This window comes from Miscanthus floridulus, chromosome 5, assembly GCF_019320115.1.
Source record: "Miscanthus floridulus cultivar M001 chromosome 5, ASM1932011v1, whole genome shotgun sequence".
NCBI lineage: Eukaryota > Viridiplantae > Streptophyta > Magnoliopsida > Poales > Poaceae > Miscanthus > Miscanthus floridulus.
This window is the reverse complement of record NC_089584.1, coordinates 124,574,962-124,646,818: the sequence shown is the minus strand read 5'-3', so window position 1 is coordinate 124,646,818 and position 71,857 is coordinate 124,574,962. Positions and strand designations below refer to the sequence as shown.

Sequence of the window (71,857 nt, the reverse complement as noted above, 5' to 3'; positions counted from 1 at the left end):
ACGCGCTCGGCGGGAGAAGACGAGAAAGAGATTCTACATGGGTCTAACGAGTGGCCCCATATGTCAGCGAGAAGGAGAGACAAACAGAGAAGAGATATTTTTCATCCGTACAAAAATATAGAGTTGTTCGTAGATTTGGGCTAAAGACACGGAGAACATATAAAATGACATATTTTCAAGTTGTATAAAAAAGTTAGTATAACAGAAATTTTGTGGTGCAGACGTCAGGTCGTTCAGACACCGCGCTTCCTGGCCTACGCGCTACCAGCCCAACAAGCCTGCTGCCCTCTACCTTCCTTCACGCTTCTAAAAAAGACAACGACATTTCTCAACTTGCACAGTCGCCACGACGTTTCCCACCGATCGCCCGCCGCTCGCCTTCTCCAGTGCAATTGCCGCTCGCTGCATCTTTCTCCGGCACGGGGCGCTTCGCTGCGGGCATGACACCCGCCCGCCGCGACCGTCTCTGGCACGAGGGCGCCTCGCCGCGTGAGGTCATTTTATACCGCCGTTGCCACCTCCACTGCGGGTGCCACTCACCGGGGGGGCGCACAGCCGCCTGCCCACTACTATTCTCCTTCTCCACCGTGACCTAGCGCCGGATCTCGCTGTGCAGGCTCCGCCCGCCCCCTTGCTAGGTTTTGCTGAAAGCGTATGTTGCAAGAGTAGTGTTTCAAATATTTCAAAAGTATGTTGCAAGTGTTGTATATCGATGTTGCAAAAGTAGATCGGATGTTGCACTGCTTACAATGGCTATACACATATTTTCAAGTATATGTTCCAAATATTTCATCTGCCTAAACGTATGTTGCAAGCTGTTTTATCTAGATGTTGCATATACATGCATGTTGCAAGCATATGTTTTCAAGTGTTTTAGGTGTTTCAACGTACGTTGTAAGTGTTTTATCTAAATGTTGCATATATTTGCAGTGGTTTTCAAGTGTTTTCAGGCGTTTTTGCAAGTGTTTAAGAAGCTTGTTTCAAGTGTGGACAACGTTTGGGGCGACATTCGGGGCGGCACAGGTCCGCTGCTGGGGTGCTCGCTCGCTCGCTGTGCGGGCACCGTCAGAAGGCTAGCGCCCCAGATTAGACGTCTAAGTGCTTGCTAGTCCGTTAGTATAACGAATTTCTATATGTATTTTTTTAGGTGTATAATGGTTGGAGGTTCTCGACGTGGGACATTTTTCTAGGGAGATTAGGCCCTATTCACTTTGCTGAGGAGACTAGCTGAAAAATACTGTTAGACGAGAAATAGTGAGGATCATCCATTTGTAATCGCATTAGGTCTAATTAACCCAGTATTTTTATTTCAGACAAGTCTGCTGAATCTCCCGGCCGTGAGCCCGTTACCTTGGTGTACCAAGGGCCAGTTTAGTTCCTCAAAATTTTGTCAAAATTTTCAAGATTTCCCGTCACATCGAATCTTTGACGCATGCATAAAGCATTAAATATAAATAAAAAATAAAACTAATTACACAGTTTAGACAAAATTCACGAGACGAATCTTTTAAGCCTAATTAGACTATGATTAAACACTAATTGTCAAATAACAACGAAACCGCTACCCGCATTTTGCCAAATTTTTTGGCATCTACACAAGGCCCTACCTGCTGCAACCCTCCCTGCCTTGCTTTCTTCGGTTCTTCCAACCCCCGGCGTGCGCTCTCTCCTCTCTCTTGGCGACGACTCGGCGCCCGGCGCTGCCGCCCCACGCCAGGTGCCCAGGTCTTCTTGGGGCCCTTCGCCGGCGACGAGCACCACCAGGTACGTCCGCCCCTTGTCTTCCCTTCCAGCTGTGCGAAACCGAGCACCCAAACCCTAACTTACTATTCGTGCTCGGATCTGATCTGATTACAAGCGCATATGCATGTATTATGCCTACTAACTTCAATTCTTTTGCAAAATTATCGGTTGTACATGCGTACACCCATGTCGTTTACTGGATCCGCCCCTGGGCTTCTATGGCAGCTGAAAGATGGCGAGGATACCGTCTCTGAAGAGCCTCAATGCGTTTCCACATGCGGAGGAGCACTTGTTGAAGAAGACTTACTCTGGCGCTGTTGGTATGATCTATGGGGACCCTATTGTTCTGTAATTGTTGCAAATGATTGCTTAAGTATATGGTTTCGAGGCTGGCCTTTAATGTGCACATCCATCGATATCTTGGCAGTGACAATTCTTGGGCTACTTATAATGTTTACACTGTTCGTGCATGAGCTGCAGTTTTATCTTACCACCTACAACGTGCATCAGGTATGATTGGTCACAGCTTATATTTTTCATGTTCGACTGCTATATGCAACTTTTCAATGTAATATTCACAGAGACTTTGTTCTCCCCTTCAAATATCTTTTAGTTTTTTTCCCCGAGGCACAGTGAATATGCCTGTAGAAAATAGGGCCTTATCCAAAGTAAATGCTTCCATTTCTAATTTCGAGATAATTCTGGTTGGCATGTGGGGGCTGAGTTCAAGCATCATCCAGCAACCTGATCAAAGAATTATTTTGATGGGAATTCATTTATTTGATATGAAACATTACTATAAATCAATTTCGTTGTTCAACTATGTTTTCTGATGTTGTAGTTTCTGTTAATTAGCATTGATGAGATTATGGCAAAGTCATTTTCTTTTCATTGAGCTTATCCTTCCCAACATCTGTATTATGAACCCTTCGCCAGTTGATACTGTCTGCAGTTATCATTGATGAGATTATGGCGAAGTCATTTTCTTTTCATTGAGCTTATCCTTCCCAACACCTGTATCATGAACCCTTCACCAGTTGATACTGTCTGCAGATGTCTGTAGATCTGAAACGAGGAGAAACTCTGCCAATTCATATCAATATGTCATTTCCTTCTTTGCCATGTGAAGGTCAGTTATTAACTCCAGTAATTCACCAATTAGTATTTTGTGACGAGTCTTTCATTATTTTTGATATATCTGTCTCTGTGTCTTGATTGTTTAGTATTGAGTGTGGATGCAATTGACATGTCTGGGAAACATGAAGTTGATTTACATACAAATATTTGGAAGGTAACATCTCTTGAAAAAAATTCATCCCTTCCTGCGTGTGTATTTTTTTAAAAAAAGATAATACAGTAGCTGGACTAATGAAGAAACATTGCATCAGCAGGTAGAAGTTGGCAACCAATAGATTATGATGGCAAGTTGTTTTTTATATGTTAATGTACAAATGCTGAGGATATGTACTTTTACAAGCTTTGATTTGTGTCTTGGTGCAGTGTAGACAATACTCTTCATATGTATTTCCACGTTAATAGGTTTCCCAATCCCACCAAAAATTGTATTATGTTTTGTAAAAAATGTTCTAGTGCCTTCCTCTAATGTCTAATACTTTTTCTCTTACTTTATATTTGCGTAATACAGCTTCGCTTGGATAAGTATGGCCATATCATCGGTACAGAGTACTTGTCTGACCTAGTTGAAAAGGAGCATGGGGCACATCATGATCATGGTATACACTTCTTCCTGCAAGGACCAAAAAAAGCATAGAATAGTGATAATTACCATATGAATTTTTTTTTATCTGCAGCATGTATGTCCTTTTCTTATTTTACCCAACTAGCAAACATACGTGTGCATAGCAACGGGTACAGCTTGTTACGTAGTCACATGGGCAATTTAAGGCTTGGAGATTTATTCAATGATTATGTCATCTGTTGCAATTCGTCTTGGAATTGGACTTCGTACCGTTGCTGGACATGTGCTGTTGTAACTCGTATCAGCACGAATGGTGAGTCCAGGTCACATATGGGACAGGGAGGGGCGTGAGGGCATTGTGGGAAGTAAAAAAAGACAGGTTGGAAGAGTTTCTTCTGTCTTTAATATTAGCTATAGATATAAATAGATGTAGGAAAAGTGCAGCTGCAACTTAAGTGATATTTTTCTGCTGTAAATATGTTCAGTTGGCATGTGGTGTTGTTGGTTACCCTGGCGATTCAGGCTTCAACCCAGTGCCTACCTCCATAGAAGCTGGAAGTCCTAGCTGTTTACTCTTCCAAAACAGAAAAAAACTGGCACTGGTAATCTATAACTGACAGAGAAGCGCATGTTCTCAGTCTTGATTGTCATGGGAAAACCTGTATGCAATAACAATGACTAAATTGTTGGACCAAAGATATTTCTATTGGAATCTCATATGATGGTTGGACATGAACAGACCATGGGCAAGAGAATCATGATGAACAAAAGAAGCATGAACAAACCTTCAACGAAGAAGCAGAGAAAATGATCAAGAGTGTCAAACAAGCACTGGGAAATGGTGAAGGGTGTCGAGTATGTTATTCATATACTGGTTCTTATTTAATTTACAGAATGGTGTTACAGGCATTGCTAATAAAACTGTGCCCACAATTTTCACAGGTCTATGGGATGTTGGATGTGCAGAGGGTGGCTGGTAACTTCCATATCTCAGTGCATGGTTTGAACATCTTTGTTGCTGAAAAGGTCAGTAATCCAAAATTCCAGATACTTACAGTTATTCTACCCTTTGTACATTTTGATTATGAAGTATGTGTACTTTCTTTACATAAAGTCCAAGCTGCTAAAAAACTTAATTATAATATTAGTGATTTTGTGCTATAGAAAAACACTAAATTCTCTTAAAGAACACTAAATTTAAATGAGAGTAAAAAGGAGAGAGAAAAATAACAAGTGAACTACCACAACCTGCCATTGGAACAAAAGATATTTGATCCCTTGAACATCGTCTTATTCTGACCATCACATGGTATTGAAATAACCATGATTTCTTCTGAGGCTCTTCCGTTGGCATTGTACTTTTTCCAGTCTTTCCACTGATATGAAAACAACATGAAGTATCTTTGTTCTTTTCTTCTTTGGGCATATGTTACTTCACAGCTATTTTTACGAATTAGAATCATTTTTCCCTGCAAGGTCTGTCAGTTTTATGGATATAAATAGTTTCATCTGCATTAAAAACATCATATTTTTTGTTGATTGTGGTGTTTTTATTTAGAGTAAAGTGCACCAGCGGTCCCTAAACTTGTACCGCTGTGTCATCCCAGTCCTTAAACTCGCAAATCGACCGTTTAGGTCCTCAAACTTGTTCATCTGTGTCATCCTCGGTCCCTAAACTTGTTCGCCTGTGTCATCCCGGTCCATAACCTTGCAAATCAATCCATTTAGGTCCTCAAACTTGTTCAGTTGTGTCATCCCGGTCCCTAAACTTGGTTTTGAGTCTCATTTGGGATCAAAACAGGGTGATCTAACAACTTTATATCAAAAATAATTCATAACTTTTTCATATGAACTCGAATGAAGACAAACTTTATATCAAAATTGTAGCCCTCGATGCGATCTATGACTTTGTAGTTGAAAAGTTTTTGAATTAAAACTGTTTAGGGTCCCAAAATATTATTGTATGTTTATAGATTTGAATTGAAATTTGAAATTAAATTTTGGGACACTAAATGATTTCAAACAAAAACTTATCACCCTACAAAGTCGTAGATCGCGTCGAGGGCTACAATTTTGATATAAAGTTTGTCTTCATTTGAGTTCATATGAAAAAGTAATAAATTATTTTTTGATATAAAGTTGTTAGATCACCATGTTTTGACCCAGATGAGACTCAAAACCAAGTTTAGGGACCGGGATGACACAACTGAACAAGTTTGATGACCTAAACGAGTGATTTGCAAGTTAGGGACCGGGATGACACAGTCGAACAAGTTTAGGGACCGAGATGACATAGATGAACAAGTTTGAGGACCTAAACAATCGATTTGCGAGTTTAGGGATCGGGATGACACATCGGTACAAGTTTAGGGACCGCTGGTGCACTTTACTCTTTTATTTATGTAAACAGGCAGACTGCTTGCCTTACCCCTTAACAGAGGGCTCCTGTGCAATCTTGTACTTCAATTGGCATTAGCGATACATTTTTCAACTGGTTATTCAATATAGTTTACCAAGATGTACCTTTTTTATGCAGATTTTTGAAGGGTCAAGCCATGTGAACTGTCAGTCATGTTATCCACGAGCTGTCATTTGGCCCAAAGTATCCAGGAATTCATAACCCACTGGATGAGACTTCAAGGATACTTCATGACACAAGTGGAAGCTTCAAATACTATATCAAGGTGAGTTGCCATTCATCTAGCCTTTGTAATCTAGCATTTGCATGAAAAAGCTTCCAAGTCTCAACATTTAGGGAATATAGCAAATAAAGCCTGAAGGGAATTAGGTAGTTTCACAAACGTTCACATCTAGATTAAGATATGAACTCATCAATGGGGGCAAAAGGAAAATTGATATTTCCGATCTCCAACGAGCTAATGTTTGTTGAGTTGATTTGATCAAGTACACCACAACATCTGTAGAGTGGATACTTACTAGTTCATTTTACTATGCAATTTGTAATAGCTTGTGAGAAAGCTCTACTTTTTGTCCAATTGATATACAGGTTGTTCCGACTGAGTACAAATATCTATCAAAGAAAGTATTGCCAACAAATCAGTTTTCTGTCACAGAGTATTTTCTTCCCATTCGCCCAACTGAAAGGGCCTGGCCAGGTAACTACCCCCCTCCCTTCCTTGTCGAGCATGGTATCTTCATCTATTCTCAAAACTAAACTATATTTTTTTTCATGTAGCGGTTTACTTCCTGTATGATCTCTCACCAATTACAGTCACCATCAAAGAGGAAAGAAGGAACTTCCTTCATTTTATAACTCGTCTATGTGCAGTTCTTGGTGGCACATTTGCCATGACAGGTTAGCTTGCACCCAATAATTTTCTGGTCTATCTTTGTGCATTTTGCATTTTTTTTACTCAGTTTCACTGACAGCATCAGTTGCATTGCATGCAAGGTGGTACTGACAGCAGAACTTAGAAAATAAATCCATTGTTTAATTAACTAATTGTTACAAACTCTTACCGTTATCTGTTATACAGGAATGCTTGACCGATGGATGTACCGGCTTATCGAGTCAGTCACCAACTCAAAGACCAGAAGTGTACTGCGGTAATTGCGCAATTCATGATAGACGAAGAACAGCTGGTACCGTGGCTAATGAAGCCAATAGATCTTTGCCCCAAGCTAACTTGTCAAGCCATGTTGATTTGCATGTTTTATTTTCTCCGTGCATGGCTAACTTATAATACGTCGTTGCTTTTTTTTTTATCATCAATCATGTTAGATTGACACCAAGTCCACGGACTACAGTTTGTCATCAACTGACATCTATCGACTATCGTGGAACTAAACCATTGAAGACAAGTGATTTGGGAAGGGAAAAAAACTTGTGATGAGGAATATGTATGCAAGAAAAACATGGCTCCAGAATAGTTTTTACTGTGAAAATCAATACAAATATTTAGCTTCAGTGTGCTCTGTGAAAGCGACCGCATGCTTCATTTGCGGGACGAATTTCATCGCGTGCGTTGCGAGCTGCATACGAGAGGTTGGTGGGTGAGGTTTGTCCCAACAAAGTGGGTGATAAAAATTATGTAAAAGTTTAGCCTTTCCCAGAATGACAGAACAGCACATCTGGAGGATACAGTATCTGAATGTAATCTTTTCAAAGCCGGATAGCTGCACTTGCGCACTTGTGAAAGTGCTTAGTATTATCGTCGCCGATAACATATCAGTAGTTAGTTTAGAGGTATTCAAGCTAAGGGAACTTTTAACAAGAGTGCGGAAATTTCTCCAAAGAGAGAGAGGGTCCTAATCTTGTGGCTTGATTATAACTTGAAAAGGTACCGGATCGATTCGTTTCCCAGACGCGCGCTTGCACTCCGTGCCCTTTGCTCGTCCCTACTTATCATGCGCTCACTCGGCGGTCCACGCCCGTGGGGATCGCTGGCGCCCTTCCCACATGCAACACCGAATCTACTTTTCAAACATTCAGATGTAACAATTGCAACATACATCTGAACTCTGAAGACACATAAAATATTTAAAATATGCGTCTAAAACACTTGCAAAAACACACTTGAAAACCATTGCTAACATATGCAACATGCAGATAAAACACTTGTAACGTATGTGTGAAACATATGCAGCTTCGAGATAAACACACATGCAATATACGTCTGAAAAAACAGATGAAACGGTTACAATGGGGAGTGAAGAACACAGCTGGACTTTTTTTTTATCAAACAATCGGAGGAGGCTTCGAAGATAGTTGGGCCGTTCATATCGTCGCGGCCCATGGCAACGGGGCGTCCGGACGTGCGGACCCAGCATTTCCGAGATTCCATTGTTTATTTGTGGCAAAATATTGATTACAACGGTGCACAGCCCAAAATAAGGTTTGTCATCTAATAAATAAATCCTTATATAAAAAGAGAAAAGATCCATTAGACTCCCACGGCCCTCTCTTGCTAGATCAGCCAATTGAGGCTTCAAGTCCATGGGCCGGCCCAATGGCTGACTTATCTTGTTCTTGTCATCGGAGCGGAAGCTTAGCTCGCCTGTTCAACGACCCGTTTGTTTGGGTTTGTTTGGCTTATAAGTCGTATTTTTTTAGTCAATAAATAATATTTTTTTTTCATATTAAATCAGCCAACAGTACTTTCAGCCATGGCTTATCAGCCAAACAAACCCAAACAAACAGGGCGCTAGTCTGCACTACAGCAGCAGTCAACCACGGACTCGTTGATGGTCCACTGAGTTTCAGTGAGGCTGAAACGTAAACCCGATCTTGATCAACCCTAGTCCCATCGCGCCAAAACTGTTGAACGGTTGGCTATTCTGTCGTGGAAGAGTTTGGGCTCCAGCTTGAGATGCGCCGTTATTGATGATATTCCATATTTCGTTGGTCCTCGGTCGCTCAGTCAATCTTCCAGTTCTCGGTTCTCCTGCGAAGAAGGGAATACGGTTAGATTAGGCCCCATACCATTCTTCCTTCCATTCAGAATCTGGAATCCATCGCATGCATGCATGTGTCGAGTCTTGAGGCTTCAGAGTTCAGCCTGACCAACAGCCTGTTCGTTTCGTCATAAACGATCGTTGATTATTTACTGCTGGCTAGTTTAGTGTGAGAAAAAAATATTATTCTAGCTTATAATCCACGATCGTATACGAGCAAGCGAACATGCTGCAAACAATCATCTGAGCTGTACCGCGGCGCGGATTATGCAGAACAGCAGAAACGCAAAGGGAACGCGATGACTTCAGTAGCTAGTATCCCTTGTTCTAAAGCAGCTTGATTAAGTAGTCATCGTTCACACGGCTGATTCGCAGGCTGCGTACGTGTAAATCGTTTGCTATTTGGGACGCATCAACGCCAAGCAGCGACCCTAATCGACGATGCTTTGCAAGCAGCAGTATCGTGTGAAAGGAGGGGACCGGTGTACGCTTGTCCCTTACGGCCGCCGTACCAAACAGGCAAACACAGGTCCAGAGACTATGATATATTAAACAGTGAGAGGATTAATCAGGGGATTGAGCCGATTTCGTTTCAAACTTGGCATCGATGGATGCATGGATCGGGTTATTCTGGCCGCCAGTCAGCAAGTCGAGCCTGTTGACCCCAAGGACTAGGATTTGGACCTTGGAGCGCGGTTTCGAATTCGTGTCTATCTTCACCTTACCTTTTATAGAGTATCACGCTATTAGGAAAACACACGCATCGCAATTCGCAAACATTGAACGTGGCGCAAGGACCGGACCCGTCAGAGTTGCATACAATACAGATGATTCTGAACCTGGCCAGTCTACCCTGTGTCGTCGGTCATCAGAAAGCCATGGCCGTGAAACTCACCACCTGCCAGTTCCTGAAAGGATGCAAAATGGATTACTGCTGCTGCCATTGGTCTACTATATACTACAGTACGGCTACACGTCAAAGAACGCCGCCACGAACGAGAGAAATCAGAGGTAGTACGTGATATACCGCTGCATAGACCGAAGAAGCCACGGACAGTGACCCTCTAGGGATACTGCTGGACTACCAGGAGAAGGTTACCAGGGGCTGGTGCCCTGCCGCTGCTAGAGCTCCGGTTCGTTTTGCTGAAAAAATAAGTCGAAATACTTTTTTAACTCATTTGTTGTGAGAGAAAAATATTATTCTGACTAAAAAAATAAGTTGTAAAGTACTGTACGGATTATAAGATAAGCGAACCTGACATAATCTCCAGTCCAGCTGCATGCCGATCGATGCCAGCACCACCATACCAGCACGGACGTGAGCAGAGAGCGACCCGTGGAACGCAGCGGGAAACTTGATGGTCACACTCCCGAAAATTAACGCTCGTCCTTGCTCCGATCGCCTGCCACCAGCGACGAATCCAACGAGACGCGCGCGCGCGCTCGCGGCGGCGATCAGAAAAGGACCCGGCAACCGCTGCCCACCAGGCGAAGGAGGCGAGCCATTCCGTTGCTTCCGTCTGATCCGCTGCGTGCGACGTCCGGACGCAAGGGATTGCATGACTGTACAGTATTTTGTTGCTACTGTGTGCTTCATTCAGTATAGGTCATGCAGACATTCTAATGTCTGGCAGTGTCTGCTGCAGTGCGCACAGAGACAAACGTAATTTCTTGGTTCCACTGGTTTTTTTTGGTTGCCTCTCCTCTGATTGAGCTGTAGCACCTGTTCGTACGTTACTCACACTACCGGTGTACGAACAAACTGAATTTATTTATTTGGGGACATACGCGGTCGTTCTCGGTTCCACTGGTTCTGTCTCCGAAGTGCATTCTTATCCGTACGGAGGGACCAGGCAGCAGCGCAGCAGTCTAGTCTCAAGAACAGTGGACGTTCTTTTGGAAACTAGCGTAGTGCAGTGCTCTCTCCATCAACAAAAATGTACATTTTCATTTTTTTTATGAGTCAAATAATGTCATGCAAGTAAAGAGGAGGTAACCGATCGCACGGCCTCCATGGATGCATGTGTTCTATGCTTCTCCAGCATTGGACGCGCCCAACCCAGATGCGTCACGGTGCTCAGTGCGTGCGCTCCTTCCTCGCCACGCCAAGCCTCGAGATCCGTGTGGGACCTGGAAGTCACGGATGATTGCCCAATCATGCCGCCCCCGCCAGGCAGCCCCATCAATGCTCGCGCGCGTGGTCCTCCTCGAGCTTTACTCCCGAACGACCGGTGGGGGCCGCGGCGGGGCGGGGCGCGGCGCTAGACCGATCACGACCATCGGTCGTCCGTCCGGACGGGCTGGATGCGGTCAAAACGCCTTCGTCCCGATCGCCCCTTTCCCTTTTGACTCCAACTACGCCATTGGAACACTTCTCGTCTGATTTTTTTTCCCCGTCTTTGACTGGCCTGTCAACATCCGCGTGGGCCCCGCTGCCACCTCGACATATCTATGACCTGACCATGGAGGAGGAGTAGGAGTACTAGTAGCGTGGCAGTACAGCTGTAGTATATAGTACGGCCCTTCCAATAGGATATTCCCTTCAATGCCCAAGCGCTCTCTCTCTCTTTGACTGATTTTTATTTATTTATTATTAAGAGGAGGGCCTTCCGCATGTGCTGCGCATTTGCATCCCGGTCCTCGGATAATACTTTTCCTTCGTTTCGCCGATGATGCACATGCACTACACTTGGACTTTGTTCTCAGAACCGCTTTGTGGAAAATTCTACTCTGAAAACCAGTAGTACGTTTTTCCTTGCAGAATTTTCTGCTGAAACCGGACCCGTTCAGCTTATCCCATATTCGTTCGGTTTCTTTTTTTAGTCAGAATAGTATTTTTTTTACAATAATTCAGCCAGAACAATGTTTTTTAGCTAGTTTCAGCTAAAATTCAGCTAGCCGAACGGGCCCTTCTGTCCCTCGTAGCTCTGTCAAAGCCGAAATTTAAATTTGCACTAGATTTGACAGCTGAGTCAGTCTGACCTACAAATTCCATTCAGGTTTTGTCAATATTTTTTTTTTAAAAAAAAGGTCACCAGGGATGAACTATCCCACCTGAATTTCATTACCACATATTTCTGCAAAAGTCGATGATGGTAGTTACGGCGTTGGGTCAAAACCCGGAGTTACAAAGCAAGAATGTGAGAAAGAGAACAACAACCACACCACATACAAACGAAAACAACCAGCACCAACGGCCAAGAGGGGAAGCAACTAAACTATAACTTCCATGACAGAGACATGTCGATGATCGCCGAACAATGCACCACTAATAGCCCGAAGTCCAAAGAACTCCATTCCATGGGCAACTGTAAGGCATTGAGTCAAGATGACAGACGACAACTGTGATGTGCGTCTTCTATGGAGTTCACCCGGGATCCAATTGCCTTCCACCTACGGCCCTGGAGAGGAGGAAGCTTCAAGGGTTGAAGGACCGATGATTGGAGAACGAGGAGATTCAAGAGAGGGAATCATGGTCCCATTAACCCAGCATATGGTGAGAAGATACAATCAAGGAACCAAAGGAAATCAGAGCAAGGACTCGAACAACCAGCTCTTGTCAATATTTGGTACTCCATCTTGTTTAATTTAGCTTAAATCGTACGTACGGTTAGATCATTAGGCGCCAAAAAAATCTTGTTTAGTTAGCTGCACTGTAGACTGCCAGTACTGTAAATAACCTCAAGGCAGCCGGTCAAACCTATGCTCAGCGCAATTCTTAAGGAAAAAGTATACTTAACCCCTACCTTTCATACTTGGTCTACTTCACCCCCAACTATGAAACCGTCTGTTTTACCCCCTGAACTTTCTAAAATCGTCTATTTTACCCCTTGGGTGGTTTTCAGCGGCGGTGTTGCTACAGCGACAACGGGCGCTACAGTAATGGTGGGTTTGCTACAGTGCCAGTGGGTTTGATTTTTTAATTATTTTTGGTGATTTTTTTTTAAAAATCATAGAAAAATCATAAAATAAAAAATCTAATTTTGTTGGACTCCACATGAGTAGATCTACACAGTGAATATATAATACGGTATGCTTTAGTATAATTTTTTGTAGCTTTAGATTAATTGGAAAATCTAATTTTGTCTGTAATTAATTGGAATAATTCATAGCTGCAGCTTCTATGGTCTAATTGTGGTAAAATTTTTATGGTACGCTAATTATTATATGCTTGAACTATAGTAAAAATTTCGTATTCATTGGACTATGTATAACTTAGTTATAGATAAATTCTAATTAATTACAGACAAAATTGGATTTTCCAATTAATCTAAAGCTATATAAAAAAATTTGTACTAAAGCATACCGTATTATATCTTCACTGTGTAGATCTACTCATGTGGAGTCTAATAAAATTAAATTTTTTATTTTATGATTTTTCTATGATTTACTATGATTTTTCAAAAATTCACCGAAAATAAGTAAAAAAAAATTCAAACCACCGACACTGTAGCAAACCCGCTGTTACTATGGCAAAACCGCCGCTGAAAACCGCCCAGAGGATAAAATAGACGGTTTTAGAAAGTTCTGGGGGTAAAACAGACGGTTTCATAGTTGGGGGGTGAAGTATGTTGGAAATAAGTGCCTAATATACATTCCAGATTTTGTTTGAAGGAAAAACTCATAGATAAAAAATGATGTAAGCACATAACACAAGTAAACAGGCAACATACTGACTAGAACAGGATTGAGCAAGGAAATTACTCAATGATCCCGCGCAAAACGTAGTCGAACGTGTTGAAGTAGATGTTGCAGATCACCAAGCGATCGCGTGTAGACGCTGCCCAAAAACCTGATTGCTGCCCCGTGCAGGAGTCTCACGGCAGTGGTTTCAGAGATCCCGCTCTCTTCAAGTCCGGTGCACGCCGAACTCAAAGGTCGACGAGGCGCAGCAGCGAGAAGCTCAGCACAGCGAGTGGGAAGGTGAGCGTGTGAATCTGTACCCTTCAACCAGGACGTCTCCTGGTTTTATAGGCCTTCAAAGTGCATCAATTCCCTTCATCAAACAGTAAAAACTATTCAATTTAATGATAGAAATTGCTGCAATCAAACAGCAGAAACTGACACACCTTATTACTGTTTAAAATGGCAGTTTCAATCACATTGAAGCGCCATTACGCTCAGCATAAAAAATAGAAACTGCACAAATAATAGTCATAAGCCACGCGATTTTTCACGCGAAAAATGCGCGCGAGCTGCGCGTGCGTGTAGCAATAGTCTCCTTCTCTCTCATTTTCACCTATTTTGCATAGAGAGGAGACTCCCATATTTAAGCAAGCCAACCTCTCCTTGAATTAGCAATATGTGACTATAGGTCGTGCATGCTTTGGAATTTTCAGATCAGGCCAAACATGGGCCTAAATCCAACAAAGTAGACTAAGTATGAAAGTAGGGGGGGTTAAGTACACTTTTTCCCAATTGTTAATCAGTTCACGTTAATGTCGGACTGGCGCCATTCGAACACAGATCGGTAAGATCAGACATCTCATGCTGTTCTAGCGCTTTGAGCGCAATTTTTATGCCCGCTAAGGCCCAGGCCACCATGCATATTAGTTTCTAGAAACGACAGTTGTGTGTTCAGAGCAGGTTTAGATCCTTCCGTTCAATTCAACAAGAGAGGAATATCGGCTCAGCAATGACGTCAACAAGAGATGCCTGCACGCGATCCTTTTCATAGACGGCCAAGTAATCTCCTGTGCTTCATTCCACGTCAATATATAGTACATTTTTTCTTTTATTATTATTATTCACTTAAAGAAGAAGAACAAGGTGTTGTAAGATTATAAAGCGACAGGAACAATCAATATTCTTATTTGAAAGAGGGAGTATTATTATTTTTCTCCTATATAGAACAGAGAAGAGGTGATTGAGCTAGCTAAGATTGCAGGCGGGGCGGGCTCTTAACGTAACCCGCACGCTCGCCCCGTAAAAATTCTCTTCGTGGCTATTGTGACTCAGCTGCAATTTCTTTGTGGCCCAGTATCCTTTAACCCGCGAAGCCCGTTGGGCAAGAGACAGAGGTCGCATGAACCCGCAAGAACCCGCAATAATTGCATCTCCCTGATCCCCATCGCAGTCGCCATCACGGTAGCATGGCGTCGGGCATCGTCCTCCTCCGTTCGCCATCTGCCCGTTCTACAACTCTCGTCCTAGCCCTCGGCGCAGATGGGAACGCCGATTGCGGCCATGGCAGGGACGACTACGTGGAGCGCGACGAGTTCAGCTTCGGGAACAGGGGCGTGATGGACTGGGACGCGGAGGAAGGGGATGAGAAGGCCGCGGCGGTGGCAGGCGGGGACGCCAACGCGGTGGCCACACCGATGGCGATGCCGTCGATGAGCGTGATGTCCCGTCTCATCCTGATCATGGTGTGGCGCAAGCCCATCCGCAATCCAAACACCTATTCTAGCCTCATAGGTGTCATCTGGTCGCTTGTCTGCTTCGGGTCTGTACTAGCAACCACCAACCGATACGGCATGCATGCATCGGTCGACGGAGTAGAGTAGCGGGTGATCCGGCGAGGCAGCCAGTTGATAGCTTCGCTGTTGGATCTGTTGGTGTCCTGCAGGTAGAACTTTCAGATGCTGGCCATCATCATGCAATCCATCTCCATCCTGTCGGACGCGGGGCTCGGAATGGCCATGTCCAATCTCGGGCGTGGCTTCCATTCCAGCTCTTGTTTTTGTCATAATAAGTTCATGCGTGTAGATACACTGTATGTGTACATACACTATAGTGTAGCGGATCTCGCGGGTTTTGCAACCAAGTGCGTTAGTGTCCGTGAAAACTTGTCCGCGAACTCTAACGCATAGTGACTGACCGTAAACCCGCTAATAAACTTTGCGGCCAAGCGATGCGGGTTAGCGGCCGACCGCGAACGAGCCCGCCTGCAAGGCTAGAGCTAGCCTAGCGCTGACTCGTCAACACCTTCGTTCGAAGCCGTACCGCTGCCAACTTTCGAGCCAAAATGACACTCTTCACGGCACCGAGGTAGTGATATCTTAGTAGGAAGGGAAATAAGATTGTAAGACAGGAACATCGATACCTACTACGTTCCCAAATAAAGAAGACAACTACAAGGCCAACTGTTCTTTGACGAGCAAAGAAGCACCACTTTTCCCAATGAGAAAATTAAACGTCCAAAAAAATATTTACTTCTGGTTGGATAACATTAATTTTTAGAAAAGAATTATTACATGTAGATATAGGATTTTTTAGGGAAAGTGTAGTATCACATGTATGTGAGATACTACACATCGCTTGGATTGTACATGGACTTAGAGAATCGAAAATCCTCTATTATCTAGGTTATTTTGGAATATAGTATTTTCAAGATCTATGTGTCAGATTTTCATAATTTACAGTATACACTAACATATTTGGATGGGAAGAGAGATTCTTGTAACCTGCGCCAATCCAAACAGGGCTTAGGTTACACAAAAGGAAAAATAGTATTTGGTAGTACATGAGTCATTTTGGTTGCCATCACTGACCCCATGGTTCTAGCACGCAACAGACATGTCTAGTTGTTGTGTTGTTTTGGCGTGCCGAGAAATTTGCGCGCGTTGCCTCCGTATTTTTCTCCATGAAACCTTGCCAAATCGTGGTGCCGTTTTAATCCGACACACGGTAGGCATGCGTAGCATGTTCGATTTGAACTTATCAGCCGACTTATCAGCTAGAATCTATAGTATTTTTCTCTCACAACAAAATAGCTTCAGCTAGCTTATCAACCGACCTTTAATACCAGCCGAACAGGTCCGCGAATGCTGCTTGGCATCCGGTGCCAAGGACCATGACAAGGCTTATGTCTAACAATGTACATAAACATCCATTGACCTTCTCCATCGTATTTGACAACAACGGAGAGAAAAGAATTACCCTAGAAATTACACTCCCTCTGCTTGGTACATTTTCTTTTCTTAATTCCTAGTCACTTGACACAAACTCTAATGGTGTTGTTGTAAGATTAGGTTAGAAGAGGAACTTGAAAAGCAGCATTAATAGACTGAAATATAAAAAGCCGTCTCATAGTTGCTCTACTTTTGACCATGCCGTTTTTCTCTTCTTATTTGCCCTCTCTAACTCCATTTAATTTTCTTGCCCCCATTACCTCCATATCTTGCTACCTGACCAATTATTATTATTATTATTATCATTATTATTATTATTATTATTATTATTATTATTATTTATTATTATTTTATTATTATTATTATTATTATTATTATTGTTGTTGTTGTTGTTGTTGTTGTTATTATTATTATTATTATTATTATTTATAGAGAATATTACAACCGTGCCTAAAATGCTGTAGGATCACACAAGCCTGCAGGCGCCCTCTCTACAAGGACCCCGGTCTGCCTATATATGCGGCAACCCATTCCTGCCCGTTCTTCTTCCATTATTCCCCCGCTTGCGCGCTCTCCTTCTGTCTCTCTTGGCGACGACTGGGCGACCGTCGCAGCCGCCCTAAGCCAGGTGCCCAGGCCATCTTCGGGCCCTTCGCCGGCGACGAGCACCACCAGGTACGCCCACCCCTTGGTCTTCCCTTCCTGATGTGCGAAACCGAGCACCCAAACCCTAACCCACTATTTGTATTCGGATCTGATCTAGTTACAAGTGTATATACATGTATTTTCCCTACTTAACTTCGATTGTTTTGCAAAAATCATCGGTGGTACATGTGTACACCCGTGTCCTTTACTGGGTCCGCACCTGTCTCTACTTTGCTGATGATGGTTTCAATTTCGAAGTGTGATTATTCAGCTAGGAATTTTCACCTGCAATAGCTTGACGCATTTTGCATTGTCTGTTGTTCAGGATTTAGCTTCAGTAGATACCATACCTGATACGTCGCATAAGTTTTGTGTTGATATTGACTAAGTACCGTAGCGTAACACGGATCTGTCTAATTTTTGCAATATGTGATGACTTTTCGTTTTTTTTTTTTGAATTATGCAGGAATTTTCCCAGCTGCACCAATGATGGGTTGCTTCACTGTTCTCAGATCCAAGAAGAAGAAAATCCCTTTTGATAATCCTCTTGTTCCAAGCAATAAATCGGTTGATGCAAGGGAAAGTACGTCGTCTAGACTTCCGGAGCCAGAAGTTCATGTGCCATCTTTGCAATCAGCTCCTCCTAGTTTTAGGAACAGGACTAAGATATCCCAGTCGTCAAATAAAGTTTCAAACAGCAGAGCTCGCGTGTTGTCTGCTCCATCAACACTTATTGTGGTCGATCAGTTTGGCTTTCCATTCGCCGAATACCGAGATCAAGACGACTCCAGGGATAAGGAAGGTTCGACAAAGGGGCCTCGCTTTTCAAATCCTTTGCCCCTTCCTCTTCCTTCACCGGAAGGACATTCTTTTAGGAATTCTGGTAGCTTCAAAGCCAGCAACGTAAGTGGGCCATTGGAGATGTCCGGCCCTCTCCCGTTGCCTCCAAAGAAATGCGATGGACTTAGAATCTTCTCTTATGAGGAGGTTTCATCTGCTTGCCAATGGTTTTCAAGTGACCAGTGTGTTTCAGAAACAGTTGGTTCAACATCATACAAGGCAACATTTAGGGATGAATTTATTGATACGAAGACCACTGAAGCAACGGTAGCTCGTTTACTCCCCTCCACTCAGGTAAATTTTCTCAGCCATTGATCTGCAAATTGCTTTTAAGGCCAATTTAAGCCATGATCTTGCACGCCCAACTTTCTAGGTTGCTCAGCTTGCCGATAGAGGTGTCTGGTGTTTTTATGACATAGTTTGATACTTCAAGGACATACCATTCAGTAATTTTGCATCATTAATTATTCTGTTAAGGATCTGAGTTCAGGCTAGAGGATCAGACTCATTTTGTGGGCATGTGCTCAAATGCCTACTCTACTGACATATGCTAGGCTGGCCCTATAATGAATATGCCGTTCCATTTATTTTGAATGCTAATTAGTACCGCAGCAGGTGTGGTGTTAGGTAACACGTTTCTGAAGCAACCTTGTAGTTGATCTTGCCTTTACTATTTACTGCAAGATGCTTTCTGTACTCTTTCTCATTTGTTCTTTGTTTTGTCTCCAGTCAGTTCTTATGTTGCGCCAAGCCCTGTCAATGTTTATTTTGGTTTTTGAGATTTCATGCCTTCTATTGCATGTAGTTTTAAATGTGTGGCCTTCCTTGATGTAGAGAACGTTGGTGTTTGGTCTAATACCCACTCAGGAAGTATTTTGGAGTAAATGCAGCTGCTAGCTTGAAATGGTTGTTGTAGCTTAAAAATTTTAAATGATCAATTGGACATTATTACGTGTGTTACAATAGGCTGATCCACCTATATTTGCTATCTAGCTCATTCTGCTTATGTAACATATTGATATATTGTTTATCACCTGCAGAGTTTGAAGGAGTTTAAAACACAAGCGACCACATTGGCATCGCTTCAGCATCCCAATTTATGTAAACTGATTGGCTATTATGCAAAAGAAGATTCTAATGAAAGGATGTTGGTCTATGAACGGCTTCATCATGGGAGCTTAGATAAGCTACTCTTTGGAAGACCAGATGGTCGTTTCATGGACTGGTCTAAACGTTTGAAGGTTGCCCTTGGCGCGGCCAGAGGTCTTGCTTTCTTGCATGATGAAGGACCCTTTCAGGTGAGCATGCTACTTGATTTGTCGTCTTATCATATTATGCAAAAGTTGTGCTTTTAATTTTTTAATTGGCTTTCAACCACATTATCTTACAGCACTGAGCCGCTGACTTTAACTTGTATTTCCATTTGTTTTCAGGCCATGTACAGCGAGTTCTCAACTGTGAACATCCAAATAGATAAAGATTTCACTGCTAAGCTTTCAGGATATGGTTGTGTTGGCTTCAATACTGAGGAGATATCTAATGCACCTGCGGTATGTTCTTGTATGACTATGAGTATAATTTAGAATTTTATGTTGTCCCTTGAGTGGCAGCACAACTTATGTCTCATTCCCTTCCATTGGTTCCAAACTTCCAATAGTATCCTCAACACTATAAGTTTGCATGGGTACATATTTTATTTTGTTATAAGTAACATTGGGTTAAGTTAACAAGAATATATGTATAATATTGTGATATAAACCTGCATCATACCTGTTAATTGACCGATATCGTATTGTTCACTAGAGATCTGTTTTCTTCAGTCTGCAGCAAACCTTTCAGTGGAGACCTTGGAGAAGGGTTTACTCACTCCCAAGAGCAACGTCTGGAGCTTTGGAGTTGTGTTACTGGAGCTAATAACTGGAAGGAAGAACCTTGATGCCAATTCTTCTAAAGAAGAACGCAATATTGTCAGGTGGAGTAGGCCTTTCCTTACTGATGATAGTCGCCTATCTCTGATCATGGACTCCCGTATAAAAGGGCGCTTTCCCACTAAGGCTGCTCGGATAGTAGCAGACATCATTCTGAAGTGCTTGCATGGAGATCCATCAGAGAGGCCAACCATGAGGGATGTTGTGGAGGCCCTAGCAAGAGTCCAGGAAATAAAGGTTCCGTGCAGATATCCTCTGCAAGAACCTTCTGCTGCACCAAGAAAAATAATGTTAAAATCTACATCCCTCAATGGAATTGTGCCTCATCATCCTGTCATAACCTTCTCTCCATCGCCGCCTTCACATAACCAACACTTGATTTTACCAAGGTCATCAACATCTGCCTTGTTCCATCCAAGGACATGCTCTTCTACTCTGGATGATCCCAGGTGTAAGCCTCTATAAAGAAAACACCTCCTATTATGCGTAGGTCTAGCGTTGAAGGCTTTTGATTGTCCATATTGTTCTTTTATTTCCTTTTCTTGGATTTATTTGTTTCTTTGTTAGCCTAGTGATTTTAGCTATGTTCTGTATTGTAAGACAAGTGGCCTTATGTAGTGCCCTTGGGTCTCGAGTAATAACTAAGCAGGGCAGGATGAATTGTAATTAGGATCAGGTTGTAGATACCTTTTTGTGCTCTAATTGGGTGGAAGCAGCGTGCTGAGTGGGCCTTGTAACCTCAGTAATGCAATAAACTCGTTTCCCAGTTTCTGTTCACCCTGTCCGTACGTCAAATGTCTCTGCTGTTTCCTTTGGTGCCAAGTGTTGGGTGCCTTTGTGTTGCTTGTCGGCAAGCATTTGTGTTATCGAATGTCTCTATCCACATGATGATCTCATGTGGCATGTTGCAGCCGGTACAAGGAAACTGTTCATGATATCTGTTGCATTAGTTAGAGATGTTGAATTCCTGTCTCTGGAAAGTTTGTTTAATCTGTCGTTGCAATTGTTGACTATGACCCCAGCCTGATTGCTTCTCTGCCTGTAGCTCCTCAATTGCTAGTCATGCTTTTGGCGAGCGTCCTTTTCTTCTGTATTCTTGATTTTTCTTCCCGGCACATGTTAGTATCTTGTTGGTTTCATGGTGTGTAGTTTACGATGCTGTAACGTAACGGTAGGTAGTGCAGATTTGTTGTATCGTTATTAGTCCAACTGATTGTCTATGGTCTTATTTCTATCAATTTCTGTTAAATGGTTTGAACGTTGGGCGGAGAGTCACAGCGATTTCTTTAGTATTCTATCTACTGCACGCCAGAAAGATTAGTCCATCTGCAGATTTTGCTTGGTAATGCTATATATGCTCTTTTGACCTGTAGGCAGGCAGTGGCAGGAGGATAGAAATCTCCAGTTCTCCACCAACTCACCCTCTGTCTGCCGGTTGGTGATGTCTGTTCTTTTTGACTGGTTTGTTTTCTACCGGAATGTGAATGGCTAGAACCAGCCGTTGTTTTCTACCGGAATGTGAATGGCTAGAACCAGCGAATCATCAGGAGCAGTATATGACTGAACAAAATGGCTGGATTCAGCGTCACAGCTATGCAAATACAACTGATCTTGAACCGAAAGTCCGATGCATTCGCTCGCCTACTGTCACCCTTTGCCGGCGAGCCGAACCAAATCAGGTGTATGGTCGTTGGATCGATCTGGTCAGCGGGAGTGATTTATCCAAGAACAAAAATCAACATGTACAATTTCGTAGTGGCCGAGCACGTGTTGCCGTCTTTTGTTGCCAAAAGTGCCTAAGGCACCTTTGCTAACATGCATTTCAAATAAAGACAACAGCTAACAGAAAACAACAGATGGGTAAGCCACTACTAGTACTATAGAAACAACCTTTCAACCTTATGAGAGCATGACTAAAAATACGGTTCACTGCTGGTTGTAGCTATATCTATAGTTTATTCATGTAGTATTTGGCTATTAGAACATTTTCATCATTAATATTTGAGCTCTTGCATTAACAAGTTGTAATTACATTCCACCTGTCTTCTCTCTTCTCCACTACAATATTCTTCTCTCCCCCAACCTCAGCATAAAGTCCACTTAAAATCCCTTATTAATCAGTTCACCTAAATGGTCGTTTAGTTTGTTTAAACAATGTTTAAATAGTAAACGAAGGCCACTCATGTTGTTTAGGCCCTAAACGGTGAACTAAACGTTTGGACCGTTTAAACCGTTAAAAGCCGTCTAAGGGGTTTAAATATCATCATATTAAACATGATTACATGAGCTAAAAGGTCACTAAATTCTCTATATTTACTTATTTAGTTAATAAGAGAATTACAACTACCATATTCGGCATTCAACTAATTAACATTTGTAAGTATATATGGTGGAGTGGGATTTAGTTTTTTTTTTTGGAAAAAATTGATAGATAACTCATTTTTACATACAGAAATATGTATACTTTAAAGCATATTTGTTTTTTACATACATAAATATATGCATTTCAGTGTTACTCTACCAAACTGTTTAGACCATTTAACTCTGTTTAAACACAGTCTAAATAGCCTAAACGCTGAATAAAGGGTGACCAATTGTTTACCATCTAGCGTTTAGGATAACAGTTATACTTGCTCGAAGCCAACAAAAAAAAGACAAAATGCATGGAAGAGAAGCAACCCATAAGCCACCATGCAAGCCTTAGTAGCAGAAGGCATGATCAAGTGTGCATTACGAGTTCGTGACCACTGCTGCCGTAGGGCCGTCTATTCGTTCGACCTACGCCTATATGAGGTGCCACACTGTCGCTGCCACATGTACACCTAGTGCCAGATCGAATGGGTCATGCCATTTTTTTTTTCCGAATCACGCTAGAAACGCAAATGCTTATTCCATATAAACACACGCACGCACACTCTTGCCTTTGTTTGTTCCCATGGAGCTGATGATACTTGGACTTGCTCCGGTGTCTAGTATTTTTTTTATAGCCCCTTTGTGTCATTGTGTGCAAATGTGCAATGGTTTAGATCCTGATTTTAAGTAAGAGATTAAGACTTCGCAATTCGTCTTTGAGGGCATGTTTTGCACATACCCTCACGCCGTCACGCCCTCTTCTCATCTCTTTGGACTGCTGCCGTTTGGCGAGTGAGTGAGACTGACCAATCCTCTGATTCCCGCGACCTGCGCATGGTCGCTCGGCTATTGGACTCGGGCCACAGGGTCACCAGCCAGGCCGCGGAAATGGCACACAGGCCCGTTAGAGAGTTTCCCACCGGCCCACCAGTTGAAACCGGCAAAAGTTTTCTTTTCTCACCGACGGATTTTCCCCTAAAAAAAATAAAGCTCTGATTTTCTTTTCTCATACAGTAGCAATTTGTTCAGTGTACTCACTAGCCCGTTGTTGATGCATCGTTGGGATGTTTTTCTTCCCAACGATATGGATGCACATAAGACATGGAAACAAATGAGCGATATTTGCATGCCATGCATAGAAGACATTATTATGGAAACAAATGAGCGAAATTCAGCAGATGTCATCTGCGGTGGCAGTAGGCAGGGTAGGAGAGCCTCCTCCGCGTCGCCGCCGTAGGTGCGAGCAAACCAGACCCAGAACACGACGACGCCGACGACGAACGCGGCGACGAAGCCGGTGCATCCCGCCAGCACGCGGGCGTCCTCGACCTGGAGGCCAAAGACGACGCCCTCCATCATGTTGATGACGCAAAAGCCGACGACCCAGACCCCCACCTCGACGATGTTGTCGGCGACGGCCACCGGTGTGCGCGGCAGGAAGAGCTCCGCGTAGGATTGGGCCCCGAAGAGGAGCGACAGGTAGGCGCTCAGCGCGAGCTGCAGCGCCAGCGGCCACGCGACGTCCGTGAAGAAGGAGCGTCCAAACGAGTAGACCTGGATCAAGGGGATGCCCACGAGTACGGCGATCTGGCAGAAGACGGCCGTCGTCCACCTCTGCTCGCGCGAGATACCTGCGCCAGCGACTCCCCGAGCGTCTGCGGCGGCGTATCCATTGATCGGATCGTTGGTACGCACATATGTGTTATCTATAGGGAAGCCTAGCTATATAGGAGTGTGGCCGTCTTGGATTCTACATCGAACATATATATATGGAAGCGATAAACATGTGTTTTCTTTTTAGGGAAAAGCGATGAACATGCTAGTGTACAGGGTCATAGGGAACCGCAAAACCAAGCGCAGTTTTGGGGAGATTTTCACGAACCAACCCAGTACCGGAGAGATAGCACCACGCCACCACGCTCAGCTCGAGCGCTGGGATTGAAGCGGAGGAAACGCCTGGAGTTCTCTGATCTAATTATTCCTGGTGGACGCGCTGGAATCTGTCTGCCGCGGTGGTTTACTTCTCTCCGTGTCCGCCGGAATCCACCGACCGGCTGAGCCTTCCGTTATTTGCCGCCCCTAATCTGCCCTAGATCGAATGGTTCTCTCGAATCTCTAGCGCTGCTCGATGGTAAAGGGTTATCGCTTCGAATCGTATTTACAGTTGCTTAATATTATTAGACTATGCAGGCAAAATTACTGAATCAGGTGTTCTAACTTCTAACCCACCCTCCAAAGTTGGTTGTATTGTGTCGTAGCATTCAAATTAGTGTGCGCTGTTGTGAATCTGTATTGGTCATATGAAAGCCAATGCCTTGCACTGCTATTGCACCTGTGAATCTGAACTTTTGCATGTATTCTAGTGGCCATTTGTGTTGGCAGTTCATTTGTTGGCTAATCCAGATTTTGTGGCAATTAACTGATTTAAGTGTGAAGAAGTTTGTCATTCCACACTATCGAGCATCACTACCTGAAGATAGGATCTCTAGATTGACGTTGCAGAGTGCAAATTGGTGATGTTCCCAACTGCTTGTTTATGAATATTCGGCGTAAGACATGTTTTGTCTTCTTTTTCTACTCACAGAATTTTATTCACACCGATTTATGTCATTGTGTGGATCATGTTTAGCATTTCAAATGCTGTTTTAAGCTTGCATAGAAATTCTCCTTCCCATTGGAGTCCCTTCAATGACGCTTCAGTGTTCTATTCCGAAATTGTGGTGTCCTTTTACATTTTTTTTTCAATCATTGGTTATCATTTTTATTTCTGTATTCTTTATCTGTCTTTTTTGTTTCTTTAACCAGACAGTTACTTTTTTTGGTTGCTGTCCTCCTATTACCAGGTGCAATTGGAACTAATACAAGGAAAAGGCCAATGCTAGTCTACTATCAGCAGCTTGAGTGTGAAGCTCAGGATCCTAACTCAACAGTGGCAGACCACACCACAAGCACTATACTGCTAGGATGGAAAGATGAACTCCCTTGATCATCAGAAAAAAGTTCTGCTCGGAGTAAATGGCCTATCTCTCAAGTTCAGGGAATGGCTGAGAAGTGAAGATTCAGATGATCAAACTTCAGAAAATTAGAAAAGCACACTGTTTGTTTGTTATGCGCTCAGAGAGATTTGAGCTATGCGTTTCAGTACTGCCCTGTACAGCTAGATTGAGGACACCATGGACACATTTGCTTGACAATGAGGTATAATATCCTTAGGGTAATCTGCAGGCTGCCCTTATCCAACGGTTTGTGCAATAGCATCTTTATTCATTTGGTTTTGAACTGATATTATATGTTAATCTGCTATATGCATCAGTCACAAGCAGTTAATTACTCAATCAACAGTTGCCAGTTACCTGTGAAATAGCGATGTTATCCTTTCTTATTTGCAATTTTAATAATGCATGAATGACTTTTCTCATCTTGGGTTCATTAACTCCAGATTGCAAGGTTCTTCATGCTATCTTTGACACTTCACCATATCCGGCCCTACTGCGCTGCCATTGTAAGTTTACTTTATATGTCTCAGTCCAAGCAGTCTCTTATGTGATGCTGATTAGTTTCAGAGTTTGTACCTTGCTGAACCTGTGTACATAGGTGTATTCATTGCTGAACCTGTCTGGGAAATCGCTTTGAAGTTGTATACTTGCAAGTTAAAACCAATCACATCTCTTATGTGAGTCTTGACACTTTTTGGCCTTGTCAATCGATATATTGCAGAATCGAACTCACTACTGTTATTATTTCTGGTTCCTGGGTTAGTGTGCTAACGTGACCTACTTCTATTATTCTCTGTTAGTCTGTTATAGATGTGTGCTCCGTGCTCCGATCCATATGTGCTTGTAATTTGTAAAGCTTGCGGCAGTGATATATGGTAATGTCACTGGGAGGTGTGGGGAAACAGTTCTGGTTCCCACTCTATAGGTCAGGTCAGCACTGCCCACTGGTCCATACATTCCTTTTCCCTTTTTCCTTTATGTCTCTTTGCCTTTAACATGATGCCTACCCCTGCTGTCCTGCTTTTGGGCAATATAGTTTTCATAATCTGGATCTATGTTCTTGGTCATTGACTCATTGGGTCATACTAAAGTTTTTTTTGGACTAATGAATGGATTTACAGGTATTTGTGTTCACTTGACATCAGTACTGTTTGTTTAACAGAATTTTTGAAATTGCATGTGCCATTCACCACTACAAATGACAAAGTAAATAAAAAACTATTGTTATTTGATTCTGTTTTGTATGCCTGCTATGTTTTTGAACTTCTTAGATCTGCATTTTCTAGCCATCACACCCTTTTGGTACACAATTGTTGCTCGCCTTTCATGGTGTCTGGCCTTCTGTAGAGCAATATGAGCTGTCTGCAACAATAATTATCTGAACATCGCTTGCTCCACGATCTCCTAGCCATATCTATTTTGCCTAGCATTTTCATATCATCGCTGCTACAGCATTTTACCAACTACTGGGACATTTTAAGAATCTGAGATAAGATTTGGTGAAGAGCATGGATTTGTTTGTGATATTCTATATAGTAGGTAGTCTTCTTGTGACTAGCATGTTCTTTGTACTAAAGAATGGGATGCACAGTTAGCACGGCAATTATTCTTTGGCTGCTAGTTCACTAGACACTGGCCTACCTTGCTTGAAGTTGGTCACACTAGTGACTAGTCAAGTATACTCCCCAGCATTAATTCCTCTAAGCATGACCTGGAAAGCTGCTTGGCTGATGCTCTAACATTTTGATATTTCTGTTTCCTGATTTCTGGAGATGGTAGCCCTCTCTTTGGGGAGGCTTCTGGTTAAACTTGCTTCAGTGGCGATGTTACTTTGCTGGATAAAGAAGATGCCAAAGGTGCAATCTCTCACAATGCTGTTGTATTATGATTTGCTTTCTCCCCCCTGATTTAATCATGTTAATAATGGCATGAATGGATAGCCTTTTGCTACCAGAGCTAACAGAAATCGTCATGTTCCACTTTCGTATGGTGTAGCTGAACTTTGGAGTTTTACATTAGCAGTTCCAAGTGGTAGGAATGTGCTGACAAAGCAAATCAAACCCCTTTTCCAAGAACAGGACCATATAATAGTATCCTTTTTCCCTTTTATTTTGACCAGAATCTCCATATCTTTTATCTGCAGAGTTGAGATACTTGCAACTATCCATAATGTTCTTCGAACCCTAAGCTACACTGCTACAGCTCTTGCTCCAACTATTACTTGCCTACTCTCTTTTTTCTATCAATAATGCTTGCTGACTTATTGAAACAAACCAATCTTCCCTTTATTTGGTTTCAAATTTTGAGAGCTTTCCTTAAAAACAGCCGGAGGCTGGATTGGTTATGTGCAAAACTATATTATAGAGACCGGAATAAAATTCCTATTTTCTAAGAAAATAGAAATAAACCAAATACAAGTCCAACTATGTGCAATGTACGAGAACAACTTAAAATAGGGGAGATACTATATCCTAGTGGTGCTTGATTTTTATTTTTCACGTTTATTATCCATATGATGCAAGCGCTTGGCTGTGCGCTTTGCATCCTGCCGTCCAGAGTTCGAACCTCCTCGGGGGCGAATTTGTTGGCCAGAGGAAACGCAGTTTATCTGCGCGTTGAAAAAAATCCCTCCGTCTGTCACACGCCAAAACACAGGTCTAAGGTCAGTCCAGTCTTACGAGAGCTGCGGTGCTACTGTGTATGGGTGGGACAGAGGTTCTGAAGTTTTCTCGACCTGCGTAAAAAAGGTCTTCTTAGGCACAATGCCTGAGGGCTGTCTTATCCTGTGGGTCAAGTTTTTTTTTATCCATATGATCAGGATTTCTATGGCCCAGGTCATGTAGTCGTGTTAGTTACTGTAGCATCTTCTTCTGTCTCCCTTGACATTTATCATGTTCGCTTTGGCTTGTTTGGCTTATAAGCCGTACTTTTTCAGCTAACGAACAATATTTTTCTCTTACACTAAATCAGCCAACAGTACTTTCAGCCATGGCCTAAGCGAACAGGACGAGTCCGTCTTCTTCCCTGCTTGGGATGTGGGCTCCCCCGCCTCTCCTCTTTTTCGGCTCTCTCCAATGTTGTGTCCATTGCTGGGTTTGTCACCACCTCCCCGTGTCCAGGCTAACCCTTCCATTTCGATGCCCCACCAGCCCTGTACAGCCTGCGGCACTAGCATTGCTGTTGTCGCCTTGTTGCAACGTCGACTCGCCGAGCTGCTTCCCTGGCGCTCCCTCTAGGCCTACCAATGGAGAGCACATTCCAAACCCAAAGTTAGGGCCTAATTGATTGGCTTTCAATTCTTGTCTAGCTAAAACTATGGCATGTCAAAATTTGTAGTTATCAATTGGTTCATTGTCAAAGAATTGACACACCAATATTTATGGCTAAAGTTTTGACAAGTCTCTAGAAAGCTCTTAAACTACATATAAAAGAGATAATTGGCAAGCCTTAATTTTGGCAGCCAATCAAATATACGCCTATGTTTTTTGCCCTAACTTTGATAGCCTTGATTTTGTCAAGCCTAAGTTTTGGCTTATCATAATTTTGATTTGGCAAAAATTGGTAGCCAACCAATCAGACCCTAGACCTCATCTTGCCTAACCAAGCTAGAATTTTCGCGAATGATGCTGCTGTTTTTTTTTCTTGCTACCGCATAATAAACTCATATTATTTTAGGCATGTGAAATTTCTTGCTACCGCATAATGAACTCGTATTATTTGAGGCATGTGAAAACTATGAGTTGTGCTAAAATAAAGTGCAAACCTTTCAAATCTTCCTTCGTGCCTTTGGTTCTAATGTGAAAAGCATGACGGTCGATACCCAGCTTCCTCTATGCCAAATTTGAGCAAACACTATCAGTCACTTGAGGAAGGAAGTGAGTTTAGCTCAACTGATTGGATTAGAGATGTGGTCATGCATCTAACCATTAAGATGGAGTTTCTTCAACTCGAATTTAGGTGTATATTTTCTTCTTAGTGAAAACCGCTTGCTTCCTCCTAGGTTGGTCACATGAATTTTTTTTCACTGTCAGTGAACTAACAAGACGCATAGAACAAATCTGCACATGCCACCTCCACAAACAAAGCAGCTACAGAGTAGAGCAAGTGTTCTGTGGAGTCAATTAGTAGAAAACTTGTCTTTAACAATAGCATAGTTTAAAGCAAGGTGACAGAGCCTGCTATTGAATCATTCTTTGCATAAAGTAACAGGCATCTGCATGTGGGTGTGGATCTCAGAAGGTTACTTGTGCAGAAAGACTAATTCAGACGCATTATGAGGGACATCAGGGACACAACCAGCCCTGTGGCCTGTGGGAGACACCATCAGCAAGCCTACTGCTCCTGCATGATTCTCCCCTCCGCAAAGCATCCTACTGCTCCTGCATGATTCTCCCCTCCGCAAAGCATCCCGGTTTGCCCTCCCGCGTCCTGCCTTTCTCATACTGCCCTCCTGCATGTATCTTAATCCCTTGCGTAATTTATGTATGACACAGCTGCATCGTGCATCAACGAAACCGTGTCTTGGATCCACATGTCAGTAATATAGTATTATTGTCTATTCGATAATGTTATAATAATAATATAAAGTCATTGGTTATACAACCCCCTTTGTTTACTTATATACTCCTTCGATTCAGCATAGAAAATTTGTAGTGGCTTTGCAAGGAATCTGATCTCACTTGACATACTGTTTTCTTTAAACTTTGATTACCAGTATCACTGATTGACTTTGGCGGTAAATTTTGAATGTTTCGTGTCCATGGCTCACCAACCGGGCCCGGGGGGCGTGGCCGCGTGGGAAACTGGGCATACCTGCCCCCGTGCTGCCATGCCAGCTTCGCTGTGCTCCTCCAGATCGCAATTACTTCACATTAAATGCCCTTGTTCTGAAGTGTAGTAAATGAAAGTTGTTGGCACACATTGAATATAAGCAACCTTCAGACACTGCTAACAAACGTAGGCCTGGAAGCTGGAAATTGGAATCGTAAGCTTGGCAAATCTCCGACGCCGATTCCTATTGTATTGTTTTGAACTGCCATAAAAAATGGTTAGGTGCTTGGTCGCATAAACTTAAGTTCTAAAACCAGCCTCTCCACCGTTATTAATAACTATATCTCTGATAATTAGCTTATTGTTTTAAGGTTGTGATTATATCCTTGTTGTGGTCGGTCTAGGATGAATCTAAAAAAATGGAAGATTCGAGATATAAAATTATATAAAAGTGTAATAGCAAATTTAGTCCCTCTTTTGGATCAATTAAAAAAATAGAGGAATTCTAATGGAGCGAAAATCTTATAGAAAAAATTCCTCTGAAGCTGTTTGGAACAAAGGATTGAGTTCCTATAGATCGTATGAAGTTCCTATAGAATGGCGTATTTTATAGGAATTTTGTTGAAGTTCTACCAAGAAGATGAATCTTATGAAAAGTTTCTTTTTGTCGCTCTCTCATCGAATTTATTTTCATGTGCTCTATTCAAACGATCAATCTTATAGTTTTCTGTGTTCTATGTTTTCTCAATCCATAGAATTTAAGATGTTAGGATATTTTATTTCTATGTTTTTATAATCCTGGGTTCTAAAGAGTCCCTTAGGCGTAGTACAGTTACTAAAAATAGGAAGATATAGGTCCACTTTGGTAAGAGAAACTGAAGGCAAGTAAATTTTTTGTTGAACCATAACAAGCACATGGCTTGTACAATTTGTGTTGTAATAATGTGGACATCTGTCACATGGATTGTTACATACTAGGCCTCTTTCTGGATTATGGATAAAATTACAATAATCTAGATTATGAAGTGTACTTTCTCCATTCTAAATTATAAGTTGTTTTATTTTTTTTTCTAATAGCATAGCTTTTATTGTATATTTTAACTGGCCTATATTTAGGTGCATAGAGTAACAATATAACTAAAACAATTAGATTAACTTATAATTTAGAACAGATGGAGTAATAATCTAGACTATTTCGATCTCTAGATTGTATAGGTGGATCACTATTAATTGGAGTACAAATGATCTATAATCTTGAAAAAAACATATTTGAGATAAATTGTAGGACTACAGTAATCTAATGGTTTATTGTTATAATCAAGTCCATGATTTGAGGTGTTTGGATCACCTTTAGATTGTTTTATCTTGTCACTATAATCTAGTACTAGTTGGTATCAACGCTCTAGAACCTATTTGATTTAATTTGTACTCCATCTATTCTAAATTATAAAACATTTCAACTTTTTTAGATGCATTGTTTTTACTATGGGCTTGTTTGATATGGCTCTGGCTCCTCTAAAAATGGCTCCGGCTCTGGCTCCTTTGAAGGAACGGCTTCTCTAAAGGAGCAAAAGCCTTTTTGAAAAACGTTTAGTAAAATGACTTCTCATGTGTTTGGCTCCTTTGATGGTCGATATTAAAAAGGTTATTTTGCACTACGTTTACATGGAAGAGTTAGCACAAAATGTGTCATGAGAATAAAAGAAAAATGTTTCAAGCAAAAGAGAATTTCCATAGTTGTATTTCTAAATAAAAACATTAACTTTTAGTTAAAAATTAAAATATAATCATGTTTAATCTTATTTTATTCCATTAATTATAAATAACATTATGGTCAAAACGGATTTAGAAACGGATACACGGTTTAGAAGAAAATAGCTTTTCAAAATTTTGAAACCACACTATTTGTTTCGTCATGGTCCACTACCTTTTTATTTGCTCAGATATCAGAGTCCTCCAGCCATGGCTGTGCATGTGGCCAGAGAAAAGGAGAGGAGCCGCAGAAGGCGTTTGGTAGGGCTTTAGCAGGAGTCGGAGCGGTTCCTCAAAAAAAACTTTAAAAAAAAGCAGGAGCAAAAGCCAGAGCCAGAGCTGCTCGAGAAGCCCAGCCAAACGGCTCTAGATATAATATATATCATGTATATAGCAGTAGATATATATATCTAGAAAAGTCCAAAAGTCTTTTAATTTGAAAATTGAAATGGAGGGAATACTTTGTAAGAACGTGCGAGCAGTAATCCATAGTCTAAGCGGGAACTGAAATAGCTAAACCTTCAAAATACACGGCGCACTAGCTCTTGATGTTTTTTTTTTTTCTTTTGCCTTTCCAAAGGAATATCTAATTGAAGGAACTAATAAACAATGAATTTTTAGGATTTAACTAGACTAGGTAGCGTGCCCATGCATTGTTACGGGATAGCTAACATTTTATACTAAAAACACACGGATCACACGATAAGATAACAATACTGTAAAAATCAAATATCAATGTTAAAGTTACAGTTAATTCAAAAAGCAAAGTTTGTGAAATTAACAGTCACGGAGAGCGTGACGTCACAGGCTTACAAACTCTACTTTATAGACCTTTCCATGTAACTTCACTCCAAAATTATGAATATTCATTTTCTAAGGAAACTTTGTGCATTGTCATTATGCACAGACTACCTAAACTGAACTCCAAAAATAGTTAAACCTAATTATTCTACTAAAGCTGTAAACATCGTAATAACTCATTTCTATGTATAAAAAATAATCTCACCATTTATCCTTTTGGGCGTACCTGGTTGTCATCCCTCAACAATTCTTCAGAAGTGTTGTGAAGGCAGTAGGTCACCATGGCAGGCTACACCTAATTTTGTTCAAAAGCCTATAACTACAAGCACCAAGACACTAAGAAGTAGCTGTGGTAGTGATATGTATTTGAGAATTAGGCAAAGATAAAGAAACAAGAGATGGAAGAAAGGAATGGTGCGAATACCTTCAAGTTCAATAGTAATCTGTAATTTTTTCCTTATAGCCTGTAGAACCATACCTTCAGTTCAATAGAGGAAGAAAATCCATCTAGTTATTAGCTCCCAGCACTTAAAAACTACATAATACAAAGCAAAGTATCCAATTACTGCCTTCACAGTTTTAGAAGAGGAAATAACATTGTGGTGCGGTGGTGGACTTGGTGTTATTGCAGAAAAGCTAGAGATAAATTATCTTTGTAACTTATTGCCATCAGGATCGAGCTAATTCCAAATGTGTTTTCAGACAAGAGTACAATGAAACAACAACATCGTTAAGTGTATCGAGAAGTTACCAACTGCTGAGAAGTCAAACAACGGTGGCAGTGGGCATCCACTTGGCAAGCAGACCTTTGGATCCCGCATCTCATCAAAGAATGGATGGACAAAAGCATCAACCTAAAAAAATAATTAAATATCTTTGATGAGAGAGTACTGAGTTTCAAAGCTCTCGCACTTCTCCAAACATAGAAAGGCCACCGACTCATGTCCATAACAAAACGAACATGAGGAGATACTACTGTTTTATATTACAACTGGCATATAACTGGTTCAACCGAGGAAAAATATAAAGCTTAGTATCAATAGCGACACATCTGGCCTAATTTGGATTCGCTAATTGGTCAGTTATAATATCAAATTAGTTCTTACAGCGGTGCAACGCACATTTGGTGAGTACTGAAGTAGCCTTTGATACAGGCTCAACAGCCTCAAGTGGCATGCACTTACCAAAAAGCTAGACGGAAAACAAACGCAGGTGAGCTGGTCAACTGAATATAGCTGAAATGAAAAATACCATAGAGATTAGAGATACCTAACATTGTGCCATGGAAGGGCTGGTATCTAAGGGAGCCTGAAGTCAGAATATTTTGGATTGATGAACCTGATCTCTTTTCTTGTTGGAGTACCCAAATTCTTGGATAAAAGAGAAAAGGAGAAACATTCATTGTACAAAGTATCAGTGGTGATTTGATGACATAATTCGTTAGCAGATGCAAACCTTTATTATTTGCACCAGCTGACCAAGACCGCTTCCATAGGGAAACAAAGGCTGCAATGGGAGGGACCCAGTGGACATCAATAAAACTGTCAACAGATTAAAAGTATCTCAATTAATAGTGAGCTGATCAAATCCTAATGTCCATGAAATCCAAAAATGCAATTTTGTAGTTTATATAGTAATCTTTGACCCCCCAAAAGATAAAGATTTTACAACGGTAAAACAAAATTATTTCCCTCTTAGAAAATGGTTGGCATAATAATCAGTTCGAAGCCTAGAGGAAAGGTGAAGCTAGGATTCAGATGTTATACCTGACCAATTAGAAGGTCAGCCAATACACAACCAACAGAGCAGATATCAATCGCAACAGTAATACTCCGTAGCTCCAAATATTAGTTCAGGCCCCCTATAATACTGCGAGCAAATGTACGATATGTTAGGCTCATCATGGAATTGAAATGGATATTTCTCTTTATTAAACCCATGAACATATTCAGCAGGAATAAACTAAAAGAGAGAAGTGTACCAATCTGCTAGCAGTCCCAAAATCGCAAATCTTAATATGATATGTATGAGAATTGACCAGGAAGGCTAATCAATATGCAATAAGAAATTTGTTCAACAGTTACCGTAAAACCGAACGAAAAAATATCTAATAGATTTAAGCAGACACGTTTTTGACAAGACGATATGAAAATGCCACAAACCTTTTTTCTAACATTAAGAGCAACTATAATCGTATATCGATTTTACAAAAAAATATGAGCCATATCGTATATCAAAAAACCATGAGCAACTATAATCGTATATCAAATTGAAGATAATCAAATAAAAAAAAGGAAAATCACAAAGGTGTCAGGAAGACCGCTTCCATGAGGACTGAGAGCATTGGGAGAGGCAAGTTCGATAAGGAGAGGTAAGGAGAAAGGGGGAGCGGGAGAGAAAGCGAACCTACGAGCCGACGAAATGACGATCAGCGGTTCTGCACGGAGCACCTGCACCAGTTCGTGCTAGGGGAGGGGGGACACCAACCTACATATATCAAATGCATGTAAGAGTCATGCTTGTATGTCCTTAGAAAAACATGGCAACTAAGCTTTACGGACATTGCAATTTGAACATTCCAAGATTTAGGCGCGCTGACCTTAAAATCAGTTAAAATGCATCTATGGTTTCTTCTTCTTTCTTCTATGTGTCATGGTCCTCCTAAACTAGGCTAAATAACAATTGCAGAAGTAGCTAGTAATACCAATGTGAGGAACAAGAACTCATCTAGATTTAAACATTAGGTAACTACACTTAGTAAAAATGTCTGGATCAAAAATGGTATGCACATCAGGAAACAAAGAAAATGGAGTCCATCAGTGTAGATAGAGATAAAACTAGCATGACATTAAAAAATAGAGCATCATTCTTTCTGGAAACTCATTGGTTTCAGTTAAACAGGAATCTCGTGGAAGGAGGACATGGACATATGCACTAACCAAAGAATGGACACAATCCATTACGAGGAGATGACAAATCAATGCACAGTAATATATCAAGATTGTACATGTAACCATTTTTACTACCCTAGAGGTATTATTTTGAACAAACCAGCAGATTTTAATTTAGGTAATAGAAAATAAAATATTAAAGGGAATAAAATCAGCAAAAGCTTTAGAACCTACTGTTCTCAATTGCCATAGAAATTATTGTGAGGATCTGTCGCTCCAAAAAAACACGAGGGAGAGAGGATCTGGGGGAGGAGCCATGGGACGAAGGAGGAGAAGAAGAGGGTGAGTCGCCGTCAAATCCAGTCGCCGAGCCTCATCGCCGCTGTCGCCGCCGCACAGGCACCTAGGGTTTTGTCGAGCAAAGGAGCACAAGCTCCCCAGCGGGAGGAGGCGTTGAGGCGGCCGCACGAAGGATGAGGGAGAGGGAGGGGGCCGTCGAGCCTCTCCCTCGGCGGCGCATCGCCCGCAGGGGCGCCGTCGCCTGGCACCTGCCGCCGCCTCGCGCCTACCGTAGCATCGGGAGGGAAGGGGAGAGAGAGGAAGGGGAGGGAGAAACAGAGGTGAGAGGCAGGCGAGGGAGGGCGGAGGAGGAGGGCAGCCGTCGTCGCCGCCGCGCCCGGCTCGCGCCTGTCGCCCCTGCTCGCGTCGGGATGGAGAGGGAGAGACCGATGGGGAGAGAGGAGGGCCCGTAGTATATACATCATGTTTGTCTACGCGCGGTATCGCGAGGGAGGTGCGGACTGACGGAGCGACGATTGTCGTGCGGACGGGAGGGTAGAGCGACCCAAAAAAAAGCCACACGAAAAATAGTCTTACTTTTGTTCTTTTTAGTTGTTGTAGGAGATATTTATAACTGCAGAAACGCGAAGAAATTAAATATTCAGAAAAATCATATCCATTTAGGCAAAAGCTCATGGAAAATGAGAAAACAGATCATTTTGTCCATTCCTATTTGTTCTACTCGTAGCACATTAATAGCGCAAGGGGCCGCCTCCTCTCCTACTCGCTTCTCCCCTCTCCCCACTGGTGTCTGGCTGACTGCTCCACGCCGCGCGCGCGACCACGCCCACGCGGCCACGCCCCACACCCACCACCACCACCACCGCGCTGCACTGCGCCACCACCCCTCTTCCCCGCACTGCCCCAGAACTGCTCCGGGCAAATGGACAGAGCACCGCTGTGATCCCTCCCCCCTCCTCGTCCTCCTACTGCCAGCCGTGTCGCGATGGCCACCGCCACCGCCACCGCCGCCTGCCCTCTCCTGCTCCTCGCCGCGCTACTCCTCGGGGCGGCCGCCACCACGAGCGCGCTCACCGACGACGTCCTCGCACTGGTGGTCTTCAAGACGGACGTCTCGGACCCGTCGGGCCGCCTCGCGACGTGGACCGAGGACGACGATCGCTCCTGCTCCTGGCCGGCCGTTGGCTGCGACGCGCGCACGGGCCGCGTCACCTCGCTCTCGCTCCCAGCGGCGTCGCTCTCGGGCCGCCTCCCGCGCGCGCTGCTCCGCCTCGACGCGCTCCTCTCCCTCGCACTCCCGCGCAACAACCTCTCCGGCCCCGTGCTCCCCAACCTCCTAACCGCGCTCCCGCGGCTCCGCTCCCTCGACCTCTCCTCCAACCGCCTCGCCGCGCCCGTCCCCGCCCAGCTCTTCGCCCAATGCCGCGCCGTCCGCTCCATCTCCCTCGCGCACAACCAGCTCTCGGGCTACATCCCGCCCGCCGTCGCGTCCTGCGCATCGCTCGTGTCCCTCAACCTCTCGTCCAACCGCCTTGCCGGCCCCATCCCTGACGGGCTCTGGTCGCTGCCTTCGCTCCGGTCTCTCGACCTCTCCGGCAACGAGCTCTCCGGGAGTGTGCCTGGTGGATTCCCCCGGACCAGCTCGCTGCGGGAGGTGGATTTGAGCCGAAACCTCCTCGCCGGGGAGATACCGGCGGATGTCGGCGAGGCGGCGCTGCTGAAGTCACTGGATTTGGGGCATAACTTGTTCACTGGTGGCTTGCCGGAATCGCTCCGGAGGCTGACCGGCCTGCGGTTCCTCGGCGCCGGCGGCAATGTGCTTGCAGGTGAGCTGCCGGAGTGGATCGGGGAAATGTGGGCGCTGGAGCGCCTTGATTTCTCGGGCAACCGATTTGCCGGCGACATTCCCTACACCATCGCCAACTGCAAGAACCTTGTGGAGGTCGACCTAAGCCGAAATGCGCTCACCGGCGATCTTCCCTGGTGGGTGTTCGGCCTACCGCTGCAGCGCGTCTCGGTGGCAGGCAACCAGCTGAATGGGTGGGTGAAGGTGCCCGACGACGCAGCAATGGCGCTTCGTGTGCTGGACCTGTCGAGCAACGCGTTCTCCGGCGAGATCCCGCTGCGGATCACTGTCTTTGCGGGCTTGCAGTCTCTGAACCTGTCCTCGAATTCCTTTTCGGGGCAGCTGCCGGCCGGCATTGGTGGGATGAGGCTCCTCGAGGTGCTGGACGTGAGCGCTAACCGACTTGAAGGAACCGTGCCGCCGGAGATCGGCGGTGCGGTGGCGCTCCGGGACCTGCGGATGGGGAGGAATTCGCTCACGGGACGCATCCCGTCGCAGATTGGGAACTGCAGCTCCCTCGTTGCACTGTAAGTAAATTCTTGTTTTCCCCCTTTACTTTCTACCCATATTCTGAAATGAAAATTTGACGTCATTGGGATTGCTTGCGAGTGAAGTTGACTAGGCCTAGGCCTTGTTTAGTTCCCATCAAAATTCAAGTTTTTTCGCTCTCTCTCCATCACATCAATTTTTGGACGCTTGTATGGAGTATTAAATGTAGGTAAAAAAATAACTAATTACACAGTTTAGTTGAAAATCACGAGATGAATCTTTTGAGCCTAGTTGGTCTACGATTGGACAATATTTGCCAAATAAAACAAAAATAGTACTATTTATCAGGTTAAAGAAACTTTCCATCTAAACAAGGCCCTATTTGTTTTTCCTTTCATGACTGCTTTGATTGATCTCGGTTTCCTAGGTTGCAGAGACGTTGTAGAAAGTGATGTAGGACAGTGATGTCGTATTTTCTGTTTGGAGCCCCAAACCGAAAATTATGGGTCTGTGTTTGCTCATCCCAGTATCCTTGTAGTACTCCTTTTCTTTTCCTGGATACAGTCAAAACTGAAGTCAAATGTCTACATCAGCATGATTTGGCTTATCAGTCAACGAACAATATTTTTATCTCACACCAAACCTGCCAACGGTACTTTTAGCCATGGCTTCAAATCAGCCCAAAAGAACAGGGCGTTGGAATGCTCGTGCCCAAAAGAACAGGGCGTTGGAATGCTCGTTCTCGAATTAGCTAACTGTTTAGACTAATTTAAGCTCAATCCACTGTACTACTTACTTAGTATGACCCACCTTAGAAATCATTATGACTGATACAAAGTTGTGCTCTTCCAATGCAGGGATTTCTCACACAATAACCTCACGGGGCCAATTCCTAGCACCATGGGAAACCTGACAAGTCTCCAAGTGGTCAATCTCTCTCAGAACAAGCTGAACGGGACCCTACCAGTAGAGCTATCCAATCTGCCTAGCCTCCACATCTTTGACGTCTCCCACAACATGCTGACAGGGGATCTGCCAAATAGCCGCTTCTTCAACTACATCCCTGAGTCCTTCCTCATGGACAATTCTGGTCTGTGTAGCTCACGGAAGAATGACTCTTGCAGCGCAGTTATGCCAAAGCCTATTGTGCTAAACCCAAACTCCTCGTCAAATCCCTCGTCGCAGGCTACACCTAGTGCCCCTAGCAACATGCATCACAAGAAAATCATATTGAGTATCTCCACCCTCATTGCCATAGCCGGTGGGGCAGCCATTGCTATCGGAGTGATCACCATATCTGTGCTTAATCGCCGCGTCCGGGCCCATGCAGCTGCCCCACGCTCAGCACCTGTTACTGCATTATCTGATGATTACCTTAGTCAGTCCCCTGAGAATGATGCTAGCTCTGGTAAGCTTGTCATGTTTGGAAAGGGCAGCCCTGAGTTCAGCGCCGGTGGGCATGCATTGTTGAACAAAGATTGTGAGCTTGGACGTGGAGGCTTTGGTGCAGTCTACAAGACAGTGCTCAGAGATGGACAGCCGGTAGCCATCAAGAAGCTTACTGTCTCTAGCTTGGTCAAGTCAAAGGACGATTTCGAGCGACAAGTGAAGATGCTTAGCAAGGCGCGGCACCACAATATTGTCGCACTCAGAGGTTTCTACTGGACTTCATCGCTGCAGCTCCTTATCTATGATTACCTGCCCGGAGGAAATTTGCATAAACACCTACACGAGTGCAATGAAGATAACTTACTTTCCTGGATGGAGAGATTCGACATCATCCTCGGTGTTGCCCGGGGCCTGACATACCTGCACCAGCATGGTATCATCCACTACAATCTCAAGTCAAGCAACGTGCTGCTGGACAGCAACGGCGAGCCAAAGGTCGGCGACTGTGGCCTTGCTAAGCTGCTGCCAATGTTGGACCGGTATGTCCTGAGCAGTAAGATCCAGAGTGCACTTGGGTACATGGCACCAGAATTCGCATGCAAGACAGTGAAGATCACCGAGAAGTGCGACGTGTATGGCTTTGGGGTGCTTGTGCTGGAGGTCTTGACCGGCAGGAGGCCCGTCGAGTACTTGGAAGACGATGTGGTTGTCCTGTGTGATCTGGTCAGAAGCGCGCTGGAGGAAGGCAGACCAGAGGACTGCATCGATCCGCGACTATGCGGTGAGTTCCCCTTGGACGAGGCCCTGCCGATCATCAAGTTGGGCCTTGTCTGCACCTCCCAGGTGCCGTCGAACCGGCCTGACATGGGTGAGGCCGTGAGCATACTCGAGCTGGTGAGGAGTCCTCAAGATAGTGCCGATGATGAGCTGGTTTGATGAGCCCTATGAGGAGATTCTGTTCTAATTCACCTTGAGAGCCTTTTCTTTTCTTTTTCTGATGAGATGCATATATGATTGCCCGGTGGGGAAGAAAGGAGAGGGGTGGTGCAGAGAGTGGAATGCCTGTAATGTGTTGAAAGCTGTAGGGATGCAAGGCTGTTTGTTGCTTCTCTGAAATTCTTTGATTTTATAGGTCATGTAGGCATTGACTCGATGCAACGCAAGCCAGGTTTGGTGATACCTTGGCGTAACTGGATGACCGGTGTTTTTGACTGTTCTGCTGATAGCGCGACTTTGTTCGACCGATTAAATGGCTCAGGATTTCTTCATTTAATCTGTCTGCTTGTACTGTTTCCTGTTTTTTTTAAATGATTCAATTGCTCAACATTTCTTAAGCTAGAAGTGTCATTAAGTATTTTTGTACTTGTTCAGCGATAAATCAAGAATCGCCAGTGTATAGAGTACTAGAACAGACCATCAGGTTCATACTAGGTTCAAATTGAGCAGGAGCCAAGAGTCCATAGAAAATGACCTGCCCTTCGAAGCTTCCAAAAGACTTGGGTGATCATCCCACACATTCACGTCACTGGCTCACTGCTGCCACCCCGGCGCTACCAGTATTCACCGCGGGAATTGAATGGGCCTTTACTGTTTCAAAAATTAAATGCGGCACCAACCTTTGGTCCTCACTCATTCCACTCCACTCCGCCTCCACCTCGTGCAATAATTCCAGCAGCACCGCAGGCAGCGTTCACCTCACTGCTGCCCGGGCCGGCGCCGATCTGTTGTTGTTTTGCAGAATCGGCACTGCTTTTTTTTTTTTTTCAGTCGTGCAACAGTGTTTTTCTCTGATAGTAAATTAGGGGCCAGTTTAGTTCCCCAAAATTTTGTCAAATTTTTCAAGATTTTCCGTCACATCGAATATTTGGACGCATGCATGAAGCATTAAATATAAATAAAAAATAAAACTAATTACATAGTTTAGACGAAATCCATGAGATGAATCTTTTAAGCCTAATTAGACTATGATTGGACACTAATTGTCAAATAACAACGAAAACCGCTACAGTACATTTTATCAAATTTTTTGGCATCTAAACAAGGCCTAGCTCTATAAATTAGCACAGCAGCAATAAGTCCTGACGCAGAGGCCTCGACCCTCAAGACAACACTCATCACAGCGCGAGAGGAGTAAACGAGGCGCAAAGGCCTCAGCCCTCAAGACAGCACTCGTCACAGCGCTGGCGCGGGCGAGGCTGCCGACCGAGTGGGGAGCCCGGGAACTGTGGAGAATGGCTGGAGCACACTTTCCACACGGTAGCACCCGCCATTTCCGAATTGCCACATAGGACTACAGAAACGCACGAATCAAAGAAATCATGGGCGTCAAAACTGCCAGGTCAAAGCACCTTTTACACCTCCTTTTCGAAGTAGTAGTAACTGCGAACACAAGATCGATCTCTTCTTGAGCTTGTCTGAAATTCGCTAGTGATGAATCGTTCAAAAACAAAATCGCTAGATGCAGCATGCGCCAATGATAAAGATGCACCCTTTTGGAAGGACGGCTGGCTTCCGCCGAGGAACACGAGATCGATCTCCTTCTTGAGCTTACCTGAACAACGGCCGACAGGACCAAGTCTGGGTACTGATGAGGCGTGAACGTGGTCGTGATGATAAATAAAGATTCAAAAATACAGTGTACAGCTAGAGTTCTTATAAACGGAAAGTAGGGTAGGCGTGTAGCCGAAGCATGCCATGTCGAGTGCATATAAGTACACTCGCATTTGCTTTAATCACGAGAAATTGAGTACTCCTATGCCTTACTACCGGAATTATATTGAGAATTGCCAGCTCGTGCAGCCTACACCCTACAGAAAAAGATTAATGATCCCCTGTGGGCTGTGGCCGGTGGATCGCTTTGGATTCACTCAAAAGCAACGTCTACACTGCTCTGCTATTCATAAGAACGAAATTAAGAACTGATCATAGTACTACTCCATCCTTTGATCCATCCTATTTCGAATTGTGCGGTTCAATATATATTTAAGTAGCAATGCATGTGGATTTAGTCTAGTCTGCACTTGCACTGTGTGTGAGAGTGTGAGACAGTGTCATTGTGCAGAGCGAATCGTGGTTAGCGCCGTGGGGATCGCCGGGCAGCTTTGTCTCGTTGTTGTTGCGAAGATTCGGAGCGTGAATTGGTGGGTTTTAATTTTTCCTCTATAAAACCCACGCACACGCACCCGTGTGATGCGATTGACCCGTGCACACACTACTCCCACGTTGCCTACGAGAAATTTGTACAGCCCCGAAGTGCGTGTCCTCCCTCATCCGAGGACGCTGTCCCAGTGTCCCGTGCCGTTAACCAACCTGCACCTGCTTTTCTTTATTCGTTTACCCGATTGTTATCAGTTTCCGACCCCGATCCGAGCACAGATAGTCAACGTAGGAGTACCGTATGCCCCAGTGCTTACGTTACGTGCCGGCGCGTGCACCTCTCCCTGTCTGGGGAGCCCTGCTGGCGCCTCCCGTCCGCGTTGCCGACGGCGGCGGAGGGCACCCACCGCACCCATTTCCACCCGACGGCGCGTTTAGTTCGCTGCCGGATTCGGCGCCGCCTGAAAATGGATACTGTAGCTACACTGTAGTGTTTTGTTTTTATTCAGTAATAATTGTCCAATCGTTGACTAATTAGACTCAAAACGTTCGTATCGCAAAGTACAATCAAACTATGCAATTAGTTTTTAATTTCGTCAACATTTAATACTCCATACATGTACCATAAATTTGATGGGACGTGAAATTTTCTTTTTGCATAGTGCCAAATTCTGGAATTTAGGGCAAACATGGCCCGAGAGTAGCCGTCGACGGTTCAACGCACGCGCTGCTGCTCATCAGTCATCACCAGGTCTGACAAACGTGACTTTTACTACGACACAGGAAGCAACTGGAGACACCAGAAATTGGCAGCTACTCTACCGGTAGCGCGGTAGGAGGCCGGGCTTCCCGACTGGCGCACATGCTTCTTCTGGGCTTCCACGCCCACGGGAACCATCATCGATCGCGTCGCACGGGAGCTGGAGTGAGCGGCGAGGCAGTGAGGCACCAACCGCGGCCTTGGGCTTTGGGGCACATTTATTGTGGCGCGTAGGCTATGCCCGGCGAGGACATGCATGCAGATGCTCTAGTGGGTGGTGGCCACATTTATGACGCCCTGACACTGCCGGCGGCACAGGGGCGCTGGCGTGGCCGAGGCCCCTACGGCTACGGCCCTACCACATGCGCGCGTGTCGCCGTCGCGTCGCCACTGTGGACCTCAGTGCCTCACCGTTGGCGACTGGCGATGGATTCATGTCATGGACTCGTCGCATGAACTGAACATCTGCTGAACTGAAGCGTCGCCGAGCAGGCGAGCACGCGCCGGCACTGTGCTCCGGAGCAGTCTGCGTCGGCGCGTGGGGCAGGCGAACAGGTCTCGACGGGACACGGAAGATGGAGGCGACGGACGGCACCACCGAACGTTTTCACGTCGATGGTGGAGCCTGACTGCCTGAATCACATCGGCGTGGCCGCATCTCCGTCCGCCGCCCGCCCTCGTTCCGGGGCGATTGGGCGAAGCGTTGGATGGAAACGGATCAGATATGGATGGAATCAGATTCGGATATCATTTTTTACTTTATTTTAATTCGAATAAGAATACGGATTCGGTATTTTTTAATACGAATTAATCATGGATTTGGATTTCTATTCATATACAAAATGTATATTGTTAAATTAAACATACATGAATACAATTTTACTACTAAGTTCATCTTTGACCAAAGTGAACTAAATGAAAGTACACTTCTAATCACTTCCAATATGGAAGTAAACTAAATTATAATGGATAATGATGAATAAAATAATAGATCAAGTGAAGATTTTCAAATAAATATGGTACAAAACAAATAGATTTGTTACTTTATCATTAGTTTTGGAATTACAAAATTATTACACAAGTAGATATTAAAGTATTTGTGTATATAACATAGACAAGGATAGCTCATAAAGATAATATAGTTATCAATAAATATTTAATAATTAATTACATCAATTTAATAACCAATATTATATTTATATAAATATTTATCATGAAATAATAAATTATAAAATAATTTACATCAATAAATAAATAAATACACTAAAGTATTAAAATAACTTAAAGCAACAAATATATTAGGTTTAAACTAAATAAAAATACTAAGATTAATTTAATCCTCAGGTGTCATTAATAATGTTAAATTAATACTAAAAATAATTACAATTATATTATTAAATGGTTTTAATGCATTATTAGTAACAATAAAATTTAATAATTAGGCATTCGTTATAGAGAGAATACTTTTAAATAGGTTCATGATACCTTGTTTTCTTTGCGGATACGGATGCTGTCGGATATTGTCAAATATGGATCTAGAATCAGATAGAGAAAACACTGAAAAAACGAATTCAAATATATTCATTTAGTATCCATATTAGAAACGGATACGAATATTGATATCCATATTACAAGTTTTAGTGGATACGGATATCGGATAATTCGGATATCTATTTCCATTTTCCATCGTATCGTTCTGCCTTTGTAGTTTGCTGGTGCCCACATAAATATAATGTGGCAACGCACCTAGCGCCCGGACGCCCGGCTAGCTACGCGTGTCCGGATGCACCTCGACTCGTTTTGATCCCGACCAAACAACGGAGCACCTAGCGCCTCGAGTTTGTCCGACTCGTTTTGATCCCGACCAATCCACATATTTAGATACAAACAATACGATGAACCAATCCGTACCGGGCGTCACTTGCCAGTCGCGGCGGCCCTCCCATGCCCGTTGCGGCGGCCGGTTCCCTCGCTGTGTCGCCATCCACGCCGCGCCCCCTGTCCCCCACCGCGCCCTGTTCCCCACCGCGCCCCATTTCCCACCACGTCCCTTGTCCCAAGAGCACGAAACACTTTCAAGTGTAACATCGCAAAAAAAAAGTGCAACATTAGGATATAAATACTTCAACTTCACAAAGCTATGTAGTGCAACAACAAAAAAAATATACTGCAACATAGAAATTTATGTAATGCAACATTGAAAAATTTGTACTGCAACATCTGAAACAGTAGTACTACAACATGGCAAAAATCAACCATAAAACATGGGAATGGAAACATATCAAAAATCACCTTTTAGTGCTGCAAACAATTGGAAAAGGTAATTTCAACAATTAAGATCCCTTATTGCAACAATCCCAACATTAGAAAAAAGGACCTACTGCAACACAAGAAATAACATATTCCAACATAGGAAATCATCTGTTGCAACATCAAAAATCCCCCCTGCAACACGGAGAAACAACAAAAAATCCATTTCTACAACACATGAAAACACCTATTGCAACATAGAAAAATATATGTTGCAACATCCAAAAATCCCCCCTGCAACACAGAGAAACGACAAATCCCAGAGCTCACCGGAACCCTAGCCATCGCTGCATCTGTAACACCCCAGGTGTTTGCCACCTTATAAGCAATGGGTTTGAGCTAAAACCTGGTATATTAAGTGATGATGAAGATGTCAAGGTCAAACCTATAGAAACAAGCCCCAACCTAAACTTGGATATTGCACCTTTTGCTCGCCTATAGACCCCTTTTCAAGATATATGCTTGGGTGGTGTGATTGGGATATCTTCATGTGTCTCACATCAATACCCATCTATATTGGACACTCGAAAAGTTTCATAAAGTTTGGAATCAAAAAGTCACATGAAATGATAAGTTATATCCTTATTGGAATGACTTTGCGAAGTGCTTGAATTGCACTATTAAGTGAATGAGAACGTGAGATGTCAACCAAACCTTGCAACCTTGCCAAAATAACTCTAGATAAACTCTACAACAAAAGTCATGAAAGGTTCATGTTGGGCAAAGGTCAAGAAAATGCTCCAATGGATCAAAAAGGATGATTTAAGCTTCATCGTGATCCTGCTTTGGTCAAAGTAGAACAGCGGGATCTATACCAGTTTTGAGGTTGGACCTTAAATGAAAGTTGTAGTCCATATCATGTAGAACAAACTTTGTTTTCGGACTAAGAGCTAGATCATCTTGGAAGCAAGTCAAATCGAGGTCACAAGATCAAATTTGCTGCTGATTTCAGCACTTAGAAATATTCTAAGTCTGGAATTTCGCTAAGCAACGACGTTGGCATTCCGGGTTCTCCGAAATTCGTTAAGCAACTTGAGTTGGTCCAAAAATAAAAGTTGAAGGTTATATTATGGAGAAGAGCATGCAAAAAGTTGCACTGAGTTTGGTCGAGTTTTGATATTAAAGGCGAGTTCCCGTGACCGTTATCAACATGTTGACACTGTCATTTTGAGGCTTAATTACCCGCTGTTATCGAGCTCAAATGGCCGGGCACCTTAAATAAGAAACATAGAGCAGGCCGAGGTGAACAAACTTTGTTTATGGCCTAATGTCTAATTCAGCCTGGAAGAGGCCCAAAACGGTGTTCCACCTTGCCCACGTCGCTGCCCGCCACGTGCTCGGTGAAATGACTCAACGGGCAACACCTGTCTGTGGACGTGGCCACCATTGACGGGCTTTGCTGCCGTGTGGCCGCCACGCGCCATGGCCAGCCTGACGCCGCTGCCCGCTGGCGACCGTGTGAAGGCCGCGCCCGCCTGCCCTCCCACTCCACCTTGCTCTCTATTTCCCTCTCGCGATCTCCTCGCTCCGCTCTGAGGCAGGACGCGCGTCCGCCATGGCCGGCTGGCCAAGCTCACCGACGCCGCATTCCCGCTGCCCCCGTGCTTTCTTGTGTCCCACCGCGTGCGCCACCGGCTCAACCGCCCTCTCTTTGGCCTTGCGAGCCACTTCCCGGCCCTTCTTCGCGGCCGTAGCGCGCTGCCACAGGTGCCGTGGCCGCCGTGGGCACCTGTGCACGCGGCCAGGCCATTCTGGCCCATCTCAGGACATGCAAGATGGTCCTACGAGTCCGCTATGCCCCCTTGGTGCTCGTCCACCCCTCCTTTGCCGCTGTTGAGAACCACGGTGGCCGGTAGAGCGAGCGCCGGCGAGGCTGCCGCGGCCGTCGCTGGCTCACATGGCCGGCCCTCCACCGGTAGTCTTCGTCCAAGTTTGGGACCTCCTACAGGTGCGGCTGGGCACGTTGATGCTCCGGGACCCCTCCTTCGTCGCTGGCGATCACCACGACGGCCGGAATCACGAGCTCTGGCGAACTGCTCTGTTTCCGGCCGAGGGATGAAGCTGATGGACTTCACGCTCAAATTCGAGAAAAGGGGAGGTCCTAACTGCGAAGTCAGTGACTCATGTGAATAGTGCCATAAGGACTGGTTTGTAATTATTTTGCAGGAACTTTGGAAATTCATAGTAAATCGTAGAAAATTCGTAAAATAGTAAATGAGGACTTTTTGGAATCCTTGTAAAATTCTCTATGCACTAGATCTATAATATTACATGTTTTACTTTAAAGTTTTAACGGTAAAAATATATTTATGCAGCTAGGTTTGTAATGCTAGTGGTATTTGTCTTTTTCATAACTGTAGTTGTAGGGCTCCAAATGAAGTGAAATTTTTGTGGCATGCTACTCATGTGATAGTTGATGTGTGGTAAAAATTTCATGAGTATTGGATGAAGTATGAGTGAGTTATTGGTTTATCTCGCTCTCACATGATTTCTTGCTTTAGCAACTTGTCTTTTTCATAGAGGTTGCTATACATATACAAATGGAGTGAAATTTGTACAGTAGACTATTGATAGGATATGTGAGCCACTGTAATTTTTGTAGAATTTATTGTATACTTTTGGTATATGTTCATTAAGTCACCCTGTTATATAAAATAAATTAAGAAATGCATTAAAAGAATTTAATTGGCCATGGACACTAGGTTTTCTGGTGTTATTTAGTCATGTGGGAAATGTTGGTAAAGTTGGTTTTGCCTAATTATGTGTTTGCAACATAAGTTAATATTTATTTTCTTGCAAATGTGGTTTTTGGACAGATCTGGGAACTTAGCAAAGTTCTTCATGATAATGTGCTTTGTTGTGAAACTTGTTTATACAAAAGTTGTAGATAATTCATGTATCTAGCTTCTATTAAAATTTGGTGTCATTTGGCCAAGTAGTTTAAGAGTTACAACTGTTTAAAGTTGGGTTTCAGAAATAGCTGTTTTCTGTCAATTGTGGACCAGTTTCTGTAAATGGATATATTTGACTTAGTTAACTTGAGAATCATGCTAAGATGATTAAAGATTAATTGTAGAAAATTTCATAAGCTTTCCATAATGTCTTCTTGCAAGTCATTTGGATTTGTGTAACTCCAGTTATAGCTAAATCTTGTAGCTGCTGTTTGCATGTCCAGAAATTGGCAGATTCCAATTATAGTGCTTGCTTGTATATTGTTAAGTGTGACGTATGCCTTGAATGATGACTGAGTTAGAGCACTTGAGATCTTGGGAAACTTGTGTCATGATTGGTGTTGTCGTCTTCTTTGCCATCTTAGCATGATAGATTGTGTGATGTTTAAGTTAAGCATCGCAAAGTACTTAAGTGTGTTAGTGTAAACTATGCTTGTCTTGCTTGCTATTTTGTGATGTGTCTCATGGTACTATTCTTCATATTTATGCGCTTGCATATTGCATCTCATCTAGGTGCGCTAGATGAACCACGTGAAGGACGTGATGTTAGAGCCAAACCCGAAGACGATGTTTGATGGATCTGTCTCGAAGATGGAAGGACTAAGCAAGTGCCAGGACTTGAGATGTCACCAGGATGGTGCAAGCTAACTGAACTGACTTATGTCGGATCCTAGGCAAGCCCCAGAGCATTATAAGTCTCCTAATTTATAAAAGCAATTCTTTCTATATATGAGTTATATATTGTTGCATTAAGTTGTAGGAGTTGATTGAAACCGTTGATGCATTTATTACTATCCTTGCCTACCTTATTACCTTTTTACCCTGTTAGGTCAGGATCGAATAACTGCTTAGCCTTGCTTAGACCGGTAGTGATCGGTGATATCCGGTCACCTACCTTTATAGGTGGTTACTGGAAGAATTTAGCTATGGAAAGAATGATATCCTGGAATTAACCATGTGTGATGGATAATTGGAGACCGGACGGAAAAAGTTAGAGGCAACCAGACAGGGTTCTGGGGTGCTATTAGTTTCCGTCTGTTTCGATTAAGGACCGACCGTTGTTGGGCCTCGAGTCATGTTGAACGCATGCCTTACATTTAGCTGGCCGGATAAAGTACTTTCCGACTGCGAAGCTGGGAGATTTTTCGGGCCGAGTAGATTGCCCGCAACGCACTATGCCGGAGCAGGTGTGGTAGGACACGGGGGCGAGATGATAAGACCAAAGTGTAGTCGGACGGCCCCCGGGTACATGTGGTTCCTGGCAAACTCGAGATTCCTGGAAAGTTGACTCGGTGATCAATATCTCACTTTAGCGGGTGAGTGAGGTTTGTGTAAGGAATAAATCACCAGCTGGTTAGGAATCGATTCGAATCGCCATCGCTCCTGGATAGTGAGCACTTGACTCGAGTTACTTCATCGTAGTAATTATTATGGAACAATGATGGTTATCTGGATGGTATGGGATATGCTAAATCTAAATTGGTAACTGGATGTTATTGGTTAATCAAGTGATTGCTATAGTACAGGTGCTTACCTAGATGGATAGGTCATAATAAAGATGATGCAAAGTACTTAAAATGGTTTCTTCATGATAGCTTATGCTTTTCGCAAATAAGTCAGCTAGCCCACTAAAGAAAGCCTTGCATAATCCTTGGTGTCACTTTATTTCTGGTTTACGACGGGTAAGTCTGGCTGAGTACATTCGAGTACTCAGAGTTTATCCCACCTTGTTGCAGGTGATGTTCTCGACCTGTTGATGATGGTGGCTAGCCACCGGTGGGCTCGGTGATTCTATACTTACTTCTCATCTATATGCTTTTGTCGGATGATGTCACTATGCTAGCAATATATTTGGAACTTATATTAATGTAATCATTTGAAAGCTATGTTGTTTTCACTAAGCGGTTTTGAAACCCCAAACTTGTACTATTATTTGTTAACCCCTTTGTAATATTATTTCCGCTGCAACCCTGTGTATGTGATGTGTATTTGCTTAATCACGCGATCTTGGTTGTGATGTTGATTTACCAAGGTCTTTCGGGACACTCGGCGGACTACCGGGTTTATATGAGTGAAAGTATGGGTGTGTCAACGTGTTAGCGGGGACAACCGTACTTGATCTTGTATAAATTGGGCGGTTCTGTCACAGCATCCCTCAGATCTAGAGGAGGAGGAGAAGAAGGGCTTAGATCCAAAGATCGAGGAGGAGGAGGAGCGCTCAGATCCAAACGAGGAGGAGGAGGGTTCAGATTAAGAGAAGGACCGACCTACCTCGTCGAAGGCATCGTCGTCACCCTCGTCTCTGATTAGGGGAGCGAGAGCTAGGTCGCTGGGGAGCGCGGGTCACAATGGAGGGAGGGAAAGAGAGAGAGAGAGAGAGCACTCGGTCGGGCATATCAGCGAGCTAGGCGTAGGCATGCCATCCATCCCCAGGTGCTAGCAAGTGAAAGGTCCTTGTGTGGTTTTGGTAATTGAGTGACAACTTAGGTGGACTAATTGTGTTTATATGAGATACACGGGTGATTAGTCCATAGGTACATATGTGTGAGCAACATATGCCATGAAGGTGAAAATGGCTTGGAGATGTTGCAAAGCTCACACATGTGATGATGAAGGAGCTCATTGCACATGAGACATGGCATTAAGTCATGTGATCAAGGTGGAGAAGATCAAGATAAGAGTTGGCTTGATGGACCAGTTGCAAGCGTGAAGGGCAAGTCAGAGGCTTTGGAGCGATGGACCGCGTGGCAGTGAAGCTTGAGCAAGACTTGGCGCCGATGGACAAAGGCAATGGTGAAAAGCAAGTGAAGTCAAGATCGATGAACCAATATGATCATGTGATGATATGAAGTGGATCATATCATTGTTGATCATGTTGGTGCATGTGTTGCATCGACATTGGAGGAGATGGAATAGAATGCGCAAGGCAAAGGTATAACCTAGGGTATTTTATTTTATCGGTCATAGGTGTGTAGAGAAGTTGATGACCGGGTTTATGATAGATGGTCGTACTATTAAGAGGGACAAACTTGTTTGTATATCGGTCATCTAGGTGCCACTCGAGTGATCTAACTTTGCATCATTGCTAGGATTGAGTGGCGTGGCAAGTTGAGTGGCTAATCCTTTAGAAAAGGTTTGTGAAAATGCTAACACATATTCACATGGTGGTGGTGTTGATGCAAAAGTGTATCTGCAAACACAAAGGGCTAATACCCGAATCTGTATCCAAGGCGTGCCAGTCGATTTGACCTGTTAATCGACGAGGATGAAGATACGAGCACTTTGGTCCTGACAACAGCGATACGCCCGGAAGTCACGGCCAAGAGGTACTCACGCGGAACTTGAGGATCGCCGAAGGTCACACTGAAGCGATGCAGCTCGCCGAATCAATGAGAACTCGTAAAGAGAAAATAATGCAAATTGACGAAGTCGCCGAAAAGTAAGTAGATGCAAATAGGAGTAAAAATTGGTTTTGATATTGATTGATATATCTTTACATTGCCCCTCACTCCATATTTATACCCTGATCTAAAGAGACACAACCAAACACAACTAGGACACCAAGCCCATATCTAAGGAAACACGTGACTCTTACATGAATCATACTCTAACAAATATAGAAAAGGAAATCAACTCCTATCTATTTCCCTGTCCGCCTTAATTACGATGGAAATCTCATTGTCCTTCTTCCCATCGGCATACCCCCTGTTTCATCGGCAATAGTCTTCAAGTCTTCCCTCATCAGCATACTCCTTGTTTCATCGGCAGCAGTCTTCAAATCTCCCTTCATCGGCATACTCCCTGTTTCATCAGTAGAAGTCTTCAAGCCTCCCTTCATCGGCATCACCAGCTATCGGCAACCATCTTTACAAGCTGGCTTTCATCGGCTATCAAAGTATACAGTAACTTTCCCCTTGCCGATTAGTCCACTCCGAACATTTTAACACGTGTAAAAAACGATGTCAACACATGCCCCCCAATTTCGGAGTATAAAACTATTAATGCTCCAAAATTTACTCCAGATTACCGTAACTTATTCTCTAAGCCAAAACCTGATCTGTTATCAAATCCAATCAAATCTAATCCTGATTCACACACTTCAGTAAATATCGCACAATCGCCAACCACTCTTGCCTTGATTATGGTTAAGATACTGAAACAATAACCCATCGGCAAGATCTTAACATGATAATGCTGTCATTTTCAGAATTAAAATATCCTGCACCGATATCTCTTCCAAGTCATGATTACTTGCCATCAACCCATCTGTACAATCCCCTGATCATCGTGCAAACAGTTACCATATCCATCTGAACCACTTCGACCTACATGCGCGCGGCATAGAGATAAGTCCGAAATACCCCTACTCCAAGCGGCTTATAAATAGATTCCTCCGGAACACTTGTCTTCTACCCTCAGACTCCATTCTTTGACATTTTCTCTCTCTGGCGGCGACTCCGACGAACCACTGCACGACCTCAACCAACAAGAACCCTTCTCCAGCGTTACCTCAAGTCTCCAGCTCGTGCCCTCATCTTCCTCAAGATAATGGCAATTAACTTCGACGTCCCCACGGTTCGCTTCACTTCCATTACCTTTTACTTTGATTCCCCTAGTTTTTGCAAGTCTACACAGTTGGTGATTTTTCCTTTCTTTTGTTCTCCGGATCCTTTAAACTTTAGGAACTGTGCAACAAACTAGTTATTCCAATCGATCAGCCGCATGTCCAATGCCTAGGACCAATGGGCAACCCAGATCCAACCGATCTGATTAATGCAGAAAGTTAACAGAATCCCCTTTAGAGCCCAAAATTTCTCTCTGAATTTATGGAAAGACACATTCTGATCTTGGCCCAAAACCACCAAAGGGTGGAAAGATTGGTACTTGAGGGTTAATAGATCGATGCAAGTATACTGGGCAGAACGGAAATTAGACCAATGCATTAGGCTATCTATTGCCGATATGCAGAAGAATGAATCGATGATGATTGCAGCTGCTTACTTCTGGTCAGACACAACAAACACTTTTATGTTTGGACATGGCCCAGCTACTCCTACACTTGCCGATGTCCACATGCTCACTGGCTTGGATATTTCAACTGCTGATGAAGGCTCCATTTATGGTAGAAAATCTGAATATAGGGTGAATACCCGCAACATCGGCGGTTGGACGGGATACATTCAAGAATATCAGAAGACTGGGACACTTAACCAGAGAGGAACATGCCACATTCTTGAATATGTGGTTAGAAAAATTTATTTTCTAGTGGTCGATCAGTAGGACCAACCAACGCCTTCCTCCCCGCAGCTGAACTTTTGGCTAATGGCGTAAGGTTTCCTCTTGGCCGATACCTTCTGAGCTCCACTTATCATCTTCTTCATCAAGTGTCTCAGAAACTTCTGCTTGGCGAACCCATCGGCAACCTAGGAGGCCCGTGGTGGTTTATCAACATATGGCTAAATGCCCATATGCACAAACGCTTACAATGGGACTTTTTTGCCCAACAATTCCCACGAGAAATTGCTGAAGACCATGTGCTTGGGGATGATGAATCGGCAACATGCTCACCCCTTAATTTTGGTGAAGCCATAATTGTCCTTCCCGGAACAGAGGCCAATGAAGACCAGATCGGTAGATTCTTCCAAAACTTCTACAATGGTCTCTCTCGTGATCATAGAGCCTGGGTACCTTATATTGACGAGGACAACAGATTTCCCCTTCTTTTCAACTTTGCCGATGACACCCTGAATCAGGATAAGGAACTCATGATGGCTATCATTACTCCTAGGGCAATTCCAGTGAATACATTTGGTAGCGGAAAAAACACCAACATTTCATATGAATTTTACAACCCATCGGCAGTATCCCGTCAATTGGCTTTTGGGCAACTACCAATCAAACTTTGCTTTGCCGATGTGATCAAACCCAGGAAAACAATCACCTGTGGAACAGATTGGAACAAGGTGGTACAACTCTCCCCCGATGCCGATATCACAGATGTTGATATATCCACCTGGATGCCAGTATCCTTCATCACCGAGTCATACAAGCAATGGTGGCGAGAGTGGAAGGAACAACTGTTTGCAACTTCTGCTCACACATATCGGCACATGATCGACCCTAAATATGCCATCCCTGACGATGCAGTAAGTTTCTTTTAACTCCTTTTTGCTTTTTCCCTACATATATCAGTAACTGACTCTCTCATGACAGGTTAACAACCCAGCACCATCGGTGAGCAAAAGTGGGAAACCCTTCGATCTTCAGCCTATTTCCCCGATATCACCGATCGGCTACAACGCCCCCACCTTAACTGCTTTGACCCACCAGAAGATCCGTACCAAGACCATCACCTCTAAGTCCAGATTGGCTACAGCTAGAGCCACTCCATCGGCTGCTGTCACAACCTTGGTCAAGGCATTCAAGGTAACAACCTTGTTTATTTCTACTTATACCGATTATAAACTGTATTAACATTAATCACCAGGGGGTAAGAGCTACCACTAGATCATCATCGGCAATTCCTTCGACATCAAGCACCACTTCTTTTGACAAACCTTCAGAGGTATTCTCTTGACTTTTCATTTTATCCGTTAAATATCATACCTTACACTTGTTTTGCAGCAACAATTGGGTACATCGGCAAGCGTACCAGACATCCAAGCTTCACAACCAACAAGTACCAATGCCCCCCAGCCAATCGTTGCCGATGCCCAAGCAAAGCGCAAAGCTCTAACAGATGCCGAGGCACAACCAAAACGACAAAGGTCCATGCCGATCCCTACATCTGCCCCAATGTCATCGGTCATCATACCTCAAGAACCAACCACTGATGAAGTCATAGAGGACATCCCATCGGCAAGCTCAGCCGATCCCTCACACGACACACTCTAGGTTGTTTCTTCCAGTCAAGCACAGGAAATTGCCTTGAAACAGGTAAACCGATTAACCTAGCTGATTTACAATATTTATACTTATCCTTAACTGACCTCCTTTTCTTTTCCTCAGGAACAAGACTCCCCAAACAGCCTATTCTCCTTCGCTATTGACATCTCTGACGATGATAGAGAGGAAACAAGTTCTTCCCTTGTACTGGGAACAATATCGGCAGAAACTAAGTCCAGGTTGGAAGCTCTTCTAAACTTGCTACAGCAGGATACCGCCCAACTTGTAGATGACTCGGACCCCGCAAAGGCAATTTTCAAAACAATCCGTGGCCAGGTCCCTACCGATGTTGAAGAAGTACTCTTCCCAGCAGCCCATTTAGAGAGTCGCCAACTACAATATCAGCGGGCTGCCCAACGTATTGCCGATAGAGCAGCGCAGGCTCAACTCAAGGAAGAGATGCTACAACTGAAACAAATTGCCGATGAGAAGCACAAGGGCATCGGCAACTTGCAGACTTCGGGTGCTGAACTTAAGCGAAAAATCTTGGATTTATCAGCAAGGAAAATGGCTCTATTGGCCGAATTGAAGGAAATCGAGGCAGCTTTAACTCATGCTCAACAAGAAGAAAGCCAGCTACCCAATGCCACCAAAACCCTTCAGCCAGAAAGAGATATCCAGGCTCGCAAAGCTTTGGCCATGAAGAAAAAACTCAAGCCCGTGGAGGGTACTGCCGATGACGATATCAAAGAAATGGAGGAAGCCGAGCAGATTCGCCTGCGTGTGATATTAGCTATCCAATCCTTGTTGAACTTGTAATCTTGTTTATTGTATCGGCACTTTATGAGACATTGACATCCTTGCATAATTCTAGCCAATAGGACTGTTATCGGCACTTATACTTTTATGCATCCATCCAGATACTAGGGTAATATTTCTTTAAATATTTTCCATTTAATGCTCTAGGAAACACAACCCCTTCGAGAGTTTCTAGAATATATGCGTTACCAGGAACAAACTGATTTATCCGATATGGACCTTCCCAATTAGGAGACCACTTTCCAAACTTTGAACTTTTAGTCCCAATCAATAAAACCAGTTTCCAGACCAGATCTCCATCGGCAAACTCCTTTATCTTCACCTTCTTGTCATACCATCTGGCTACTCTTTTCTTATTTTCTTCGATGCTAACTAAAGCCCTTAACCGATGACCCGCCACATCTTCCAACTCATCCTTCATAAGAGTATTATAATCATCGGCTGTCAGCTGATCTTGAGAATGTATTCGCATAGAGCCAACTTTAATTTCCCAAGGCAATACTGCATCGTGTCCATATACTAACTGATAAGGCGTTATTTTGGTTGCACCATGATATGACATCCGATATGACCACAAGGCTTCGTTTAATACTGTATGCCACCTCCTAGGATTTTCTTCAATTTTGCGCTTAATGAGTTTGATGATCCCTTTGTTAGAAGCCTCAGCTTGACCATTAGCTTGAGCATAATATGGAGAAGAATTTAAAACTTTAATTCCCATACCTACAGCAAACTCATCAAATTCTCCTGATGTAAATATAGTGCCCTGATCGGTAGTGATAGTCTGAGGAATACCAAATCGGTAAACAATATGCTCTTTCACAAAATCAATCATATTAACCGATGTCACCTTTTTCAAAGGAATTGCCTCAACCCATTTTGTGAAATAATCAGTAGCAACCAGAATAAATTTATGTCCCTTACTCGATGGCGGATAAATCTGACTAATGAGATCAATAGCCCATCCCCGGAACGACCACGGTTTGATTATAGGGTTCACAGCCGATGCAGGCGCTCTTTGAATATTACCAAACTTTTGACATCCTTTAAAATATTTAAAACAATCTTCAAGAATAGTCAGCCAATAGTATCCATTCCTTCTGATCATCCACTTCATCTTGAAAGCCGACTGATGCGCACCACACACTCCTTCATGAATTTCACCCATCAAAGTTTTCAATTCATCACTACCAACACATCTGAGCAAAACTCCATCTATAGTTCGATAATATAATTCATCATCGAGGAGCACATACTTGGTAGCTTGGAACCTTATACGTCTTTCAACCTTTTTATATGGATCCTTTAAATAATCGACAATCTCCTTTCTCCAGTCATCGGTATTAACTGCCGATGTTAGCACTTCCTGAATAAGTTGATACCCTGAAGCATGCTGAGCTAGTCGATTAGCTTCCTCATTATGCAATCGAGGGATATGTTCAAGACGAAAATCCCTAAATCCTTTCAACAATTGCACACATTTTTCATAATACAAAATCAAAGCTTCACTTCGGCATTCATAAAGTCCAGCCAATTGATTTATAACTAGCATAGAATCACCAAAGATTTCAACAACATCGGCACGTATCTCCTTCAGTAAATCTAACCCTTTTACCAAGGCTTGGTATTCAGCCTGATTATTCGTCGACGTAGCAACAATCGACAATGAAAACTCATGCTTCCTTCCTTGAGGTGAAATTAACACAATACCGATACCTGCTCCTTCACCACATGTGGACTCATCGAAGAAAAGTGTCCAGGGAGCAACTTCCAAAGAGTTCACTGAATCATAATGCTGAGTGACCAAATCAGCCATCACTTGCCCTTTAACTGCCTTAGTTGATTCGTAACGTAGTTCAAATTCTGATAATGCTAAAATTCACTTGCCGATTCTACCACTTAATATCGGCATCGACAGCATATACTTGACTACATCGTCTTTGCATATGACCGTACATTCGGCAGATAACAAATAATGCCTTAATTTGACACACGAAAAGTATAAACATAGACATAATTTTTCGATGGCCGAATACCTCATCTCAGCATCCACTAGTCTTCTGCTCAAATAATAAATAACACGTTCTTTCCCTTCAAATTCTTGAATAAGAGCTGAACCGATAACTGTATCATCAGTTGATAAATATAACCTGAAAGGCTTCCCGTGTTGAGGTAGAACTAGCACTGGAGGATTTGTTAAATATTTCTTAATTTCATCGAGGGCTAACTGCTGCTCAGCTCCCCATACAAATTCCTGATCGGCTTTTAATTTAAGTAATGGACTGAAAGCCTTGATCTTACTCGACAAATTAGATATGAATCTTCTAATGAAATTAATTTTACCGATCAAAGATTGCAATTCAGTCTTATTGGCAGGAGCAACCACCTTATTAATTGCATCAATAGACTTCCTACTGATTTCGATGCCCCGCTGATGCACCATAAAACCCAAGAATTGACCTGCCGATACGCCAAATGCACATTTATTAGGATTCATCTTCAATCCATGCTTCCTTGTACACTCCAGTATCTTTCGCAGATCGGCTAGATGTTTTGTGATATCTCCAGATTTAATCACCACATCATCAATGTAGATCTCCACTAATGTGCCGATGTATTCATGAAAAATAAAGTTCATAGCTCTCTGATAAGTAGCACCGGCATTTTTCAAGCCAAACGTCATGACTACCCACTCAAACAACCCTACATGACCTGGACATCTAAAAGCAGTCTTGGGAATATCTTCTTCAGCCATGAATATTTGATTGTAGCCTGCATTACCATCCATAAAGCTGATAATCTGATGTCCGGCTACAGCATCAATCAATAAATCAGCAATCGATATTGGATAGCCATCCATCGGTGTGGCTTTATTGAGATTCCTGAAGTCAATACAAACATGAAGTTTTCCATTTTTCTTATAAACAGGAACCACGTTAGAGATCCACTCTGCATATCGACACTGCCGAATAAACTTTGCCTCAATTAATTTAGTTATCTTGGCCTTAATATTAGGAAGTATATTAGGGTTGCATCGGCGCGCTGGCTGCTGATATGGCCGAAATCCAGATTTGATAGGTAACCGATGTTCAACTACCGATCGGTCTAATCCAGGCATCTCAGTATAATCCCAAGCAAAACAATCTTTATACTCCTTTAACACATCAATTATTTGCTGCTTACACTTGGAATCTAACTTATCACTAATAAAAGTAGGTCTTGGCCTATCGCCATTACCGATATCTACTTCTACTAAATCATCTGCCGATGTGAACTCTTGACCTAATTTTCCATCATCGGCAAACCTATCCATTAAAATTCTTCTTTAGAACCGACTGCTTGGATCGGTGGAATTTCATAATCGGCAACTCTAAGGAACTCTTTTTCCCAAACTTCTCCTGATATGCATTTAGTTCGCTCATAAGTATCTGATTCTGCCGATGCGATGATATAAGAAGAATCACCAGGGACAACCTCAATCTTATCCCCAATCCACTGTACGAGGCATTGATGCATTGTAGAAGGAACACAACAATTAGCATGAATCCAATCTCTCCCTAGAAGCAGATTATATGCACCCTTGCCGTTAATAACAAAGAACGTCGTCGGTAAGGTTTTGCTGCCGATGGTCAATTCAACGCATACTGCCCCTTTAGCCGGCGACACATTGCCTTCAAAATCTTTCAGCATCATATCGGTTTTGGTCAAGTCTTGATCTCCCTTACCAAGTTTCCGATACATCACATAAGGCATAATATTAATCGCAGCCCCTCCATCAATAAGTACCTTAGACACAGGCTGCCCATCAACTCTGCCCTTCACAAACAAAGCCTTAAGATGCTGTCTCTCATCATCGATAGGTTTCTCAAAAACAGCCATCATTGGATCTAGTGTCAACTGAGCTACTTGATCAGAGAGAACAACTTCTTCCTCATTATCAGATAGTGCCAAAAATTCCATCGGCAACATGAATACCATATTAACATCTGCCGATGGACCCCTATTTTTGTGTTTTACCTACCACTGCTGATGACCGGACTTCTCATTGGAGGAATTTTCCTCTTGGTATAAATCCTCCTGACGCTCACGTTGCATCCTCCTTCTCTATGTTTTTGTTAGACCCACCGGGCACCATCGAGGAAACTTGGTTTTTCAAACCGGCTGATAACAGGTCCTAGTCGATTCCACACGGCGTATATTAGGGTCCTTGTAGAATATTTCCTCATCGGGAACTCTTGCATTTGCCATTTCCTCAAGCTCCTCTTGATTCCTCGGAAAACATCTAGCGCGTTTACCAAGCCTTTCATGTACACTAAGTCTGCCCCCCAGCCGATCATGTATTGATGCTCTGCTTCTAATCGGCTCATTGATAAATAAACCCCGATTGCCAGGTTGAAATCTTCTTTCTGACCGATTGACCCCATAATAACCATTGCACTCAGGGCAATTTTCAACAGTTGGTAATTTAATACCTTCTTCCCAGCAATGGATAAAAAACGGGCACCTCCAATGATCTTTATGCCGATGCCATTCTTCCTGACGTTTTTTTTCTTGCTGTTGTCGATATCGATCATTACGCTGACGCCAACCCTCCTGCTGCCTTCGATGAGTAATCACAATGCCAGGTCGAGGAGGTTTTTTGGAACTACTGCTTTCTCCCAGCAATCCCTTACTTCTTGCATCATCGGTAGTTATCCGATGTTAGGGATCCACTGATGCGTTTTTCTCAGCAGCCTCGAACGTCAATACCTTGGTCTTCCCTTTAGCCTCCAACGTATTTGCTGAAAAGGGGTGTTGATCAATTTTCATTGGCCTTTGGGCATTAGAAGTACCAAACTTAATTCTCCCAGATTCAATAGCCGATTGTAACTGTTGCCTGAACACCTTGTATTCATTTGTACTGTGTGAAGTTGCATTGTGCCATTTGCAGTACAAGATCTTCTTCAACTCTTCTGCTGATGGGATCACATGATTAGGTGACAGCTTAATTTGACCCTCTTGAAGCAAAAGATCAAATATTTTATCAGCCTTGGTGATATCAAAGGTAAACTTTTCTGGCTCTTTTTGACCAAAGGAACAAGATATTGGCTTTTTATTCTTAACCCACTCAGCTAAGTCGATAATTGGTTCTTCATCAGAATCAGAATTTCCTACTTCTTCAACAAATGATACCTTTTTACTTCAATTCTTTTTAGATTCAAAAACCCTAGTATCTTGATCGGAGATCCTTTGCACAAGATGACTGAGGCTTTCAAATTCCTGAGAAGCATATCTGTCTTTAAGATGTGGCAATAACCCTTGGAAAGCCAGATCGGCAAGTTGCCGATCATCCAGCACCAGACTGTAGCACTTATTTTTTACATCTCGTAGTCTTTGCACAAAGCTCTCTACCGATTCATCATTGCGCTGTCTCAATCTTACTAAATCGGTAAGCTTCTTCCCATGGATTCCAGCAAAGAAATACTTATGAAATTGTTTTTCTAGATCAGCCCAGGTAATAATAGAATTTGGTGGTAATGAAATGAACCACGTAAACGCCGATCCAGACAAAGATGATGAAAATAATCGAACTCTTAATTCATCTCTGCTAGCTGTCTCTCCACATTGAATAATGAAGCGATTGACGTATTCCATTGTTGATGTATCATCCTGCCCGAAGAATTTAGTGAAATCTGGTACCTTGTACCGATTTGGGAGAGGAATTAAATCATATGCAGGAGGATATGTAGTCCGATAAGAATAAGCATTGACCTTGGCCTTTATCCCAAACTGATCCTTCATAATTTCTGCTATCCTATCGGCCCAAAAAGCATCAGCTTCCTGCTGACGAACTGGCTGAATTTCTACAGGAGGTACCTGCTGATATCCTTCCACATATCTTTGTGGCCCACGATCTCCAGCAATCGGCATATTTGCCGTTACTTGTGGTCTATTAACCTGTTGGAAAGGATTCATCGGCTGAGCTGCCGATGCTTGATTCTGAACACCAGCTTGCATATAACCTTGTTGAATCCCTGCAATCTGTTGATTTTGCTGAACTATGTGTTGAACAGGTAACTGTCCCGACCAACCATTATTAGAACCCATTGGTACAAAACTCACCGATGGCTGGTAATTTGTTGACATTGTTGGATAATTATAACCAGCTTGAGGCATAAACTGAACCCCAGTTTGACTCATAACAGGGGCTTTCTGCTGTATCGGCAGTAAGCTTGCCGATGGATTTGAACTGGGCGTTTGAACCAAAGGCATTTGAAAACCCCCTGGAGTTAGTTGCACAGTAGTTGTTGTGGCATATTGAGGCACTTGGGCCATCGGCGAAACAGCCGATGGTATAGGAGCTTTACCTACTGCGTCAAACACTTGAGGTAATCCAGGATTGAAAGTAGATGACTCCGGAGGCATACCATATCCCCACCAATTAGTAGGAATCTGACTATTCCGAGACACAGGGCCTGACATAGCTGATGCTGATAGATCCGTACTAAGCTGAATTCGTCCTCCTGGTAGTACCGGATCTGATCGTATCGGTGTAGATTGAATATTAGGTAAGCCTGCCGATACTGGAGAAGAAGTAACTTCTGTACCCACAACGGCCGAGAGAGCCGATGGAGTATTGACAGATGCCGGCTCTGGTTGGTGATAGGCAGGCCCAACATAATGCGGTAACGCTTGTCCTTCTTTGAGAGTTCGAACCACAGCATTATGAACAGTATTGGACAACACATTGGAATGATTAATCAAAGCATGATTTACTGCAGAATTAACCATCTCTTAAAGTTTACCAGGATTTGAGTCAAAGGTAACATGCCGAGACAACGGCAAATCTTGCTTCTGGATGACTTGTCCACTCTTGTTCAGGCTAAACGATTTCAGACAAAGCTGCATGTATTCTTCTACGGCCTTTTCCATAGCCTGCCTCTGTTCTTCCTTAAGATCTTCTTCTGATACCGCGATAATGTTCCCCGCATCAATCTCAGAATTGAACATATTGACCGGATTGATTGGTCCCACCGAGCGTGCCAAAAGATGTGTTGATGCAAAAGTGTATCTGCAAACACAAAGGGCTAATACCCGAATCTGTATCCAAGGCGTGCCAGTCGATTTGACCTGTTAATCGACAAGGATGAAGATACGAGCACTTTGGTCCTGACAACAGCGATACGCCCGGAAGTCACGGCTAAGGCTGGATAACGAGCCAGCTCGGCTCGTTTGGGCTCGGCTCGTTCTGGCTCGTTAAGATAACGAGCTAGCTCGGCTCGGCTCGTTATCCTAACGAGCCAGAAAGCCAGCTCGGCTCGGCTCGTTAAAAGCTCGAGCTAGCTCGTTAAGCTCGCGAGCCAGGTATAAAAAATACACAAAATATAATATTTGCATTTATTTAAAGTTTGAGAATAATAATAATACAAAAGAAATGAATCTAACAACCTTAAATCAAATAAAAAAATTAATATGCGCTAATATATATACAAGTATAATAAAATACTATAGTATTCATACATCTAACTACCTTAAATGATACTTTTTTTCCTGAAAGCTTGGCTCGTTTAGCTCGCGAGTGGCTCGCGAGCTGGCCCGAGTTGGCTCGTTATAGATAACGAGCTAAAATCTTAGCTCGGCTTGGCTCGTTATCTTAACGAGCCGAGCCGAGCCGAGTCGAGCCAGCCACGAGCCGAGCGAGCTAACGAGCTTCGAGTTTTTCGTTCAGCCTTAGTCACGGCCAAGAGGTACTCACGCGGAACTCGAGGATCGCCGAAGGTCGCACTGAAGCGATGCAGCTCGCCGAATCAATGAGAACTCGTAAAGAGAAAATAATGCAAATTGACGAAGTCGCCGAAAAGTAAGTAGATGCAAATAGGAGTAAAAATTGGTTTTGATATTGATTGATATATCTTTACATTGCCCCTCACTCCATATTTATACCCTGATCTAAAGAGACACAACCAAACACAACTAGGACACCAAGCCCATATCTAAAGAAACACGTGACTCTTACATGAATCATACTCTAACAAATATAGAAAAGAAAATCAACTCCTATCTATTTCTCTGTCCGCCTTAATTACGATAGAAATCTCACTGTCCTTCTTCCCATCGGCATACCCCCTGTTTCATCGACAATAGTCTTCAAGTCTTCCCTCATCAGCATACTCCTTGTTTCATCGGCAGCAGTCTTCAAATCTCCCTTCATCGGCATACTCCCTGTTTCATCAGCAGAAGTCTTCAAGCCTCCCTTCATCGGCATCACCAGCTATCGGCAACCATCTTTACAAGCTGGCTTTCATCGGCTATCAAAGTATACAGTAACTTTCCCTTTGCCGATTAGTCCACTCCGAACATTTTAACACGTGTAAAAAACGGTGTCAACAGGTGTACACTTATTGGTGTTGGCACATTTATAAAGGAGATGAAGTTGGAGTTGATGTGGATTAACTCGGCGATGGAACGCCGGCATCGGCATGCCGCTACCACCTACTATACCGATCACCAGCAGCACAAAGCACTTCGTCCCCTTCGTCTAGATAGAAGAATACTCTCGATAGTTTTTTTAGAAAACCACATTTATATTTCACATAAAGTTTTTTTGTGATTACTGCCTAAATCTTACAAGAACACCCTTGAAAGGAAAGAAAATTACAACTCGATCCTTGTAAACTCCTGGTCTGCCTCGCCGCCGCTGGCCAGAGCACACTGCTTGAAGCCGACCTCCTCTCTGACGAAGAAACAAAGTTTTTTGTTGTCGTCTTGTGTAGCATGTCGACCCCAACCTGCTTTGTAACCGCTGAACGACACGGTTGGAAAGGATGGCCGTCGGCCATCACATCGTCGGACACCGAGGAATCTGACGCCTCAAGGACCAGAGCCCCCAGCACACTGGACGACGACGAACCCAAAGGGGAACTGAACCACCAAAGAAGGTGGGATCCAAAACCCAGCCTGGTTTCTCCTCGAGTTGGTAGCCATACCTTCCAAATCTTCCGCCAGTGACGACGAAGGCGAGGAAGGGACAGAACCTGATGCTGCCACCGCTCGCGAAGTCGGGGAAGCCGCCAGAGATGTTGGAAAGGCTCACTTCTAAATTCGACATGGCGTCCTAGTCGCATCCCCGCCGTTGCTCGCTGGAGCCGCAGCAGCATAGGAAGACAAGACCATGCCTCAGCGCCGGCACAGTCAAATACCTGATACCATTGCCTTCCATGTAGGCAGAGAGACCGACGTAGACGTCATAGGAGCTGGCCCCAAACAGGCACGAACCAACCTCGACGCATCGACGCCGTCGCTCGCCGAAGACGCAGCAGCACCTGTAGAAGGATCCACGCCACACCTCCGACATGGATAAACCTATCCCTAATCTACTTAAACCAAACCTAATAGTAATGGGTATATACACCGGACGACCAAATCGAAGTTTCCCCATCCTCCACAAAGCTCGATTTGGTCGCCGGAAAGAGGATCGCCTACGATTCACCCTGTTGGGACTATAGCAAGAGGAAAGGAGGAGAGATGAGTAGACTTGCGCGGCCCTCCCGATAGTTAGAAGAGCCCGTCGTTTCTAGAGTTGGCAGAGCCCAAACAAAAATAGGCCCAACCCAAAATCCAAATACCAGGAAGAAAAGTTGTAGCCCATCATCAACTCAGCTGTAAAAACCAAGCCCAAGCTTAACTAGTGTCAATTCGGCCCAAGTGGCCTCAACTTTCGGTCGTAGGAAGAGGTAAGCCATCCCTACCTGTGTCCCGTGGTTCTTCCGTGCCCCCGCGTGCCCTTTCCCTCTTCCTCTCTCTAGTCGCGACGACTGGGCGCCGCCGCCGCCCTACGCCAGGTGCCCAGGTCTTCTTCGGGGCCTTCGCCGGTGATAAGCACCCAACAAGTACGCCTATCCCTTCTCTTCCCTTCCTTATGTGGTTCTGTGCGAGACCGAGCACCCAAACTCTAACTTGAGACATTTGCATTCGGATCTGTTCTATACATGTACTCCGTAGTATTATGCCTACTAGCTTCTTATTTTTCTTTTTGCAAAAAATATCGGGTGTACATGTACTCCGCTCGGCTGTGATTGCTGTAGCTGTGGCTGCAGCACCGTAGGCGAGAGGGTACATTAAAACACTGTAGCAAACTTACGACTCCAGCAGTCGCAGCTGAGCAACGGGTACCGATCAGGCTGAAGGAATTCTGTGTTGCTGATTAATCTGGCTACAATTGAGTATTTAGCTAAGTAGATAGATGAAGGGTGTTTAGTAATTCCCAAGATGGCGTGTGAGCTAAACACCCAGTTAGCTACAGCGTTTTTTGCTACTGTTTGCAACACAACTAGAACATGGTATAGTTTATAGTCACATAGAGATGAAGGTTGAGATGATGAATTCCAGCTTGTGGATTTGATTTATTACTTGTTGCTTGCTAGTTGTTTTGTTACCATTTCACCTCTTTAGGCTTCATGTCAGATATTATAATGTCTATCGAAACAATGCCTTCTGCTTGGTACAGTGCTGACATTTTAACTAGGATTTTACATTGGATCTAAATAAAATTGTTTTGCGTCACTTATGTTTTTGTATTGTATAGATGCCTGATTTATCTGCTCCATAATACACACATTTATTGCTAGCAATAGTTTTATCTTAGTTCCATATACTGTGCTGTAACTCTGTGAACCTATACCTTATTGTTTTTCGTGCTTCTTCTGTGCTTGTCTATTTGACTAAACTTTGCCCATATTTTAAATTAGAAACTTTATTTGCACAGATTGGCTATTTTGGCTGGAAGTTGTTACTGATTTCTTTTCTTCTGTACAGATCACTTTATCCGATACAAGCATTGAAGAGAGTGCAAGCATGTCTTCACATATTGTGAACTCGTCTCAGGATGAGGTAATGATCTTTTCCTGATCTATACACCAAACACACTTGCTAGTTGCTGCTGCACATGTAACACATGTCTTCATTTTCTTCATTGATAGGTGAAGAAATGGGTAAAATTTTGCAGCAATTTTACTGCGAGTGATGGAAAACAGCATGCATTGCTTGATAATCTGAATCAGGATTTGTCCCAGAAGTCTGTACTATCGGGTGATGGTTTTAAACTATCAGCTGCTGATAATGATGTGTTTGCAACTGTTCATCCTTTTGTGGTACGATGATATAACTTTATCATTTTTTTTTTGCAATGGTGCAACCTTCATCAAACGTCAAATCTGCCATTCTTTTGCTCTCCCTCCCTCTCTCTCCCTCTCATCTATGTATTTTAGACCTAAGACCTCGGTCCATCTTTACTGAAAGCTTAATAAGTACTAATTCTATGTTCTTGTAGACATTTTATAATTTGGTAGAAGTAATTTTAGTGAAAACTGTGGCTAATGCATTTTCGCATACAAATTGCAAAAAGTTTTACCACACATACTCCAAAGTGATGAAAACATCTACTTTTGTAACTGGGTGAGTTTTAGTCCTTTTTGTTCTAAGTGGGGGTTTATAAGTTTTTGTTTGAAATGTTATGTGTTTTCATGTGTACTATTTTCGTTCTCTGTTCTTGTATCTTATGTTATAAACAAATGTTGCAAATTTATTAAACTTGTAGTTGCCTTTCTTGTTTCAGATTCGTGTTAGTGACAGCGAGTTGCAGAAATATCCGCATGTATTGCGGTGGATGGACTACATTCAGGTCTAAGATGAACCTTCCTTTTTTTATTCATACTTAATCATACTATCTGTTGCCCATATGAAATATGTGCTCATCGGTAGAACGAAAGGATCAAATGAATATAAATCTTCTTGTCATGGTTCCATGTGTTACTTGCCTTTAGAATTTCTTTTCGACTCGAAGAGTTGAAAATGAGGTCGACATTAACTCTTCGTGTCCCCGGACCCTATGGTTGTATTCTTGGACTTTTCACTGTTGTCTATTCTATAATATTATTAATTTATCATTTCAGAGATGCTTCCTCTCACTTCTGGACTCCTCCCAACAATATTTGAAGCCAAAATTAGCCATTGTAATACATTGAAAGTGCAAAAGTACAGTGTTGTCTGCTATGATAATATTCAGAATATCTTACAAAACTTGTATCTTATTTCTATTAATATGCCAGTGATTTTGTACTGACAGAAGTCTCTTGTTGTTGTTTTTTTTAACAAAAACTACCATCTGTAATTAAAAGGATTCTCATTGATGCCATCTTTCATTTTCCTCTCTGGGAGCACTCACTGTGGTTTCTCATGTCAATCTTTGCTATCTGATGCAGAACACTGTTGGTTCTGGTACAACTTTGCAAAAGATAAATGTGGTCAAGTCTGTCTTTGATCCACCTTCTGTAAGTAACTTGTTGGGGGTTCTGCTATGATAAATTATGGAAGCTCAACTTTTTTTCCTTGAATATGCTGGAGAGCTGTGTATCATTGCATTGAGGGAGGTTTTAGAAATATAACCCATCCACACTTAGTTGACATGCGTGCCACAACACCCTAGGAATCAGAACTCTGTTTACATGTTGCTTCTGTTTAGTGTTTAAAATTTATGTATGTGTCTTCCTGCTTTGTTTGTTAAATTTGTACCTTCTCATTCTGCATGTGGTACAAAATTGCTTCAATGCTACTATGGCACTAGTAAAATATCCACTGACATGTATGTACTGGTCATCTTCAGAACATTTGTCGGAAAAAGGTTGTATTAAGATATTTGAAGTAATTGTACCTTTCCTTTTTCTGTTTGGCAGCATCCAAAGAAAGCTGATAAAGGAGATGCTGAATCAAGTTTGAAGAAAGCCATTTCTGGACAGAAGACTGCTGACAAGTCAAATGGAAGTGCTGACTCAAAGAAACCTGCAGGGGAGGTAGTTTGTTTTGCCATCAAGCAAATTCTCGTTACTTTTCACACTTATCAGCACTTCTGGATCAGTACCTGGAACTATTTGCTGGATCGCCTCAGTATTGCATATTAAGTTCATTGCAATTTTATGATTATGTAGTTACATGTGCACTGTATCACAAAGTTTGATGGGCTGTAAATTTGCTACTCTTATTGTTTTCTACTAGTTTATGACACGTTTGGTCATTTACACTTTTTTTGATAGCATTGCTGATTTCATGTTTAGACACCATTTATTCTGAGTGACTACTGTCTTGTACAAGTTGCCCTTTTTTTTTTGATAAGCTTGTGGTTTCCTTTCTTTGTTGACTTTAGACTAAGCCTCCTGAAAATAAGGAGAATCCTACTGCTGCGGGGAACAACAAAACCTCTGGGGAGAAAAAGAAAGAGAAAGAGAAGTCAGCAGGAAAAACAGCAGAGAAAGCTCCAGAGAAAGTTGCAGACAAGGAATCAGAGTGCAATATCAGTGTCCTGAATATACAGGTTGGCCTTATCCGTAAAGCATGGAAGCACCCATCTGCTGACAGGTGCTGTATTTTCACTCTTCTGCAACACTTAGAATTTCTCTCAGTACTTCTGTTGTAGTATTCAACCTAACATTTGATTGATGACCGATCAGCCTTTTGGTTGAGGAGATAGATTTGGGAGATGGTAATGTGCGTCAGGTTGTTAGTGGTCTTGCGAAGTACTGCAGTCCGGATGATCTAACCGTGAGTTAGCTGCAAGAAGGAACTCAAATTGTTTTCAACCATTTTTGATCTCTCTTAAATTGTTCGACTTATGCTGCTGTGTTTTGCTATAAACACCTGTCATTTTCCTCTTTCAGAATCGGCATGTTGTCTTGATCACGAATGTGAAGCCTGGGAAGCTGCGGGATGTTATGTCTGCTGGATTGGTACGTCGTTTCTATTATAATTTCATTTGTGTAGCCCAGGAAAACAAATTTGGTTGTTATTAGGCTATTTGGTTTATCGAAATTTCCCAAAATACTACTCTGTCCATTTGAAGGTACAAGGCATTTTACACATAAACCAATAAAACATTCAGAATGACTACCCTACCTCATTATTATCTAAAAAGACTATTTAATGTATGGTTGTTAGCATGATGTAAAGTTAGAAGTGAAATAATTATATGGGGTAATATATAAGGAAGAACTCATGCATTTTGCATTGGAATAAGATATTTCTTGTATTTTTTTCTCGAACGCACGAGAGCTTGTATCACTAAATTAAGAAGGTAGTCTTCTAAGAAGACTCAAACAAAGCCCAATAGGTCATGGTTTTACATTAATGATTAGCCAGTAGAAATATCCCTTGTATTGTGAACATAATATGCCCTAATAATTTCTATTGGCGAGAGTACCATGGTGGACTACTACAAACTTCAAACAAGTCTTACTGTTGCCTAACGCTAGAAATAGGTAACTTAACGGTTTAGCATTTTTCGCTGAAGAAAGTTTAATAAAGTAATAAAGAGCTCTATAAATGTCTATTTCTAATTTGAAATGTTTATCATGTAGTAAAGTTTCTGAAGTGGAACACTGAGTGAGTCAATTAAATCTCTTCTGTTATATGGTTCTGCACTGGGTACTCTCCGCACAGAGCGGGAGCTCTCTGCACTGGGTACGCCCTTTTTTTTTTTGTTATATGGTTCTGCAGTATCTTGTTATCTTGTCAGCAGAGTAGTACCATTGAACTAAAGTTTCTTAACTCCTAGTCCAAACTGTAAGTGCACTTCTGTTATTGGGAGGTCTTTATTGTAATGTTCGTTTTGGCATCAATCTTCTGCTCAGGTCTTGTGTGCTTCAACTGAAGATCATACTGCTGTGGAGCCTTTGATTCCTCCTGAAGGAGCCAAGATTGGAGAACGTATTTCATTTGCTGGGTCAGTATATAATCTATTTAAAGGCTCATTTGTGCAGTTAGCATTTATATTCTGTCTAGCTGTCCTGATTTATACTCATGAATATGTTAGTCAAGCTGTAAGAACTTAGTTTCTCATAAGAACAATGTTTATCGAACCTACAAGTGTAATCTGAATGAACTCACGCATGAGTTTTCTTCCGCCATTATTAGGAATCGAATATTGCAAGTCAGCTTGACTCACATTTTGTTTGGGCTCATGGTATCTTGTATCATAAAGATCGTGTATGCTTGTGTTCACTTCTGAAATAAAGGGTTGATTGCTCTTTTCAAGTTTATTTGAGTTGTCTCTCTGGGGCTATAATTTGTGTTGCCCTGCATTTTGACAACCATCTTGTTTACCAGTTATGTTCTGGTTGTTTTTTATTAAATTGTTATTCGCGTGTAGGTTTGATGGGAAGCCTGAAGATGTTCTAAATCCAAAGAAAAAGCAGCTGGACAAGATTACCCCGGTACATTTCTATGACAAATTTGATATGATGTAACATCATTGTCATTGGATGTTCATGGCTAACATAACATACTCAGTTATCAGATCCT

The 71,857-nt window shown here is 43.1% G+C and overlaps 4 protein-coding genes and 2 pseudogenes across 4 annotated transcripts in view; 5 read left to right on the top strand and 1 right to left on the bottom strand.

Moving 5' to 3' along the window:
- Positions 1-1,608: 1,608 nt before the first annotated feature.
- Positions 1,609-7,370, top strand: LOC136453430 (uncharacterized; annotated as a pseudogene).
- Positions 7,371-17,249: 9,879 nt separating this feature from the next.
- On the top strand, positions 17,250-20,882 carry LOC136453429 (probable serine/threonine-protein kinase PBL1). The gene is made up of 5 exons (XM_066454004.1): positions 17,250-17,385; positions 17,822-18,489; positions 19,236-19,493; positions 19,629-19,745; positions 20,016-20,882. The coding sequence occupies exons 2-5, from the start codon at positions 17,842-17,844 to the stop codon at positions 20,586-20,588; spliced, it is 1,596 nt and encodes a 531-aa protein (XP_066310101.1). The 5' UTR covers positions 17,250-17,385; positions 17,822-17,841; the 3' UTR covers positions 20,589-20,882.
- Positions 20,883-23,363: 2,481 nt separating this feature from the next.
- Positions 23,364-26,479, top strand: LOC136455281 (uncharacterized). The gene is made up of 6 exons (XM_066455377.1): positions 23,364-23,378; positions 23,685-24,162; positions 25,319-25,673; positions 25,915-25,977; positions 26,070-26,148; positions 26,272-26,479. The coding sequence occupies exons 1-3, from the start codon at positions 23,364-23,366 to the stop codon at positions 25,459-25,461; spliced, it is 636 nt and encodes a 211-aa protein (XP_066311474.1). The 3' UTR covers positions 25,462-25,673; positions 25,915-25,977; positions 26,070-26,148; positions 26,272-26,479.
- A 6,209-nt stretch (positions 26,480-32,688) lies between these two features.
- LOC136455280 (shaggy-related protein kinase gamma-like) lies at positions 32,689-35,803 on the bottom strand (annotated as a pseudogene).
- A 961-nt stretch (positions 35,804-36,764) lies between these two features.
- On the top strand, positions 36,765-40,939 carry LOC136450661 (probable LRR receptor-like serine/threonine-protein kinase IRK). The gene is made up of 2 exons (XM_066451214.1): positions 36,765-38,358; positions 39,178-40,939. The coding sequence occupies exons 1-2, from the start codon at positions 36,971-36,973 to the stop codon at positions 40,643-40,645; spliced, it is 2,856 nt and encodes a 951-aa protein (XP_066307311.1). The 5' UTR covers positions 36,765-36,970; the 3' UTR covers positions 40,646-40,939.
- A 25,324-nt stretch (positions 40,940-66,263) lies between these two features.
- Positions 66,264-71,857, top strand: part of LOC136450662 (uncharacterized) — a 6,015-nt gene continuing 421 nt past the window's right edge. Inside the window, exons 1-11 of the mRNA XM_066451215.1 lie at positions 66,264-66,399; positions 67,325-67,399; positions 67,489-67,659; positions 68,124-68,189; positions 68,770-68,838; positions 69,241-69,357; positions 69,708-69,919; positions 70,012-70,102; positions 70,219-70,287; positions 71,188-71,279; positions 71,706-71,769. Of these exons, the coding sequence (XP_066307312.1) occupies positions 67,364-67,399; positions 67,489-67,659; positions 68,124-68,189; positions 68,770-68,838; positions 69,241-69,357; positions 69,708-69,919; positions 70,012-70,102; positions 70,219-70,287; positions 71,188-71,279; positions 71,706-71,769 (987 nt within the window). The 5' untranslated portion in view covers positions 66,264-66,399; positions 67,325-67,363. The remainder of the gene's footprint in view (positions 66,400-67,324; positions 67,400-67,488; positions 67,660-68,123; positions 68,190-68,769; positions 68,839-69,240; positions 69,358-69,707; positions 69,920-70,011; positions 70,103-70,218; positions 70,288-71,187; positions 71,280-71,705; positions 71,770-71,857) is intronic.

Bases quoted from the DNA above. Each gene is read 5' to 3' on its own strand.
- LOC136453429 (XM_066454004.1), top strand. From the start codon at position 17,842: ATGATGGGTTGCTTCACTGTTCTCAGATCCAAGAAGAAGAAAATCCCT. The intron at 18,490-19,235 runs GTAAATTTTCTC...TATCACCTGCAG, and splicing joins GTTTACTCCCCTCCACTCAG to AGTTTGAAGGAGTTTAAAAC. The intron at 19,494-19,628 runs GTGAGCATGCTA...ATTTGTTTTCAG, and splicing joins ATGATGAAGGACCCTTTCAG to GCCATGTACAGCGAGTTCTC.
- LOC136455281 (XM_066455377.1), top strand. The intron at 24,163-25,318 runs GTACGCACATAT...TCCTATTACCAG, and splicing joins ATCCATTGATCGGATCGTTG to GTGCAATTGGAACTAATACA.
- LOC136450661 (XM_066451214.1), top strand. From the start codon at position 36,971: ATGGCCACCGCCACCGCCACCGCCGCCTGCCCTCTCCTGCTCCTCGCC. The intron at 38,359-39,177 runs GTAAGTAAATTC...CTTCCAATGCAG, and splicing joins TGCAGCTCCCTCGTTGCACT to GGATTTCTCACACAATAACC.